Consider the following 72,089-nt stretch of genomic DNA (forward strand, 5'->3'; position numbering starts at 1 on the left):
ATCTAACTACAGTAAAAACCACGATAATCTGGAACCCTCGGGGAGTGGGTTATTCAAGATAGCCAAGTTTGAAGAATGAACATTAACTATTTGTGATGGAAACCTTTTAAAATGGATCATACCTTTCCCTCTTATCTTGAAAACACGATATCAAGTCAGTGAACTTGGATAATTACTCATGGTTTTCAGTTAGAATTGCACAGCATCACCCAGCTTTCATTAAAGGACTTGGTTGTTCTGTATTGGTTTTTGTTGCTGTTTGTTTTTAATGCTCACGGGCATTTCTTAAACCAGTCTTCTTTCTTCAATGGCTGTCAGCTGTGTTTCTCACTGCCGCCACCCCCCACACCCACACCCACCGCTAGCGTTCCCTCTGCCTTTCAATTTACTGCTTTTATACTTCTGTGGACTTGAAAACTAGGTGATGAAACTCATGAGAATATGGGGGGGTTGCCTGAGAAAGGGCTTCCTGGAACCCATTAACAGGTCAGATACTGCAGTTGTGTACTGACTTGCCACCAACCCTTATCTCCCTGAAAACTCTTATTTATTAATGTGTTGGTTGTCTTTGTTCTAGTCAGTGGGGCAGAACTGCTGTAATTCCTCCCCTCAACACGCTTCTCTACTTAGCAAAGCTCTGCAACCAGAAGCTGATTCCAGCCAGGCTAAGGGAGCTCTGGGCCTTGTGTCTGGGAACTAAAGCAGCTAGTTGAATATTCCTTAGAAAAGCAAATCAGATTTAAAACAGGCCTCATCTTATATTCATAGTTTATTCAGTGATGCCTACATCATGATACTACCCTGCAAATTCTCCTTCTCTTCTTTATCCTATTGCTTCTTTTTCCTTTTAGAAAAAAAAATAAAATGCTGAACATATGCTCTTTTAGCTTGTAACTTATTGGGACTAAAGCTAACACATCCAAAAAATGCTTTTCTAAAAAAACATGTTGTCAGAACTGCAGAGCTGGGGCTTCCCTGGTGGTCGGTCCAGTGGTTAAGAATCTGCCTTGCAATGCAAGGGACACCGGTTGGGTCCCTGGTCTGGGAAGATCCCACCTGCCGTGGAGCAACTAAGCCTGTGCACCACAACTACTGAGCCCACGTGCTGCAACCACTGAAGGCCGCACGGCTCGAGTCTGTGCTCCCCAACGAGAGAAGCGATCACAACGAGAAGCCCGCACAATCGCAATGAAGAGTAGCACTCACTCTCTGCAACTAGAGAAATCCCACGTGCAGCAACGAAGACCCACCACAGCCTAAAGAAATAAATACATCTTAAAAAAACTGCATAGCCCTTAATGATTCTAATTTTTAATGCACATTATTATGGAGCTACTACATATATTTTTACATTAGTTTCTTTGCACAGAAACAAATGAAAATTGCTTTATTAACGATGCTGACAGGTGAATATTAGACAAGAAAGTTGGTTGTCTGGCATTTCCATGGTGCTTAGCAGCATCTCCAAGGTTTCACTGTGCTTCCTCATTGGACCCTGAGAACAGCCCAGGGGTTACACTGTCCCCCATGTCAGAGCCAGTAGACCAGAGGTGCAGAGGCGTCCAGCGACGTGTCCAAGGTCTGTCAGCGTTCTTGAGACTGAGCCCGGGAGCTCTGCTTCCCAGACCTGTGGGTTTGCCCCGTGAGATCCTAAGTTATCGCACTGATGAGTAAGAGCTGAAACCTCTGAGTTTACAGCGTGCAGACACGTTAATTCTCACCGTGCAGCGGGGGCTGCCCACCGCTCCGAGAATGTGAAATGTCAGAGCTGCCAGCATGACAGGGGGAGAACCTGAGTGGCGTGTGATCCTGAGGGAGAAGTCTGTCTTCTTCAACTAGTTGTCCTCCTGCTGCTGCTGGAGCAGTGGGGACTGCCCCTTTGGGATCCAAGGATTGACTGGTCAGTCATGTACAGTAATCTGGGGACCCCAGAACTAAATAGAGTGCCCTTAGTTATTAGCCCACTTAGGCTTCAAGGAGTGACTGGTTAGTTGCATACAGGAATTTGGGGACCCTACAACTAAATATAGTGGCATTCGTTGTTATTGAAGATAACTGTCCAGTGTTTTTAAAGAACAAAATACTGTTGTTCAGTGGTGTTTTGGCCTCAAAACACCACTAAAGTAGTGGTCAGTTAATGAAATTATTATCTTTCAATACTAGGTGCCTAAGGTGTTTTGGAATATATTCTGATCCATTTCTTAATACAAACAATCATATCTGTGCCACTTGTATCCAAATCAAAAGTTTCCCTTATTTTTTACTTTCAAATTTCAAAATATAACTGTTTCAGAGCTGGAAAAAAATGAGTCTTTGACAAGAATAATTTGCATTTAATTTGTCATTTGCAAACTCTATTTTTTTGTTTTAAGAATTGTTAATGATAGGTTACGTTAAACCAATGTTTTTGAAGGTCTATTAAGATGTTACATTCCAAATAGAACAATATTTAAATAAACCTTTCACAAATTTGTATTTTTCTTTTCATTTGTGTGTGTGTGTATGTGTGTGTGTATTTGCTGATGGAGTATAGAATGCTTCCTGAGAAGTCAACCCAACCCCCAAATTCTAAAATGTTCTCATTATCCAGCTTAGTTTTTTAAAAATCAGAAATTTAGGCTGATCTATTTATATTCACAGACTGGTGCTATCAAGTTAATCCTATAATTAAAATTCATTTCCCAAAGATGTTACTAACATCCTAGAAATATTAAAGATTTAAATCCTAAAAATTGGTATGGAAATGATTCAATTTTCTCTAATTTTTTCCCTCCTCTCCCAGAGTGATTCATTTCACTTTCTGTGTCTTCCTCCATGAACCACAATGCTTTTGCGGAGATCCCTAATTCAGTGAAACCTGTTTAGGGGATCATCTCTGTTAGAAAGACAGCTGCCGAAAAGGCATTCACTTTCCGAGCATGGATTTTAGATTACGGCCAATCAAGACTTAGAGCTGGAGGAACACCTGTCAGAGACGTTTTTCTACAAGAAGATGGTCTCTTTAATCAGGTTTCATTGCACTTCAGAAAAAGATTCATTTTAAAATGTGGGTAAAACGGCATCTGCTTTTATGATTCATCCTCACCACCCTTTTAAAGCTGAAAAACCAATTTAGAGTTTATTTACGACACCCTTCTATGGCAGAAGGAGAAACTTCAACAAAGTGTTTAACGAGGAAGGACTTTCCCAGATGTTAGACTTGTAACTCTTGTGAAGAAATCTAAAAATCTAGTTTTGAACTTTTCTCCTGTGAGTGTAATTAATGATAGGAATTCTTCAGGGCCAACTTTTATAAATGTTTAAGGTGAATTGGGAAAATATCCTTCCTGAAAGCTGGGAAACTGTCCTGTGTTGAAATTTGTTGCATTTATCTGCGAACAATGCAAAATATTATTGATACTGACTGGTGTTTAGAGGACTGACACCCAGCTTTCAACTCTGCTTTAATTAGAGGCACAGTTAAGTGCATAAAACACAGGTACCTTCTAACATCTGCAGAACTATATTGAGCGTAACTATTAAAAGACAAACTTCATTTCGTGAACTGTAATTTAGTGGTATAACTGTGCAGACCGGAATATCGGTTGATTTTCAAAACATTTTATTCTACACCAATTAACTTGGGTCCTAGAGGGCACAATGACAAGAGGTTACTCGTTCAGTATGTATTTAATTAATTGAAAAATGCTCAAATTGCTTTTACAGTTGTTATTAAAAAGTAGAATCAGTGTTGCCAGTGCTCAACCATAATTGGAACCCCAGGGAATTAAATATTTAGCATTAGTAATGTAACAGCACTTAGGACACAAATTTCTATTTTCGTAATGAAAGCTATACACTGTGAGTGCAAGCGGCTGAAACGACAGCTGTGACAAGTGAAACGGCCTGGGATATTTCAATAAGACACCTCATTGGACAGCAAGTCTTACCACATTACTCGTTTGTAAGAGATCTGCAAGTTTAATTCCCAATAGAAACCCGTTACCCAACTATTTAGATTTCTAATTGCATGCAGGATGAACAGTTGGGCAAATGTCTTGGCTGTAAGTGGCTGAAATGTATAGTGCTTTCTAAATAATCCTATATAAGTTCATGCCTTTGTCAGTTTAAAAATAGCAGGACTGTCAGGGAATAAAGATCTTGTTTGTTTTAAGTTTAATTACATTTTAAGCATAAATGCTTTCAGTGTTACAATGAGAAAAGTTGGATATTAGACTCTAATGAGCTACAGTGGTAGACGGCTAGAGACCCTAAGGGATTCCCTCCGTAAATTAACTGGATAAAAGTACTTGGTTAGGATATAGTTGATGGCTGAGCTGTTCTTGAAACCCAGTTATAGAGCTGTCTCTCACTCCTGTTTTCATTCTAAACAGGCCCTGTAGAGACTTCAACAGCCGCCTGTTACAACCGTTCAACTTGTCAAAATGTATTATATTACTCCACTAATAAATAGTATTAAAGGGTATTTGACTTCATTTCTCCTTTTCAGAGGGGATCAGGTTGATAAACACAACTGGCTTAGGTCGGTCTCATTTTAATTTGTTTATGTCATCTAAGGAATATTGAAGGTCCCTGGTTTGAATTTGGCAAACATTATTTTCCTGGGGATGTAAAACTTACAAAATATTATGGACAATGGAAACAATTAATGGAGACTATTTATTATAGAATCCCTGTCCGTGAAAGATGTATGACTTTGACATGTTTAGCCCATGTTCAAAGTATTTGAAAAACCGTAGCTAAACTGACATTCTTTGAAGCATAACTCGGCTAATTCCTTTGCCAATCACATTCTGTCTTTTCTTGAAAAAAACAAAAAGTTGCAAGACACTTTGGTTTCACCATCTTCTTTTGCTTACCATTGTCTGAGACAGTTGTTTTCAAGAATTTATTCTAACTGATCATGATTTCTATTTTATTTTTTGTAATGTTTAGATGTAAAGGTTATTTTTTTTAAGAGAGAGAAAAGAAAAATGTAGAAATGTATTTGATAAACTCTCCTTTGCACCCTCTTCCCTAGTCTTCCCTCTCTCACTGGTGATCACCTTTGCTAACAGTTTGATAATATATCAAGCATCCATAATATTTTCCATGTATATTATACATGTGCACAAAGAGATGTTATTTATACATTATACATGGTGTATTTAAAGAACATACTTTTCTTCCCCACTTAATCATCACGGATACTTTCCTATAATGGTGCCCAAATCTTCCTTATTCTTTTTCATAGCTAATTGTCATTCCATATTTTAGAGGCATAAGATTCGTTTAGCTATTGCCTGTTGATGTCATTTGAAGTTACCTCTAGTTTTTCACTATGGCAGATAGCGTTGCAGTGAACTTCCGAGTGTGCCTGAGTGTATGTGTGTATATGTGTGTTTGCAGCAGATGTGTGTGCATCTTTGAGCACATGTCATAAAAAGATATTGAACTAGCATTTATTGCATGATTACTCTGTGCCAGGCACTATTCAAAGCTGCTGCTGCTAAGTCGCTTCAGTCATGTCCGACTCTGTGTGACCTCAGAGACGGCAACCCATCAGGCTCCCCCGTCCCTGGGATTCTCCAGGCAAGAACACTGGAGTGGGTTGCCATTTCCTCACTTTACATATATTATGCCGTTGCATCATTACAATAAAGAGCTAAGATGTATTGTAATCTCCATCTTACATATAGGAAAGCTGAGGCACAAGAGAGGTTAAGGTGCTTGCCAAAGGCCCCAGGCAAGTAATAGCAGAGCCTGGGTCAAACCCAGGAGGTCTGGCACACCAGTCTGAGTTCTTAACCAAACCAGTGTGCCTGCAGAAATGCTTTGTTTTTCCTTCTAATTTACCTCTGCTTAGTCGTGAGTTTGAATGTGGTTTCATATGTTTATTGCCATTACATTTCTTCTTCTGAGAATTGGGCTGTTTCTGTCTTTGCTCATTTTTATGTAGTGGTGTCTTCTTAGCAAATGACAACAGATCTTAATTGTTAATGGCTGTTGGGTCTTAGTTATACTTCGTCAAATATTTTTTCTAAGCCCATTGCTTATATTTTTACCTTGGTTTATTTTAATACTACAAGTTTTGCTTTATGGATTGAGGTATAAGGAAGTTTTTCACCACCTACAAGATTACAAGTATGTTTTCCTACATTTTCTTCTACTACTTTTAATTTTTTAACAGTTTTGATCTTCCACTTAAGTGGGATTTATTTGGGTGTGCAGTATGGGATAAAGATCAAACCTTTTACTTCTAGTAACGCCCACAGGTTCCTTTTGTAAGCTGTCCATTTTTTTTCTCTATGGTTTGAAAGATAACCTCTGTTTAATATATTCTGCCTATATATATCTCTGGATTGCCAATTCTCTGGAATATTTCACTTGTCCAATCCTACAGCATCACACTTTTTACCATTATAACACAAAAGTGAGTTTAAAATCTTATAATTAAAGAATAATCTCTATCAAACACTCTCATATTATAAAAATAATATATATTATAAATATCTATATATAATACAAAATTATATATACATAAACATTTTTAAGATATTTTAATGACATACATTTGCTTTTTCAGATAAACATTTGTGTCAGTGTAAAAATTTCATTTAGAAATTCCTTTGGGATTTCAGTTGGGAATAGATTGAATTTATAGCACAATTTAGGGGAAGGGATGAACTTTCTAATCCTCACTCCTTATGATATCTCAGAATAACACCTCATAAATATCTGCTGAATGAATGAATATGTGCTTTGTTTTGGTTTTAGAGACAAGGAGAGGGGGTAAATACTTGTTTTTTTCCTAGATAGTTTAAAAATTCTTAAAATAATCTATTTCATTAGATTTTAAACTAATCATTGTGAAGTTCTATTATACATAGTATTTTCACCTAAAACATCTTCCCTATATTTCTAACTATGTACAGTTTCTTAATCCAAATGTAGCTTACTTTGCTTTCTCCACTTTTTATCTTTGTCAGACAACAGTTTTACTTTATCGGTCTATGTATATAAAAATTTTGATTTTATTGATATGTTCTTTTTCACTTGTTTTTCTTTCATCTTAATTCTTCCTTTTACTTGTTTTAGTTTATATGATTGACTTTTTCCTGGGTCTTTTGGCTGAATGTATAGTGTGTTCATTTTTCCCTCTCTTTTTGTTTTTAATACCTACCTTTAGGCTATAAATTTTCCTTTGGTTTTGCTTTGACTGTGTCCAGTAGTTTATATATATATTGCTTTCATTGTCTTTCTTAACTGAATAGCCTATAGTTTTACACTTTTATTATTTTTTAACCAAAGATTTGTTTTGAAAATAGCATTAAAAAATAAGTGGTTACAGCAGTATTTTGGGGGGGGGGCATAGATCAAGAGGAGAGAGCTATCCATATATTGTTTATTTTAGGTTTCTTTTTTTTCATAATAGGTTGAGAATAAAGCCTGTATCATTTGCCCTTTGGGTCGTATGTTGAGATTTCCTTTGTAGTCAAACAGTTAACGTCTGTAAACATTCTGCATATTTAAAGAAATATGCCTTCTCTCTTTAGGAAAAGTATCTTTAAGTTTACTTATTAAATCAACTTTGTTAATTATGTTTTTCAAATACTCTACATTCTTATTTTCCACATGTCTTAACCTGTCAGTGGCCTGGAGCTTGTAGTTTGAAAACTTCTCCTGTATCTCCAATAATGTGTTTATATATTTTGAGGCTGTGTTGTTTCATAGAGTAAAGATTTGTTTCTGCTGTATCTTCATGGTGGATTGTGCATTTAATTGATATAAGCTTTCTGTCTTTGTTCCCTTAGATTACTAAAGGCAACCTTTTCCCCAGTGTGGTACTCCTTGTGATTTTTTTTTTTTTTTTTGAGAGTCTGGAGTTATTTCACATTTTTCTTGCTTCTCCTGCTGCTCCAGACCTCAACAGTGAGCCTTCCCCAGGCACACATCTCCTTCCATTTGGTGAGCAATTCTCAGTAGCACACACTGCTGCTACAACCCACTGTACCTGTGAGTGAGGGTGAGTGAGTGTGGGGAAGGGCTGGCACTAGAGTAGGCCAAGGGAGGCCCAGGGGCTGCAAAATTGAGGTGATCACTGCCAGTGACTTCAAAGTCAGACAGACCTCGCATGATGCTGAGAGTGTGTGCTTCCCTGAATTTCGCACTCTGGGGGCCTCACCTGCCTCCCCAGAGTCCTTGTCCTGCTAACAGAATCTATTGTTCTCCAGGTGGGCCTTTCAGTGATATTGAGAGACTGCCCATCACTCACTCTGGGTCTTTCAAATCTGTCATCTCTGAGTTTGCTCCATTGAGAGGGATGACTTCATTTCCATAGTAGTTATTCCTATACCTGTTTACAGTGTGATTTGCTCTGGAATTTCTATTAATCTATTTCTGTCATTTTAATTTTTATTTTCATCAGGGTAACAATGATGAATTAGTTAACAGTGAGCTAGCACTAAAAGAAAAACAGGAGGTCTTCACCTTGCCCTTCTTCACTCCATTCTAATCCTCAGAGATAACCCTTGAAAAATTTCTAGCTGTTTCTTCCATTATTTGCCTTCACATTTCTAAATCATATGATTTCTGCTTTGCTTATCAGTTAAAGGAGTGCTTTATTGACTTCCACTCATGATGCATGAATATATGGTTTTGTTAGTTTACCATTTCTATTGTTCTAAAACTTTATTCTCACAATATAATTTTTGGTTAAATTTGCTTTTTACTGCTGGGCAAAATAGTGTAACTAAACTTCCCTAATCATTTACATTTTTTTCCCTTGATGCTAATGATGGACTTGTTTCCATATTTGATTAATTTCTATTTGCTCCATCCATTATTCACTATCAAGAGTTTCTAAACTGTTAGACCTACCAGATAATAATTTATCAATTCTCTTTTGGTTATTTGGTTTTTCTTTTCTAGGGAACTCTCTCTGGAAACTTTCTTTCCCCCCTTCTCCAGTTTGCATTGATTGCTTTCTTGCTTTGCCACCTGGTTGTCATCCTGAAACTTATATTTCTGCTGTCCTGTGTTACAGTCTGTGTTTTCTTGCTTTATGTCTTCTTTCTTGCTTCTCATTTTCATGGAGCACGTCCTTTCACAGCTTTCTACAGAAGTATGGAAAGAAGTAAAATATTTTCATGTGAGAATGTCTTTACTGGAGGTGTGACACTTTTCTAAGAGCTCTATCTTATACCCTGATTGCTCTTGTTCTTTAACTGCTTATTCTTGCTTCATTGACACAGTATCTTCCCTTATTTTTCTGAGGTTGTTAATAACTTGATTTTCAGTACTATTTCCTTTGGTGCTCCTCATGGTCTCAGCTTCCTCCAGATCCCATTTTTTGATATGTTTAGGTCTTTTTCTTTCTGTTGGAGGATCTCCTCAAATGTCTTGTGGTCATTAGGTATAATATTTAAGAGAAAGGTACTCAAAAGCTGATGGGAAGCTGTGTGTACCGTTGTGAAGCTTTTTGGTGAATGAATTGGAGGATCAAGTGGCAAGCCATTCTTGACTCTGAGGAACCCTTGAACTTCTTGAAAGTCTCCCTTTCTTGAGACTTGGGTCTTGAGAGGTGAACCTACCAATCTCCTCTTTGGGAGGTCTGATTTAGTGGCTGACTAGGGCTTCCCTGATGTCTCAGTGGGTAAAGAATCTGCCTGCAGTACAGGAGTACAGGAGACTGGGGTTTGACCTCTGGGTCAGGAAGATCCCCTGGAGAAGGGAATGGCTACCCACTCAAGTATTCTTGCCTGGAGAATTCCACGGACAGAGGAGCTTGGCAGGTTACAGTCCATGGGGTCACTAAGAGTCGGACACAACTGAACGACTGACATTTTCACACTTTCTGGAAGCAAGGAGGAGGAAGGCCCCAGGGAGTATGCTTTAAAAAGTATGTGGCTTCAGTCATCAAGACAGTATGGTACTGGCACAAAGACAGAAATATAGATCAATGGAACAAAATAGAAAGCCCAGAGATAAATCCACACACATATGGACACCTTATCTTTGACAAAGGAGGCAAGAATATACCATGGATTAAAGACAATCTCTTTAACAAGTGATGCTGGGAAAACTGGTCAACCACTTGTAAAAGAATAAAACTAGAGCACTTCTAACACCATACACAAAAATAAACTCAAAATGGATTAAAGATCTAAACGTAAGACCAGAAACTATAAAACTCCTAGAGGAGAACATAGGCAAAACACTCTCTGACATACATCACAGCAGGATCCTCTATGACCCACCTCCCAGAATATTGGAAATAAAAGCAAAAATAAACAAATGGGACCTAATTAACCTTAAAAGCTTCTGCACAACAAAGGAAACTATAAGCAAGGTGAAAAGCAGCCTTCAGAATGGGAGAAGATAATAGCAAATGAAGCAACAGACAAACAACTAATCTCAAAAATATACAAGCAACTCCTACAGCTCAATTCCAGAAAAATAAATGACCCAATCAAAAAATGGGCCAAAGAACTAAATAGACATTTCTCCAAAGAAGACATACAGATGGCTAACAAACACATGAAAAGATGCTCAATATCACTCATTATCAGAGAAATGCAAATCAAAACCACTATGAGGTACCATTTCACTCCAGTCAGAATGGCTGCGATCCAAAAGTCTACAAGCAATAAATGCTGGAGAGGGTGTGGAGAAAAGGGAACCCTCTTACACTGTTGGTGGGAATGCAAGCTAGTACAGCCACTATGGAGAACAATGTGGAGATTCCTTAAAAAACTGGAAATAGAACTGCCTTATGATCCAGCAATCCCACTGCTGGGCATACACACTGAGGAAACCAGAATCGAAAGAGACACGTGTACCCCAATGTTCATCGCAGCACTGTTTATAATAGCCAGGACATGGAAGCAACCTAGATGTCCATCAGCAGATGAATGGATAAGAAAGCTGTGATACATATACACAATGGAGTATTACTCAGCCATTAAAAAGAATACATTTGAATCAGTTCTGATGAGGTGGATGAAACTGGAGCCTATTATACAGAGTGAAGTAAGCCAAAAAGAAAAACACCAATACAGTATACTAACGCATATATATGGAATGTAGAAAGATGGTAACAATAACCCTGTATACGAGACAGCAAAAGAGACACTGATGTATAGAACAGTCTTTTGGACTCTGTGGGAGAGGGAGAGGGTGGGATGATTTGGGAGAATGGCATTGAAATATGTATAATATCATATATGAAACGAGTCACCAGTCCAGGTTCAATGCACGATACTGGATGCTTGGGGCTGGTTCACTGGGACGACCCAGAGGGATCGTATGGGGAGGGAGGAGGAAGGAAGGTTCAGGATGGGGAACACATGTATACCTGTGGCGGATTCATTTTGATATTTGGCAAAACCAATACAATATTGTAAAGTTAAATAAAATTAAATTTAAAAAATAAAAATTAAAAAAAAAAAGTATGTGGCTTTTTTAAGCCCCATGTCTTGAACAGCTCTTCTCTCTGCATGGAATCTCTGAGGCTGGACCCTTTAATTTAATGTCTCCTGCCCCTGACCATTGCTTGGATACATAGGAGAGGGGAGAAGATCTGGGAGTCTTACTGCTGTGCAAAGAATTTGAGCCCATCTCTACCTTAACCCTCAGCCCCCACGCTCCACCATACCTGCTTCCTCCCATTCCTGAGACTTTAGGTGCCATGGGCTTCATTCTCATTTTTGCTCCCCTTTGCAGAATTTAGATTCTAGCTTCCTTTGCTCTTTAAAGCCAGCTTATCACTTCTCCACACTCTCTGCTTTCGAAATTGTTTTGATGTCTTTGAAGATGATTTTGATATCTTTCGTGCAGTCATGTCTTCCTTCTTTTTTCCTTACATACTTGTGTCCTTTTTGCCTGGAATGGAACCCTTATCTCTTCCTCAGGTCTCAGCTTTACTGTCACCTCATCAGAGACCCCTCTTGGGGGTGTCTCCATTTTCTCCCTCTTATATTGTCTTTTGGCCTCTCTAGGCTGAAAGCTCTATCTTTTATCACTCTTAATGCAAATCCTGGCACCTGCGTGGTACATATTTGCTGAGTAAATAAACACAGCAGAGATAGGTTGTTCTAGACTGCAGGAAGTACACCGTTTTCCTTCTGCCTGGCCTGGAGGAAACTGCCATCAGAGGCACCCATGTTGCCTTTCAAGTGCCAGATCTGGGACCACATACTGCTTTACGAAGGAGTGAAGCTGGATCCATGTGGAGAGGAAGATTATGTCTGCTCCTCACTCCCTCACATCTGTGTTCCAGCTGTGATGACTTAAGCCCTGTCCTTTTTGGAAAAGAGTGTGTAGATCAGTGATCTTGGGTTGGGAGTTGATTCATCGTGTTAATAATGAGAGCTCACATTTATTGAGCACTTCCTACGTGCTGGGCACCATACTGTATGTGCAACATTTTGATGTTGTTTAGTCACTAAGTCGTGTCCAACTCTTTTGCGACCCCATGGACTGTAACCCGCCAGGCTCCTTTGTCCCTGGGATTTCCCAGGCAAGAATACTGGAGTGGGTTTCCATTTCTTTATATATGATCTCATTTAATTCCCACCAGGGGGTAAATTATCTCTGTTATTCCTGTTTTTATAAATAAAGAAACTGTGACTCAGAGAAGATGAATTGCTTGCTCCAGCCCATAGGATTTATGAATGAGAGAAGTTGGACTTGGACCTGGCTTTGTCTGATGCCAAAGCTTCTGTTGGTGTCAGCATGTTCTACTGGTTTCTGTGATGTTTTCCTCCCTCTACACTAAAGCATCACAGAATCACTGGCTGGAGTCATGACATCTTAGAGGAAGAAAAGATCACATCTGGTGAATGTGATCTCCTTAGAGGAAGAAAAGATCACAAAGGTCATCTATTTGGTCTAACTCCTGTTGACACTGAGGAGAAAACGTATGCCTGACACTTCCAGTCACCCATCATTTGCAGGGTGAGCACTGCATTTAGCACTGATGCCTCATAGGAAATAGCAGGACCAGACTCCGTGGCTCACCAAGGCACCTACAGAAGGGCACAAAAGTGGGCCCCAGATCATTCTGGGCAAGTGCACACAGCCCTCTGTCCACAGGGTAAAGGAAGCTATAGTCTGATGTAACTTAAGTAAATACAGTGCTTAGCCTGAGAAGGGCACCTTGGGAACCTACTCTGACATCGCCTTTCTTCTGACTTATAATTAACATAAAACACCTATTAGTCAGTTTTGCAAAACCCCTGTGCCACCCCAGGCTTTGTGTTAAACACAACACTCATGCAGCCCAAGACTGCAGACTCAAAGTGCAATGTGGAAAAAAAGCACAGCAGGATATGTTCCAAGATTCACCCAACAGTACAAATTTTGGACTAAAATCATAGGCTATTTCTTTCCACTCTTCCCCACCAAGTTTACCTATTCCCATAGTTCCCTAGGTTTGCAAAGATTTGAGGGTAAGGGGATTACCACTGAAGCAAGTAGATTTCACATCCTGATGGTGTTTTTGTAGCTGCCACATGTGGCCCCGTGTTAAGTAGCTGAACATTTCTGTTTGCTGGCAGCCAAAGTCAGCCCTCACCTCCTAGGGAGCTCCTTCTGACTTCAAAAAGCATTCCACAGGGTTGTAGAGAACAGGGAGTGCGGGAGAAGGTTACCACTTATGCTGCCTGAATTCAAGTTCCATCTTTGTGCTTCCTGGTTATTAAAGCCTCTCAGCAGACAATGAAAGGGGAGAGGATTTACAGGGGTTTCTTCAGATAAGGTGCTAGAAACCCCGATATTTGAATGAGAGATTGCATTCTTTTAGAAGCAACTTTTTATTGTTTTTTTAAAAAAGCATAACTAAATGTTCAATTGGGAAGGTTCCTATCACGATGTGCAAAGTATACTGAATCAGTTAAGGGATCCCTTGCTGTCCATGAAAGCTCATCTTTTTGCGTCTCTCAGGAAAAAAAGCAGTCATTTAGAATGTTTTCCACAGTATGGCAATTCTGCTGGTGGCAAGTGAAGCCAGCCTGAGGAGGCACTGCTTCCAGAATGGCATGAGAAATGTGTCATTCACAAACTGTCACTGTGCATAGCTGGAGAGTATAAATCAAGCTAGAATAAATATAAGCCGGACACCCCCTGACTGGAGTCATCTCTCTTTTTGTTTGTTGATGTTTTACTTTATAGTGACTTCTGACAATTTAGCTACCAACAGACTGTCATGAAAAGAATAGCTCTCTTTCTCTCTGAAAAGTATTATTCTTTAAAAAAGTTATTAACTAATTTAATATCGGGATTAAGCACAATGAGTTTCTAAATTATGGCATCATCTTAACAGCAGCCTGCCTGCTGGATTTTTGAAAAAAATTTATTTTTGCCTGTTAGAATTTCTTAAAGTTTGAAGAAGTCTTTAAAGTCTTCTAGATCGTTTTCACCATTGAAAATAAACCAACATAATTCTTATTTTGTTCTACTTCTTATTTTGAGTGAAATTTTAAAGTAACATAATAATTCTTTTTTAATTTACAAACTTTGGGGAGAATCCTTAACACAGTACAATAAGTTGCTTCATGAGCCAGCTTCCTTCAACAGATTTAATAGAGATGTGAGCATACTTTGTTCTATCGAATGAAAGTAATAGGCTGATTTTTATTTTGAAATGTAGCCAGTCAACAGATACTTATTGCACATCCCTGTGCATAAGGAACTGTGTGAGATGCCACAGGCATCACATGTTTGGGACGCAATGACTAACTTAGAACATCAATCATCTTCTCTTACCCTTCTGCAGTGATACGTATTGAGTGCGGACTACACATCTGTTGTGATGATCTTGGGGAGAAAGGGGGCGGGGTTCTCTCAGCAGCACCTGCCCTTTGGTGCTGAACCTGACTTGAGTCAGTCTCCCTGTCCCTCTGGGCTTCTGTCTCTTTCCTCCCCCTAACTCACAGGGCAGACTACAGTTGGAGTGGAGCTGCAGGTTTCTCTGCGTGAAGCTAATTGGCCCATTTGGGGCTTAAACCCAGATTCTTAGACCTCTTAGCACCTTACTTTAGACAACTGGGCTTGGTGCTTTGGATGCAAATGCTAATTGTTAATCATTAGGAATAACTTTCTCCATTGAGGAGACGGGGTTGGCTGGCTACTGCATCAGCCTTGACTCACGCTTACAGTGGGAGCTTCGGTCCTCCGTGTAGAAACGAAGTTCAGGTGTGGGGCCAATATGTCCCCTCTCACATTCCAGGGGACAGTTCAGTGGGTGACACATCCCACGACCTGGCCTCCTCCATGATAACATGCAATCATCAGGAGTTAACTTAAACAGTAACTAGCTAGAGATTGATGCAAATGTGTGAACCACATGCCTATTTGTTGGCGGCAGCCTAAAAGGCTACCATGGTGACTTCTGGAGGAAAAACTCTCTTCCTCTTCTGATTGTATGGATTTGTCGGCTTGAGAAACCTGCACAGTGATTAGGTTGACGGTCTTTGTTGGCCTGAGGCAGTGTTCTCCTTATGTTCTTAAGTAACAAAGCTTAAATGTCTCAAGAAATAGATGAATAAAGGAAAACACTTACTTTTTAGTGAATTCAGAACTGCTGACTTACAGAATCGAGATGCATTCAGTATGCATAATAGCCTGAATCTGATAGGCCGTAAACTTCAGGAGTCAGAAGGATCCATCAAACTAATTTCCAGATCCAGAATAGTAACTGTTTCTCCCCTTGTTCAAACAGCCATTCCTAATCCACCTGGCACTCTTCCCCTGGCCCAGATGCGTCATTAGAACCTTCCTTAAGACAAGTTTAAGGCAAGTGATTGGAATTGGTGCTTCAGGAGACATTTATAGACCAGCTCTGATCTAGGCAGCTTCATTCAAGGAAATGTCAGAGTTCTATGTTTTCTGGGAGTCTACACTGGTTTATGTTTGGATATTCTCACCCTCTTTCTGTCATGACTTTTGTGTATTATTCTCCAAATGGCATCAGTTTTCAGCCTAGACTTAACTACATGTGCTTCGTGTAGCTACCAGGCAAAAAAAGGAACTTTCGAAAGTCACATGCAGTTTTAACATCATAATAGGATGCCATATAATAGTAACTGACTTTTAATCAGTGTTAACTAGACTTTATTAGTTTGAAAAGTGAACTATGTTCAGTCTTTTAATTTTTTAAACCATTTCTCTTTTTATAATTTTATTTATTTTTGTCTGTGCTGGGTCTTCTTTGCTGTGCGTAGGCCTTCTCTAGCTGTGATGAGTGGGGTCTACTCTCTAGCTGCAGTCCTGGGATTCTCATTGCAGTGGCTTCTCTTATTGTGAAGCATGGGCTCTAGGGCACACAGGCTTCAGTAATTGCCACACGCAGGCTTAGTTGCCCCATGGCATGTGGAATCTTCTGGAACCAGGGATTGAACCTGTGTCCCCTGCATTGGCAGGCAGATTCTTAACCACTGGACCACCAGGGAAATCCTTAGTCTTTTAATTAAACGTCTCATGAAAAGTCTTTTGTTTGGACCAGAGGCATTTTTCAGATTATGTACCTTAGGATACATGCCCCTTAAGTCAAAACAAAGGCTGTGAGTGTGTGTGTGACAGTGTATGTGTGTGTGTGTATTCACAACTGAACTAATACTAAAACCATTTACTGAGCACTTACTATTTGCTGGATATTATGGTAGTTATTCCAAATATATTTGAAATATTTTTCAGGGCTGCTATAACAAAATACCACATTGAGTAGCTTCAAGAATAGGAATTTATTTTTTCATATTTCTGGAGACTGGGAGTCCAAGATCAAGGTATTGGCAAGTCTGGTCTCTCCTGGGCTTGCAGATGGCTGCCTTCTTGCTGTGTCCTCACTGGCCAGTCCTCTGTGTGTAAGCATCCGTGTGCCTCTTGTCCTCATGTCCTCTACTTACAAGGACCCTCGTTAGTTAGAATGGATTAACTAGGGGGCCACCCAAATGGCCTCATTTTATAACTTAATCACTTCTTTAAAGGCTCTATCTCCAAACCGTTCTAGAGATTAGGGCTTCAATATATAAATTTGGGATGAGGGAGAGGGAGACACATTCAGCTCCTAACAGTGTTGAATTCTCACCACAATTTTTGTAATGAAGGTACTGTCATTATCTCCATTGTAAGATAAAGAAACAGTGGTTCGTAAAAGCTGAATCACTGGCCTGATGACTTTCATGTAGCAAGCCAAGCATACCATTTACATGCTCCGTATTTCTTTTTCAGTGTGTGTGTCAGAGATATCATCTAGGTTTTGAAGTGACTTTGAAAAGGCCCATTGAAATTTCTGGATTCCTTTAAAAGAAGGCGTATGTAGCCATGTTGCTAAGGGGCTTCTGCCACTTAGCAGCCGTGTGACCTCTGGCAGGTTACTTCACTTCTCTGGCCTTTGGTTTTCTAGTCTACAAAATGGGGTTATTAATCATACCTACCTGAGAGGGCTGTTGTGAAGAGGATGTGAGATAATCCACATAACATATGTCTGTAAATAGCAGGTATTAAGTAGATGTTAGTTGCTATTATTATGTGATTATCATCATTCTGAGAAAGGTGCATTTTCAGAATGGGACCAAGTAATTACTATCATTCCATTTTAATATTTGAAAGTGATATTACCTGCTGGTTATTTGGATCTATATACTATCATAGTTTTAAATATTACCATTTTCAACAAATTATGTCATTTTACATCAGTAACATGTCAGAGGCTGGTGTAACGTGTCAAAAGGGATTTAACTCATCGGCTGTGTGTCGTCAATGTGACACAGCTCTGAGAATCAGATCAACAGCACCTGCTTTTAACACACATTGGACATACCTGGGTGGTTTCCTTGAAGTCAGGTGACACGCTGAGCTGTTCCAGCACAAAGTTTCTGGGGAGAAAGACCATAAGAGGTGATCAATACTTCCTACAAGCCAACTTTCAAGTAATCCCATTGCAAAATGGCTCTGCGGTCACTCCATCATGCAGAGGCCTAAACTAGGCAAATGGAATGTTGCAGAAAGTCCCCCCAGAGCCCAGCTGGCCCCCAGATGCTGTAGTCTTCTTTTGTTGGGTTGCGCTGTCATGGCTGCCAGCTCTCTGGAGTGATGCTCCTTGTAGATGCTACCAATCTAATACTGCAAGTCATGCTGCGCTGCAGGGCCTCATCCATCTCGTCTAAGGTACTTTTGCAAGTATTCTTCTAGATTAAATTCCTGGCAGTAAAGTAGCTGGATTAGAATTTCTGTATATTCAGAATTTGGATTGATACTACCAAAGCGCCCTTATAAACAGTCAGACCAATACATTCTCATCTACAGTGGATGAATGCACCTCTTTGATGTTATCAAGTATTTTCATTTTTGCCAACACGATAGGTAAGATACATTCTCCCATAGTTGCTTGGATTTGTCTTTAACTATCAATATCATTGAGCACCATTTCATGCATTTGTTCCCTGTTTGTATTTTTTACTTCTGAGTGTGAATTGCCTATCCATATCCTTTGTCCACTTTTCCACTGGTATATCTTTCTCCACCTGAATTATATAGACCCCTTTTCAATCGAGGAAATGAGCCCTGAAGGCAAATATTTCCTCCAGTTTACCCTTTGTCTTTTGTCTTTGTTTACAGTTTTTCAGTCCATCCTAAGTGTTTTCATGTTTTTAAATTTCTCAACACCCAGGAAATTTGTTGAGAGCTGGACTACATCTCAAGATCCTCCAAGTCTAAAGAAGATGCCACAAATACCATCAACTACAAAATGAAAGGAATATGCGTCCAGTGGTGGATTTTTGCAGACTTTAGCAGGTGAGTGAAAGCTACTTCTATTGTCTAGGCCTTTCCAAGGATTCTGTCATCTCTCCTGTAAAATACTCAACTCTGTCTTATATTAGCAGAACAGTCAACATTACAATCAAAATATGATTGTTTTAAATGTTTTTGCTATGCTATGCTATGCTAAGTCACTTCAGTCGTGTCTGACTCTGTGTGACCCCATAGACGGCAGCCACCAGGCTCCCCTGTCCCTGGGATTCTCCAGGCAAGAACACTGGAGTGGGTTGCCATTTCCTTCTCCAATGCATGAAAGTGAAAAGTGAAAGCGAAGTTGCTCAGCCGTGTCTGACTCTTATCGACCCCGTGGATTGCAGCCTACCAGGCTCCTCCATCCATGGGATTTTCCAGGCAAAAGTACTGGAGTGGGGTGCCATTGCCTTCTCCGTTAGATGTTTTTAAAATGTTCTTATTAGTTATAAAAGTAATATGGTTCACTACAGTGATTCAATTTTTTAAATCTAACAATAGGTTCTGGATTTTTAATATCCAGGCTCTACCCTTCCACCATGCTTATCCTTCAGGAATGTGCTGGACAACTCTATCAATGTTTGGGGTAAAGGAACATGATTCATGAAAAGGATGAATCTCCCTTAGAAGGCTTGGTGAGTTCAAGGATGCTCTAAGACTTCTTCAAGGGGAGGAAAGAAAGTAAGAGCTTTGAATGAAGATATTAAACAATTTGGAGGCAGCTTTAAAGTATTTATGACATAGTTTTAAACTTTTTGGAAAATATGGATCCTCTTATCTACAAGCTTTCTCCTCTCTAAAACTTAAACTATTAAGGTGAAAAGTAAAAGTGGTATCCGACTCTTTGTGACTCCACAGACTATACAGTCCATGGAACTCTCTAGGCCAGGATACTGGAGTGAGTAGCCTTTCTCTTCTCCAGGGGATCTTCTCAACCCAGGAATCAAACCGAGGTCTTCTGTGTTGCAGACAGATTCTTTACCAACTGAGCTATCAGGGAAGCTTAGGTAAAAAACTCAATCATCTAAATTAGAGAGATCCCCAAAACCTTATGTGCATATGAATCACTTGGGGATCTTGTTTAAATGCAAATTATGTGATTCTGTGGGGGCAGGGGGACAGTGGTTTGGGCAGGACTGAGATTCCGCATTTTTAACAAGCTGCTTGTTCCCAGACCTCTCAGTAGCTGGGCTCTAAAATATAACTTTTGTGAACACATTCCCCTTATTCGCTGCAGTAGTCTATGTACATAAACACATGCTTTATATATATCTTTATATTCCTGCTTTCTAAAACATTAATTGAGAAATAGGCCATTGTTACAGAAACCACAATGCACTTCATGAAAAAACATTGGGTACAAAGGCAAAACAGTGACAAATTGATACTTTCTTGCTTGGTCACGCCTGATTTAAGGAAACGAACCCCAAATAGGCTGTGTGAATTGGAAATTGACTTCAACCACATTTAAATTGTTGTCTTTTAAAATATTAGCAGTTGAGTGTGTAAACCAATATTTATTTTCTAATCAAAGGTTTGTGGCAAATGGTTTATAAATGAAAGAAATGAGGGAAGAATGCTTTGAAATGTTTCTCATAATAGAAATGGAAATAGGATATTTTATTTCTTTAAATGGCAGGCACAGGCTTCAGCTAAAATTCATCCTGCTCTGGAAAGAGGAAATTATATGAAAAACTGATCATAGTATAAAAGCCCAGACCAGCACCTCTCTGCCAACGATCATAATAAATATCTTTCAGCGGAAAAAAAGTTGAAGATCCAGCTACATTAAGGAAGAATCTATTAACAGAATAATTGTATACTGAGGATCCCTTTAAGAAACACTTCCAAAATTCCATTATCTTAACTGTCACTCGCACTTTGAGTTGTCTCAACACTGTGTGTTTTCATGAATTACCAGAGCTGTTTGTTTTTTCCTTTATCAGTCATCACCCTGTCAGCCGGGCCATTCATAACGACTTTTGGCAGCTCATCAGGAGAGTTCAGAGCTTGAATAGGACCCTATCAACTCTCACACCTCATTGTGTGAAACTGTTTACCAGCATTGCCTTTTTCTGTAAATATTACAAGCAGAGCCCTGAGAAGTGGAGATGCGTGAAAACAAAATGGACAAATCTTGTAGCGGTTGGTGGAGATGGCAGGTGGGGGTGGGGTGGGGGGAGTGACTGAGCATTTACAAGTACTCAAGTTTCCTTTATTGGGCTGAATCCTACCTAGTCACTGGGCTTGAATTGTTGTATATGCTGGTTAATTAGACAATATTTAATTTGACTTAACATTGGTGTCAGTTTGGTGAAAGTGAGGCTCTGTAATTAGGGAGTACAGACCGGGTTTCTGTCACAGTTCTGCTCACTTCCTCTAATTTAATGCCCCCCTTTCCAGTGTATTATCACCCTGGATGTGTTGAGTTCCCTGCTGTCTTTTCTGCTTGACTGGTAACAAGGTGGCCCACATGAACACCAACAGCAAATGGACTGACTCAAGTCTCCTGGTCTTAACAGCCTGAAGTTCTGCCAGATTCACCCATCAGAAATAATTTCCTCTTGAAAACGAATGTCAGTAATTCTCTATGGAAGCTAATATCACCAACTTGCAAATGGGTATGATTTTTGTTGTTGTTGTTGTTCTCTATTTTTACTAAAGTTATATATACACAGATTTTTGAAGGGTCAAGTAGTTCCAGGTTTTGTGATTAAAAAATAAAAAAAAATTAAGCCTTCTCCCCAGCTCCCCACCCTGCCCATCAGAGGCAACCACTTTCAATTCTTACAGCAGATTATTTAGAAAATAATGTCACAGGGAGAAATAGGTTGTTTTGCTTTACCAGTTTTGGGATGTTACATAAATGTGACTTGCTTCTTCCCTTGACCATGAAGGTGGATTTTCCTTAATTACTCTTTTTAAAAACCAGGGTATAATTTATATACAATGAATGCACAGATTTTCAATGTACCATTCAATATATTTTCAGTTCAGTTCAGTCGTTCAGTCGTGCCCGACTCTTTGCGACCCCATGGACTGCAGCACGCCAGGCCTCCCTGTCCATCACCATATATATTTTAATGAAAGAATATACTGATGTACCTGTACACTAAACTGCAGAACATTTGCAGTACCCCCAAAAGTTCCCTTATAGATCTTTGCAATCAGTCCCCTTCTGTAAAGCAATCACCCTTCTTATTTCTTTCACTGTAGATTAGACCTACCTGCTCTGGAACTCTCTGTACGGCATTAGATATTATGTACTCTTTTGTTCCTGACTTCTTTTGCTCAAAATGATATGTTTGAGATTCATGCAGAAACTTATTTCTTTTAACTACCAAGTAGCGTTCCATTGTATGAAAATACTACTGTATGTCAATTTTCTTTATTGATACTCATTTGTTTCCACTTTGGGGATGTTTTTATTATTGATTTATGGAAGTTTGATACATTCTAGATAACAAGCTCTTTGTCAGAAATCGACTTTGCAAATCTCTCTCCCAGTCTGTAGTTTATCTTTTTATATTCTCAGTGGTATTACTTGATGAAGAGAAATTTTAAATTTTGGTTATGTCCATCTTATGATTTTTTTTATGATTTGTACTTTTTGTATCTTATCAAAGAGCTCTTTGCCAACCAGGAGATCATGCAAATATTCTTCTATGTTTTCTTTTAGAAAACATTGAAGCTTTCTAGTTTCAGATTTTACATGAAGGATTCCTTTCCTATCTAAATAGAATTTTTGTCTATGGTGTGATGTAGAGGTCGAGGTTCTTTCTTTTTTAAATATGAGTATACAATTGTTCTAACATCATTTGTTGGGAAAACTTTCCTTTCCACAAAGGATGTGTGTGTGTGTGTGTGTGTGTATTTCAGGACTTTATTCTGCTTCACTGACTTTTATTATCTTCCTTATGCAAGTAACAGCATCTTAATTATTGTAGTTTTCAGCACAATTTAAAAGTACAAGTTTTCAAAATTTGTTTTTCTTTCTCAGGTTATTTTTACTATTTTTTAGCTTTTGCATTTTCATGTACATATATAATCAACTTGTAAATTTCTACTACAAGCCTCATGGAATTTTGATTGGGACTGTACTGAATTTATAGATCAATTAAGGGTGAATTGATACTTTAGCAGTATTGATTTTTCCCATCCCTAAACATGTTATATGGTTTAAGTTTTTATTTATAACTTTCTACAGTATGTAGCAGTTTTAAGAATTTAAGTCTTATCTATATTTTCTTAACTTTATCTTTGAGTATTTATGCCTTTCCTACAAATGTAAATGGATTACTTTTTAATTTCACTTTCTCATAATTTGCTGGTAACTTTTGAAATATAAATTTTGTATATTGACCTTAATTCTTGTGACTAAATTCACTTTTCAGTTTTAGTTGTTTTGTGGGAGTAGATTCCTTAGAGTGTTTTCTATATACAATCATGTCAACTGCAAAAAAAAAAGACTTCTGCTTCTTTTTAATTTTTATACTTTTATTTTTTTCTTACATTGTTGTGCTAGATAGGGTTTCCAGTATATTGTTGAATAGATGTGGAGACATTGGGTGTCTTGTTCCTGAACTAAGAAGCATTCAATATTTCACCATTAAGTATGACATTAACTGTTGTTTTTTCATATATGCCCATTATCAAGTTGATGAAATTCCTTTCTTTTCCTAGTGTTCTGACTTTCTTTTCATGAATGAGTATGACATTTTGTCAAAAATGTTTTTGCATCAATTGAGATTTTTCTTCTCTTTGATTCTGTTAATGTGATGAATTACAACTATTGATTTCATAATGTAAAACCAACCTTTAATCCCGGCATAAGCTCCATTTATTAATAACATTTGTCCTTTTCATATAACACTGAATTTGATTTGTTAATATTTTATTGAGGACTTTGTATATTTATTCATGTAAGATATTGGTCTATAATTTTTTTTCTTGTAATGTCTTTGTCAGGTTTTAATAACAGGGTTATGTTGGCCTCATTAAACTACTTGAAAAGCATTTCCTTCTATTTTCTCAAAGAGTTTATATAACACTGGTATTAGTTTTGTCCTTAAACCTTTGATAGAATTTATGAGTAAAGCCATCTGGACCTGAGGCTTTCTTTGTTGAAAAGTTTTTAATTATGAATTCAATTTTGAAAATGGATATAAAGCTCTTTGATTTTTTTCTATGTCTTCTTGTGCTAATTTTGGTAAGATGTGCTTTTTGAGGGATTTGTCCACTTGTTCTAAGTTGTTGAAATTATAGGCGTAAAGTCATTAATGTTTCTGTCTTCTTGGAGAATTGAATCCTTTTTCATCAGGTAATAAGCCTTTCTATCACTGGTAATATTTCTTGTCCAATCTTGTTTTGATATTAATAAAGCTACTTTAGCTTTCTTTTGAGTAGTGTCTGCATGGAATATCTTTTTTCATTCTTTTAATCTATTTATGTCTTTATATTTAAAGTGGTATTCTTGTAGCCAGCATATAGTTGAGACTTGCTTTTTATCTAATATAACATTCTATCTTTGAGTTAGTGTAACTTATATTTAATGTGATTATCGATATGGTTGAATTAAAATCTACCATCTAACCAGCTGTTTCCTATTTGTTCCATTTTGTCTTTTGTTTCCTTTCATTTTGCCTCCTTTTTAATTAATTGAGCATTTTCTATGAGTCAATGGTATTTCTACTATTGAATTATCATGTACAACTCTTTTTAAAAAATTGAATACTTTAGGGTTTACCATGTACATCTTATTTAATCAGTCTGCTTTCACATTGTATCCCACTTCATGTCTGCTATAAGGACACTATATCCCCAGTTTCTTCTCTCATCTCTTGTTCTGTTTTTGCCACGTATTTACTCTTACATGTGCTATAAATACACAATATTACTCTTTTTGCTTTAGGTAGTTATCTTTCAGAGCAACTAAAAGCAACAAAAAATTAAATTTGGACTTTGTTTACCTTTAGTTATTCTATTTCCAGTGCTCTTAATTTCTTTGCGAGGATTCAGATTTCTGTCTGCTATTATATGCTTCTGTCTGAAGAACTTTCTTTAACATTACTTGTAACATTGATCTACTGGCAATGAATTTGCTCATATTTGTTTTATGGTTTTGGTTCAGGAAAGTCTTTATTTCCTGTTCCTTTTTGAAAGACATTTTTGCTGGGTATAGGATTCCGACTTGACAGGTTTTTGCTGATGTTCGGCTACAGAGGCCTCATCCCTTGTATAGTTTCTGGAGAAGTCTACTTTAAGTCTTTAATTTTCATTCCTCTATATGCTGTGTGTCTTTTTTTTCACTGGCTGCCTTCATAATTTCCTTTGTCTCTGGTTTTCAGCAGTTTCTATGTAATATGCATATGGTGTGGGCGTATCTTGGGGAGCGGAGTGTTAATTCTGCTAGGTGTTCTTTGAGTTGTTTGGTATCTGTTATTCATTTTGGAATATTCTTGAGTATTATTTCTCCTTATTTTTCTTCCTGGGATGCCAATTGTACATAAGTCAGATCTTTTGTCATTGTTTCACATCTCTTAGATGCTCTGTTGTGTTTTTCCAACCACTCTCTATCCTTCCCCACTGTTCTGCAATCCATGTCGGAACTGATATAAACCCAGTTTCCATAGATGTGAGGGTTTGACTGGAGAAACTTGCTGTTATATCCTCTCTTAATTCTCCAAATCCCGATGGGTTTATCCCTTTGAAAGATTGTTTTCTGGGACTTCTCTAGTGGTCCAGTGGTTAAGAATCCGCCTTGCAATGCAGTAGGGCTCGGGTTCAATCCCTGGTTGTGGAACTAGGATCCCACATGCCTTCGGGCAACTAAGCCCACATGTGGCAACTAAAACCCAATGCAGCCCAGTAAATAAGATTGTTTCTGCCATTTTAATGGTCTTGGGAGGGAGTGAAAGTAGATGCACATGGGCAGTCTGCCATTCTTTACCTGAAGTCAACTGTGAATTTCATTATTTAAGTTAAACTTAGTGGTGGTAAAGAACTAAATTTCCTATTATCTTTGAAGTAAATCAATCTGTTACATCATCTTTCTCATTTTAAATCACTTCTGCAGTCTCAAAAATAAGAGAAAAGAATCACAAATAATGATAGCTAACATTTATTATCCATTTATCATATGCTAGTGTTATAAATGCTATTATATTAACTAAATTTTATTCTCATAACAGCTTTATAATATAGACAGTCTGGTTTTGGTTTTTTTTTTCATTTTTATAGGTGAAAATAAACTGAGGCACAGAAGATTAAGTAATTTTCCTAAAAATTCATAAATAGAAAATGACAGAACTTGGCTTCTTAACCACCATATTCTAACTGCTTCCAACAGATGGGAAGATGGTGGCTTTTAGGTACTATCTCTGTTTATGTTCTCTGCAATCTTTCATGTACTACTGTTAACTTTCCAAGAATCTTAATCTGTTAATCAGCAAGTACATATTCAGTGCCTGTTATGTGCCCAGAATTGTTTTGTTCAGTGTGGAGGTATAAAGAAATACAGCCAGGCCATTTCCTTCAGGGAGTTTACATCTATCTCTCCAAGAGAAGGCCCCCACAAATCTGAAAATAAGCTTAATGTACAAAGTGGAACCATCATTCAGAAAAATGAAAGCTTGATTTGATCTGGGTGCTCAGAAAGCATGAAAAGCTCATTAAAAACCCTGATGCTTATTTAAGAATTTACTTAGCTTCTAGCTTACCTGTGCTGCCTTTCATTTCTCCCTTTACCTCTTTTATTTTTTTGCAGCCTAATTTTAGCTATTGTATGGTTTATAAACATTTCTTCCACAGAGCAAATGTAAAAAAATCATTTATTTATTTGGCTGTGTTGGTCTTAGTCGCAGCACAGGGAATCTCTGTTGCAGCACGTGTAATTCTCTGGTTGCTACACACACGCTCCAGTGTATGTGGGCTCAGTAGCTGTGGCATGAGGGCTTAGATACCCCACAGCATGTGGGATCTTATTTCCCTGATTAGGGATCGAACCCATGTCCCCTGCATTGGAAGGTGGATTCTTAACCACTGGACAACCAGGGAAGCCCCCACAGAGCAGATTAAGAAGATTGTTTATAAGCTCAAAACATCTTTGTGAAAGTTTAAAGTGGGAAGAGTCTCAAATTCTTGGTCATAGTGATATATGGAGATATATATATATATACACACAAAGCTTTATAGATATATGTACTTTTATCTCAACTACCTTCTTTCCCTGTCAAGTTACATAACTAAGAATGAACATGTGTTAACATTTGATGTTCTCTGGTATTTCTGGAATGGCAGTGAGTAAACAAAGTGTTCATAGATGTAATATTGTCTTTAGGTTGGTTAGCACAGTGACTGCCTCCTAATAAAAACCTAGAAAATTTTTATTGTTTCATGGATTGAATGCATGAAATTAAAGAAATCCTAGGGTGACTTTTTTTTATAGATGATGAAGAAAATCCTCATGAATTTGTATTATAATTTGAAGGGGTTTTCCTGATGCAATACATGTCAACACACCTTAGAGAAAAAGTTGTCATTGATTTGTTATCCTTACACCAAATCTCTTTTAGGATTAAGAGACAGGATTCATTCACAGTGTCAGACCCCTCCCTCCCCAGTGCAATACCTAGCAGACAGTAGGTATTTGTTGGTTGGAAATATCTGTTAGGTGGAAAAATGAATCATTTGACAGTCTCTAATCTGACGTTGAAGAAGTCTAAGTGCTCAATAACCACTTCTCCCAATGGCAGGTTCTACACAAAACTAACAATAACAACAGAACAGTGTTTTAGGAGAAACTTGATAATGCAGCAGTCAGACCATGGACTTTGAAGCCAAGCAGACCTAGAGTCTAGTCCTATCTCTGCCACTTAGGAGCTAGCATATGACCCTCAGGAAGGTTGCTTAACCTCTTCAAGTCTCAACTTCCCAATCTTTCAACTGGGAGCAGTAACAGTATTCCATATGCTTGTTGTGAGGATTAAAAAAGATACTCTGCACTGTGACCCACTACAGTTAGCGCTCAACACATGGTAAATAGACAGTTATTATTCTACAAGGATTTCAGGAGTTGAGGCTGTGGCCATTTGGATCTGTAAAGAATCTTGACAACAGTGGGGAAATCTAAAACAGAGGAGCTTATATATTTCCTATGTTTCTCTTACCTTGCTTTAGGAATTTTGAGTGATGTATGTTTGGTGGTATGAGTATGTGGAAGGACACAGAGGTGCGGTGGGAAAGGATCTAGAAATTCTTTCTACCTTTAGAGAAATGCCCTCTACCAAGGATTTATGCTAACAGGGCCCACAGGCCCACCCTATCAGCTGAGGATGAAAACAGCCAGAGACAATGGGATATGACACAGTAATGAGTTCTCATTTGTCAGGTGTCTACTTGCTGATATGGTCTAAGGATATGGTGTTCAATAATTTCTAGAAATTGGTAATAATGATACCATTTACACGGCAGCTCCTCTGGCAGTTTTCAGAGTGCTTTCACATACACTCTCTGTTTTAATTTCCACCACAGTGCTATGAGGAACCTGAAGTAAATATTATCATTCCCATTTTATAGATGAGTAAATATATTCTGAAAAGTGAAATGACCACATCCAAGGTCACACAGCTGCTCAGTAATCAAACTCAGATTTAAACCTGAGTTCTCACTCTGGGGTCATTAATTTTTTTTTTCCATGAAACTCAACAGCTTGTTTATTCTACATAACTCATGTAGTATTTTGAATATTAAGTGTGCTTGCACCCATGCTCCCTGGTGGTTTAGTCAGTAAAGAATCTGTTGCAATGCAGGAGACCTGGGTTGGGAAGGTCCCTTGGAGAAGGAAATGGCAACCCACTCCAGTATTCTTGCCTGGGAAATCCTATGAGCAGAGGAGCCTGGTGGGCTACAGTCAGTGGGGGTTGCAAGAGTTGAACACGACTGAGCGACTAAATCACCACCGCAAACCCATGCTAGACCTTTAAGACTTTGTGTTCATAAGGTCATTTAGTAATCAAAATCAGGAGACATGGGTTCGATCCCTAGGTCAGGAAGATCCCCTGGAGGAGGAAATGGCAATCCATTCCAGTATTCTTGCCTGGAGAATCCCATAGACAGAGAAGGCTGGTGGGCTACAGGCCATGGGGTCACAGAGTCGGACACGACTGAGAGACTGAGCACACACACATGGAACAGCAGCTAACCTTCTGTGTCTTTTTTGTCCTACAGAGAACAAAATTTGTCATCCAGATACACCTAGTGTTTAATGATGTCAGTAAGGAAACAGTCCACCCTTTGGTCCAGAGGAGGCCATGGTTATTCTGGTGAAGCACAAGGGCATGGTCATTTTGATCAGTCACTCTGCAGAGGGTCCAAAGCTGTGAAGCAGAGTAAACTCAGGACAGACAGCTGGAATCCTGGGAGTGTAACCTCACCAACAGATGAGGTAGTGATAGATGACTCCTGATTAGTCTTTTCCCTTTCCCTCTCTCAATATATATTCTGAGTTGTTACCTAGAATAAATCCAACAGCTTCTAATTAATGCACTCATTGTCTTTGTTTTGAATGGAAAAGGGAAAAAAATATGTTCATACCCCTGCTGGCAGCATGGGAATTATGCCTAAAGTGGAATATCTTTCTCCATCACGAGTAACATTAATCTCTATAGTCCTCCAAAGTAACTAATTGCCACATAGTTGAATTTCTATTTGTATGGATGGGTGGTATCCTTTATGAGTTTCCGGGTAACAATTTGTTGCAGGAAAGATTCTCTCCAGAAACCCTTCTTAAGATTATTATCAAATTCCTCAATCAAGAAGGAGAAGTCAAACCGGTTAGGCTAGATACAGACAACCAGTTGGCAACAAACTGAGCTCATCAGTCCTGGATTCTTAACTGTCAGAGAGGATGGGTGGATAAAGCTACAGCGGGCTTGTTGTCCGTTACAAGTCTTCCAAAGGGAGGGGGGCAGCCATGCCACAGTTTTCTTCTATCCTGAGCCTGTCCTGCGTTTTTCTAAGTGTGTGAGCATGAGCCCCCTGCACACAGCCATGCCCTCTGATGAGAAGATGATGGGAGGAATGGTGAACATGAAGATGCCATGGCCACTGCTCCCTATTCTCAACAGAACCTCCTTTTGTTCCAACAATAACAATTTTCGATAAAAAGAATCATTACATTTTAGACATTTCAATATAAGGGCTTGGAAAGATACCTTACCTTGTTCGAGGTCACGCAGTTATTAAATGGCCATGTAGGAATTTGAGCCTGAGTCTGTCTGCCCCCAACTCAAGGCTTTTGAGCATCACTCTCATTGTCTCTACTGGGATAATGGCTTCCTTGTGATAACTGTTAGAAGCTGGAAAATGTGGGCCTGAGGGAACTTTTCAATATGAAATGCTAACTCTTTGCCTACCGAGATTCTTATTTTTAAAAACCCAGAGGAAGTTCATATTAATAGATTTATTTAACATTTATGTACAATATTTACATTTACAAAATGCTTTACAGTGTAACAGAATGGGCAGAAATTTTTATTGCAGCATATAATTGTCTTTTCTTTCATATTCATTTATTCCTTTGATTTATTTCAAATGTTCTCCACTTGGTCTTCTGAGATCATGTACAATGGTAACAAATTTAAAATAAGATTAATAAAAGATTATTTTGTATCACTCCTAGGGAAAACTGAGCGGGGCCATGCCATTCTCTGTTCTTGATAAATGTTATGCAAAAGCGCATAATATCGTCCCCAGCACACTGCCTGTAACACCAGCTGTGCTTCTTCATGGTGCTTTGAAACTGTATTTGGCTCCTATTCCTCATTTATTTTGTGGTGTTTGTTTTCTGCCCTTCAGCTGGTTGGGGTGCTCCGTATTTGGGATGATAAACTGCTGTCTGTCGTCTGAAGAGGCTGCACTATGGCCTTTCTTCACTGATCACCAAACCGGAAACCTCTGCCGGCTTTTCTCGCTGATGATTCCCTCTGCCTGGAAAGCCTTCTTCCCCAGATGGTCCCATAACTACTACCTTCTCTTCACTTGGGACTGAGATCAAATGACACCTTCTCCAAGAGGCCCTGCCTTGACCCCAGGTCCCAAAGAACCTCCCCCATCAGTGTATCCTGGCATTCTCTTTTATTTTCTCTTTAGCATGTAAGATTCTTTAGTAAAAACCCTAGAATTGGACTTCCCTGGTGGTTCAAGAATGGTTGAGAATCTTGCTGCCCATGCAGGGGAACATGGGTTCGATTCCTGGTCCAGGAAGATGCCACATGCCGCGGGGAAACGAAGCCCATGCACCGCACCTACTGAACCAGTGCTCTAGAGCCCGGGAGCTGCAGCTACGGAAGCCCTCACGCCCCAGAGCCTATGCTGCAACAAGAGAAGCCACTGCAATGAGCAGCAGCAGCCCCCACTCACCACAACTGGAGAAAGCCCGTGAGCAGTGAGACCCAACACAGCTGAAAATAAATATATAAATAATTTTAAAACCCTAGAATTCCACTATTTGATAAGAATAAATGTATATAATAGTTATTGATAAGTTAGTATTTTGTCATTTTTAAGTTGCTAAGGAATCTCTTTAATATGAAGTACTCTGAAGGCTTACAATACATTGCTTATCTTTTTAGAGTCAGACCATTACTTTGGAGGGCATGCAAATATATGGCTAGGGGAAAATGTCTGTATTTGGTTACCTTACAGGTTCTAAAGCTAAATAACTTCTGTGCATGATCAGTAGATTAAAAATTTACTCTCAAAAAGTTTTTCTCATCCTTGTGTATGTGTGTGTGTGAATTTTTTTTTTTCTTCAAGAATTGCAGGTAGTGTGCCTAACTAAACTGTGGTTTAGAAAGACAAGTGTGGAGGTCTGCCCTGGGAGGAAGGGTTGGGGGACAGACAAGATTGGGTAAGTGGTTCTTGACCCTGGCTGTATGTTATTAACAATGATTTATCCTACCAACCAGGACCAGTAAAATCAGGACCTTGGAGGGTTAGCCCAGGCACTAGTGATTTTTTTTAAGTCTTTATTGAATTTGTTTTAATAACGCTTCTACTTTATGGGTTTTTTTTTTTTTTTTTTGGCCATGAGGCCTGTGAAATCTTAGCTCCCTGAACAGGGATCGAACCTGCAGCCCCTGCTTTGGAACACAGATTCTTAACCACTGGACTGCCAGGGAAGTCCCAGGCACTAGTGTTTTTTAAACTGTGCCAGGTGATCTGATCTGTAGCCATGAATGAGAACCCCGGATTAGCGGGCTGCTATAGTCCATTCTTGAGAAAAGTGAGTGATCAGGGTAGCCGCTGTCAGCCCTGCCTCTCCCACGGCTGCCAGGTAGAGGCGCTTGATTCTCATCCAGCTCTGACCAAACCTGGAAAGAACTTAGGATCCCCCTGTTACCTGTGGGTGGTTTCCGAAACTGGTCTTGCTGTCTTCAACAATGTCCAGTGAGCCTGGTCCAAGGCCACCAGGGCTCTCCACTCTGTTTCCTGTTTCGATTTCCTTTTTTTTTTAAAGCTGCGGGGCTTGTGGAGTCTTAGGTCTTAGTTATCCCACCAGGGATTAAACCTGGGCCCTCCACAATGAAAGCACAGAGTCCTAACCACTGGACCACCAGGGAGTTCCCCTTTTCCAATTTCCTGTTTGGTCTCTAGCTGTTCTCCTGGACACTCAGCCCAATCCTCCACTGCCTTCCCTGTTTCTGGCTACTTTTTGCTTAGCTACTGCTGACTTCCAATTCATGGTGGCCTTATATCCACGTCCAAGCTGCCAGCTAGGGTCTGGCTTCAAAGAGATGAACTACCCAGAACCACAGTGGGGGCTTCTTCCTGATTCATTCTAGCCTGGCAAACTCAGCTGCTGCCAAATCCCCCAACAGGGCAATCTCCTTGAACATGGCCCCTCAACACTGCCTTCAAATTCTTGGGAGAAACAAACCCCACTCCCTGAGCAGGAGGCTGTGTAAAGCCATGTGCAAGGGGCCGGGACACAGGGAGGGGTGAAAAATGCGGGCCATTAATGCAGTCAGCCAACCACAGATAGAAAGCAAATAAGGGAGATATTGATTGAGCATTTCTCAGAAAGAAGCAAAAACTGTGTGAACATCAGCTCTATGGGGAGTTTGATTCAATCTGAGGTGAAAATAAGGTGACAAAATGACAATTTGATCACATTGCCATGAAGCATCCAAAAGTTTGGCAACTCACGTGTGAGTTGAGAAAGGTGTATGAATTATTTAGACAAGTTAACAATAGCAACTTCAGAGTGCTGCTCACAAGCAGGAACCAGGGGAGAGAATGGGCTCAGATGAGATCTTGGCAAAGACTGGGGGGCCTGCCATGCAAAGCTGCCTCCTCCCAGGAGAGGAATGGGGTAGTCGGGTCTACAGCAACCACGGTGGGGTTCTTGGGAGCCTCTGTGGACTTGGTTGTATGAAGCATGCTCAGTCCATCTTTTTGCTTCTCGTGTAGGGGCCTCCACTCCCTGAATCTCCTCTCTTTAATGCACACACTCAGGCAGATTGTACCTCCCTGCCCCTTTGAGACATGAGAGGAAGGGTCATACATTACTTCCTTGTGGAAGCCATGAAGAGCCACCACTGTATTTTTGATGTTGTTGTTCTCTTTTCCTCTGATGATGAATTGTCAACCTTGTGTTGAGATGGTGGCATCGAAAAATGGTAGAATCTTTGAGTCCCTGGGTGACTAAATGAAGCACAGCCACCTGCTGACCCACAGTGGACAGACAGAATGAAAGAGACATCAATCTTCACTATGTTAAGCCACAGAGCCTTGGGGGCTGTTGTTACTGCAGCAGAGCCTAGCCTATCCTTACTACTGCAAAGATTTTCCCCATGAAGGTGCTCCTGTTAACTCTCTAGAACTTTTACTCATCTCCAGCCTGGTAAAGCAGAAGGAGAGGTAAAAGGTTTCTGGCATTCCTTTTCTGTGCTCATCTATGGTGGGTGCACTCAAGGGGATGGAGAATGGAAGGGAAATAATGTTTGTTGCTTTCCTACTCTATACCAGGTGCCTTGCCAGATGCTGTGCGTGCAGTCAGTCTTCAGAACAGTGTGGCTAGAGGATTTTAATTTTTATATTATTGATAAGGAAGAAGAGCTCCAAAGAGGTTAAATTACTTGTTTAAAAATCACTTAACTATGGGGTCAGTACAGTGGTTAGGACTCTGCACTTCCACTGCAGCGGGGCATGGTTTCGATTCCCTGATCAGGGAACTAAGATCCCCCATGCAGTGTGGTCAATAAAATAAAATAAAAAATTCAACAAGAAAGAAAAAATTTAAAAAAATTACCTACTAGGAAATGACAGAGTCAGGACAAGAACCCAAGTCCATCTGACTTAAAACCTATAAGTTTTCCTGTACTATAAGCATACAAGTAATGGACTTAAACCCTTGATAGCCTGTTAGTGTTTATCTAACATTATCTCTTTGGTTTAGTTAGATCAATCTACTATTCCAAGCTATTAATTCTTAGAATTATTTTCTTCTTTCATTTCACTCAGAGATTCACTGATCTTTCACATCCAAGGTGCTACAAATCTGCATGTTTGTTTAACTCAAACCAAATGCACTCATGTTTGTTTTAAGTTGGAATATCATCACCAGGATATCTGGAAATTCCTCCACTGTGGCTCCAGGTTTTACAAACTGTGAGGTTTGCCCTTTCTGGCAAGGCTCTTGGAGGAGGGAAATAGAATGAGATGGGATGTAGAGGGAGAAAGTTTATTTGTGAAGAGGAGAGCATGAAGGCTGTACTCAATTAACAGAGACCCTTAGTACATGGGATCTTTACAGCTGCCTCTCCATGACCCTTAAAAACATAAGATCCAGCTACTTGAGGAAAGGCCCTGTGACTCCCACTGCGGGCATGCATGCTCTGTTGCTAAATCATGTCTGACTCTGTGCGACCCTATGGACTATAGCCTGCCAGGCTCCTCTGTCCATGGGATTCTGCAGGAAAGAATACTGGAGTGGGTTGCCTTTTCCTTCTCCAGGGGATCTTCCCAGCTCAGGGACAGAACCTGTGTCTCCTGCATTGGCAGGCAGATTCTTCACCACTGAGCCACCTGGGGGGCCTGTGACTCTCACTGGCCTTCACACCGAAAAATGAGGTGAAATCTTGATGCAAACCCATGACTCACCCTTGACACACACATGAGATGATTCCCTTGGCTTTTAGAGCACAACCATGCCGTCCCATTCAGAGGTCAGCAGAGGGCATGCCTCGGCCTGTATTCTCCGACTCACGACATGACTTCTGGATGGAGAGCTAAGATTTTTCTCAAGTGTAACAATATTAATTATCAACTCACTTTAACACACGTATGATGTATGTGTGCATTTATTTCACAGGAATGGTATAAAGATTAAATACTTAATGAATCCATTTTTCATATCAAGGATATATTTGCCCTCCACCTAACTATACCTCTCCCTTCTGTTTCTCATGAGAAATATAGCTATCTTTATTATGTAATCAGTAATATATCATTCCTTCTAAGCAGGATCTAATTTTAGCAAGATGATGAATGGCCCGGGAATGCATTCCACTGCCCTCTGCAGAAAGGAATATATATCAGACCTGCTCAGGTGTATGTCACTTCTTTATATTGGGAGCTTTCAAGCTCCCCAAGTGGCAGCCTGGGTTTTTCTGGCTGAGAGCCCCAAGTTCTCTGTTTTGGCCGTGCAGAAAGCATTAGGAAACAGCCATGTGTGAACAATGATCAGGCATGCTCACTCAGCCAATGAGATATGTATCTCTCCTGCACCTGGAATTATTGCACCAGCTAGAAAATGACCAACTTGGGCTTTTCTTTAATTTATTTATGGGAAGGATCTGTGTGTATGGGACCATCCTCAGCTTCCAATCACCACCTCCCATTTTCCCCCCTTTTGCCTTTAAGCAGTGAAATTTCTTTAAAATGTAGGAATCATTCCAGTTTGACTAGCAGCATGAGGAATTAGTCACTTTTTCCTGAGCTTTCAAGAAGAAAATGATCATCTTCTTTCATGCTGCCTGTAAGTTTTATAGCTGCTTCTGTCCATTCATAGCACCTTACAACTTGATAGATAACATATTAATTTTGAAGTTATTTTGAATTCATTTTTGATCTGTAGGAAAATCAAAGTAGTACCTTATCCACATTTCAGATGTGAAAACTGAGGTGCAGAGAGAGTTAATGATCAAAACCTCCATATTGATGATTGCCTATCTTTAATTAAAAACTTTTTTTTTGGTCACACCCCACAGGGATCAAACTCAGGCCCCCTCTGTTGGAAGGTGGAGTCTTAACCACTGGACCACCGGTAAAGTCCCTTAGTTTTTAATGACCTCTATATAAGATGGAAGATAATAGTTATAGGTGTTTGCTTTTGCAACAACCATATAGGTGAAAATATGAAATTTTTTGTGCAGCTACTATATTTGCTGATTCTAAGATGTACTTTTCTCTCATACTTGTGTTGCCCAAACTGGGATACAGTTGATAATTAATGGAGTATCATAATCTAATTGTTGCTATTTTTTTCTTTCTTAGTGGTTGCAGCAGATTGGCACTTAAAATATTTTATCTCAAATCTTCACCCCTCTCTGAGTCTACATCCTTTGCAAAGATGTCGCTTTGTAACTCCTCCTATCAGCCAAATCTATTTCCCCAAGCCTGGAAAATGGGTTCAGTTCAGTTCAGTCACTCAGTCGTGTCCAACTCTTTGCAACCTCATGGACTGCAGCACGCCAGGCTTCCCTGTCCATCACCAACTTCCAGAGCTTGCTGAAACTCATGTCCATTGATTCGGTGATGCCATCCAACCATCTCATCCTGTCGTTCCCTTTTCCTTTTGCCTTCAATCCCTCCCAGCATCAGGGTCTTTTCCAATGAGTCAGTCCTTCGCATCAGGTGGCCAAAGTACTGGAGTTTCAGCTTCAGTATCAGTCCTTCCAATGAATATTCAGGACTGATTTCCTTTAGGGTTGACTGGTTTGATCTCCTTGCAGTCCAAGGGACTCTCAAGAGTCTTCTCCAACACCACAGTTCAAAAGCATCAATTCTTCAGCGCTCAGCTTTCTTTATGGTCCAACTCTCACATCCATACATGACTACTGGAAAAACCATAGTTTTGACTAGACTTTTGTTGGCAAAGTAATGTCCCTGCTTTTTAAAATGCTGTCTAGGTTGGTCATAGCTTTTCTTCCAAGGAGCAAGCATCTTTTCATTTCATGGCTGAAGTCAGCATCTGCAGTGATTTGGGAGCCAAAAAAAAATAAAATCTCTCACTGTTAACATTGTTTCCCTGTCTATTTGCCATGAAGTGATGGGACTGGATGCCATTATCTTAATTTTCTGAATGTTGAGTTTTAAGCCAACTTTTTCACTCTCCTCTTTTACTTTTATCAAGAGGCTCTTTAGTTCTTCTTCACTTTCTACCATAAGGGTGGTGTCATCTGCATATCTGAGGTTATTGATATTTCTTCCGGCTATCTTGATTCCAGCTTGTGCTTCATCCAGCCTGGCATTTCGCATGATATACTCTGCCTATAAGTTAAAGAAGCAGGGTGACAATACACAGCCCTGAAGTATTCCTTTCCCAATTTGGAACAAGTCTGTTGTTCCATGTCCAGTTCTAACTGCTGCTTCTTGACCTGCATACAGATTTCTCAGAAGACAGGTAAGGTGGTCTGGTATTCTCATCTTTTTAAGAATTTTCCACAGTTTGTTGTGGTCTACACAATCAAAGGTTTTGGCATAATCAATAGAGCAGAAATAGATGTTTTTCTGAAATTCTCTTGCTTTTTCGATGATCCAATGGATGTTGCCAATTTGATCTCTGGTTCCTCTGCCTTTTCTAAATCCAGCTTGAACATCTGGAAGTTCACGGATCACGTACAGTTGAAGCCTGGCTTGGAGAATTTTGAGCATTACTTTGCTAGCATGTGAAATGAGTGCAATTGTGTGGTAGTTTGAACATTCTTTGGCATTACCTTTCTTTGGGATGGGAATGAAAACTGACTAGAAAATGGATGGGCCTTATCTTTATTTGTTCCTGAAGAAGGCATTTTTGGGGTTCACCCATTTCCCTTGTTCCACACGGCCTCAGCCTGCCTGACTTCCATAGGCACCGGCATTCTTTGCTTGAGTCTCTTTGCCTGCTCTGATGGTTTAAAATAAGTTCAATCTTTGACAGGTCTTCTTACACTCCCCTTGAATGTGGGCCAGGTGTCATAACTCATTTCTGTCAAATGGAAGGTGGTGGAGATCATGTGACTTTCAAGGGGAAGTTATAAAAGCACTGTGGCTTTGCCCTCTCAGATCACTTACTTTGCACTAAGCCCTATACCTTGTCCTGAGGGCATTCAAAGGGTCAAAGAAATAGAGACCTCTGGCTAAAAGCCAGCCCTGATTGGCCAGCCATATGAGAGGATCATTTTGGAGGCAGGAGTCCAGCCACAGATAATGAAATTCTTGCCGATTCCCTAAACTTCTTAAACTGCAACCTCACGAGAAAGCCCAAACCAGAGCTCACCAGCTAAGCTATTCCAAAATCCATGACCCTAAAAAAAAAGACTTTAAAATAAATAAAAACAAAATCATTTCAAGACATGGAAAAAGGAATAATAGTCACAAACCGAGAATAAAACTATTTGAAAATGAGCAGATTTGGAAAAGACATTCTAAAAAGGAAAAAATATACTAATTGAAATGAAAATCTAATAGACCAGTTGGACTGTAAGGTAGAGATGGCTGCTGAGAGGTTACGTGAACTGGAAGACACATTACAGGAAATTATCCAGAATATAACAAGATAAAGAAATGAAAAATATGAAAATTGATCAAATGATAAGGTCCTATTTATGTCTATTAAGAGTTCCAAGTGGATAAAAAAAGAAAGAGTTAGTAGCAAATAAATAGTAGTCAATAATTTCCATTATGTAAGACAGGAGTCTTTAAAGAAGCACACCAGTTCTTATGCAGTATAATTAAAAACAAACCCATTCTTAAATACAGAAGTTCAACTGCGAAGTATCAACCTTAAAATTTACTGCTGCTGCTGCTAAGTCGCTTCAGTTGTGTCCGATACTGTGAGACCCCATAGACGGCAGCCCACCAGGCTCCCCCGTCCCTGGGATTCTCCTGGCAAGAACACTGGAGTGGGTTGCCATTTCCTTCTCCAATGCATGAAAGTGAAAAGTGAAAGTGAAGTCGCTCAGTCATGTCCGATTCTAGTGACCCCATGGGCTACAGCCTACCAGGATCCTCCATCCATGGGATTTTCCAGGCAAGAGTACTGGAGTGGGATGCCATTGCCTTCTCCTAAAATTAACTAGAAAGAAAAAATAAATTACCTAGAAATGAATGACAATTAGACTGGGGGCATAATATTCAAAGCAAGAATAACTAGCAGAACACAGCTGTTGTGTTATAAATATAGTTACAAATGCACAGGAATAATGCATTTAAATTACTGACAGAAAAACTATCTTTCCAGAGTGAAAGTAGAATAGAGTAAATTCCAGATACAAATGACTATTTTGGCCAGCAGTATTTGGCATGTTGTACATGAATATTTACTTTGGCCAGGAAGTAAATTACCTTGAAAAGAAGAAGTGGGATGCAGGAAATATTTTTTAAATGGATAAGTATCTAAACAAACACTTAATAGTATAAATTGAAATGGCTACTTTATGAGTGTTTAAAAATAAGGGAAAATAAATTTCTAAGTAATAAAATCATGGAACATGGGAGAGCAAATCAGGGTTAAAGCATATATTATTTAGAAGGAGATCAGTGATATTGATCGGGCTTCCCTGGAGGCTCAGGTGGGGTTCCCAGGTGGCGTTAGTGGTAAAGAACCTGCCTGCCAACGCTGGAGATGTAAGAGGTACATGTTCGATCCCTGGGTTGGGAAGATCCCCTGGAGGAGGGCATGGCAGCTGACTCCAGGATTCTTGCCTGGAGAATCCCATGGACAGAGGGGCCTGGTGGGGTACGGTCCATAGTGTCACAAAGATTCAGACATGACTGAAGAGACTTTGCACACATGCGTGGAAGCTCAGACAGTAAAAAAATAATCTGCCTGCAATGCAAGAGATCCAGGCTTGATCCGTGGTTCAGGAAGATCCCCTGGAGAAGGGAGTGGCTACCCACTCCAATATTCTTGCCTGGAAAATTCCATGGATGGAGGAGCCTGGTGGGCTATACAGGCCATGAGGTTGCAAAGAGTTGGACATTACTGAGTGACTAACACTTTCACCCTCTTTCAAGTGACACTGATTAACTCTAGATGCTAAGTGTGAATATGAATATAAGGGTGGGGCTCCTCACATGGCTCTAGTGGTATAATAGAACCTGTTTGCCATGGTAGGAGACATAAGAGACCCAGATTTGATCCCTGGATCAGGAAGATCCCCTGGAGGAGGGCACAGCAACCCACTCCAGTATGCCTGGAGAATCTCCACTCATGCTTGGAGAATCCCATGGACAGAGGAGCTTGGCGAGCTATGGTCCATAAGGTCACGAGGAGTCTGACATGACTGAAGCGACTTAGCATTCATGCACACATGAATGTAAGGGTAGCCATGACAGAATAGAAATGGAATGCATAATTTGCACACAAGTAAAAGAAAAATATAAAATTATGAACTTGAATACTACCCACCAAAACATGACAGTAGCTTCCTGTTGGGAAAGAGAAGAGATGACGGTGACCAGGAGGGGCTAAGGTTGGGGGGTAGAGGAGATGTCAACTTTATCTGAAATGTTCTACAGTTTAGAAACCATTTAGAAACAAGCCTTTCCCCCTCTCCGCCTCTGGGAGATGATCAGGATTTTCCATGGTATTCATGGCCCCTTATAACATGCCTGTATGTTTCAGCCAGCTTAGCTCCCTCTCTACTTCCCAATGCATATTTTTCATTTCCATCAGGCCAGTCTCTCTTTTTACATACATCATCTGACTTATTTTAGGATTCAGGTCTCTGTTGTCCAAATCCTGCCAGTTCTTAAAGACCTTTCTTTGTATAACCCAATATTGACAACAACAACTTTATGTGTTTGTAGCACATAACACATAATTGCACTCTGTTTAGCTCTCTCTGATTTGTATGTAACCATCTTATGTTTTCTATTCCCTTTTAATTGCTTTCTTTTATTCAATATTTCCCTTAAAAGATTATAGAATCTCAGAAGTCAAGAACTGTGGTGTTTATTATACCTTGCCCTGGAATCCCTCATGGCATGTTCCACAGCTAATCACATTGTAAAGAATATGTTTGTAAAATTGAAAGCAGTCTCTCTGATGGAAAGGCAATGAAGAAAGGAAAATGAACAAGTAAGTTCTGACCATTCTTTAGTGGATAAATTGCACCGACGAAACAGTAAGTCACTTATTTCAATGTTATTGATTAATCTCAGTGATCTGGAACGTATTTGAGATTCAGAATAAGTTGGTTAAGAACATGTGGTTTGGTGTCAGGCACACCTCGTTTGAGCATCAGTTTAATCATGTAATTACTATCTTTATGACTATGGATAGGCAACCTAACTATCCATTTGAGCTTTAATTCTTCATGGTAGAAAATATTAATAGTTCGTACATGGAAATCACCTAGTTCAGCACATGGAACATAGTAAAACACTCATGACCTTGCATTATTATTACCTAAAGTAAGTAAAACCAAAGCCATGCATGAGATAATGCCCACCTTGTCGCCAGCCCCTGATAGAACTGCATTTATCTGCCCTCTAGAAGTTAAGTGTGGCTATGTTCTTTTGTGCTTGGCAATGAAATGTAAGCATAAAGACATATGTGATTTCCTACAGAATTTATAAGACCTTGTGAGCAATTCGCCACTTCCTCTTCCCTTATAGGGGCACCCTGGAAGCATGTGTTGAGACGGAGCCTCTGCTCCCCTGGGTCCCTGAATGGCCATGCTGAGGAGAGCTCTCCTGAAACCCAGTGGATGCATAAAATGAATGAGAAACCAACTTGTGCTGTGTTATTGCCCCTGAGATTTTGGAGACTTTTGTTCCTGCAGCAAAACCTAGCCCATCCTGACTAACATAATGAATTAAAAGTTGTTTTTCATCTACCCTCAACCCCCAAGAAAAAAAACTGTCTAAAGTCATGCTTTAGAACTATTTACTCTTACTTTAAAACACTTCTCCCAACTTGTTTATATGGTTTTCCATCTCACAGGATGTTTGAAGCAAAATACCAGAGGCAATATTACCAGAGGTATGCACTGGTAGGCTCAACGAGAAGGGAGAGCTGCTGGGCAATAAAAAAGAAAAGAAAATTGTGATAAGAAGATAAGGAACTCAAAAAGCATTATGACCTGGGGTCATTTTTTTTTTTTTAGCTTTGTACTTATTTTAATTAATTTTTTTCCAGTTTTTTAAAATTGGAATATCATTGCTTTACAATGTTGTGTTAGTCTCTGCTGTACAATAAAGTGAATCAGCTACACATATACATATATCCCCTCCCTCTTGGACCTCCGTCCCACCACTCCCCATCCCACCCACCTAGGTCATCACAGAGCAGATCTGGGACCATTTTGGATAGGTGGAATGAATGATGCTTACTCTAAGAGGCCTTTGAAGTCATCTCTGTATCATGACCCTGCTTTTTCAGTTTATTACAGTTTCACTACATTTTTATTTTGCTTATTCACTTTTAAAATTTTATTGTACAATTTAGTTTTTACAATGATTTTTTTTTTAATGCTTACTATCTCCTGAGCATCATACTGAACACTTTTGAATGTGTGGCAGGTCATTTACACACTTAGCATCTCTCAGAAATGGCAGGTTTTATCCCACCTCTATGGCAGCACTTAGAGATCTGTAATTGCCCCAGGGTTTCATGGTCAGTACTGCAGAATCGGAATTTCATGTGAACCCAGCCTGTCTGATTTCAGAGTCCTTTCACCATCATGCCTCTCAGGCATTAGCATAACACCGTAGGATGACCCTCAACAAAGGCTAAATTATGTTTCAGGGAAGTCTGTTTTAAAAGCCTGGGAGACATGTGTAACATTTTGGACATTTTTCTATCAAGAAAAAAAAAAAAAAAGATTCAGTTTTAACAAGTGCTGGTGCTTCAAAGGGTAGAAAGCTTGGGTTATCTAGAAAAGCCACATGTGGGAAGCAGCTCTCTCCCTAACAGTGCAAGACAAATGATACAGTCTTGAATTTCAATGATCTTATAAATGCAACAGGAGTGATAAATATAAATCTATTAAAGCTCTTTCATTTAGAACAAGGAATCTATATTCTGTGACCATATAACTTTTTTTTTTTTAACTGCATCTTTCAAACAGAAAAAGTTGCCGGGCACAGATGAGTCACTTCCTTGGTTCTTTACAATGTGAGGAGAAAGGACCCATGATGGGAGGTGGGGAGGCTGGAGAGAAGGTGAATTTCTCTTGCTGCTGTCCAAATGGTTGCCAGAGAGGCCCCGGCTTGCCATTTCATCTCTGTAGTTGTTTCCTTATGCGAAGGATGGCGGCTGACACCCAGGGGTCTTCCCCATAGCAAGAAGAGCAGAAGACAATCAAGCTGAAAGCTTAGAGACATTTCCTGCGTGGACAGGCACTTCGCAGAGAGTGTTTCTTAAAGGATATCTCATTCTTCACTGCTGGGCTGAATGAACCTGCTCTGGAAACCCAAGTTGTCCCTGCCTACCACAAGCAAGGTTTCACTCTCAGTGGAAATTTTCGTTTTTATTTCTGTATGACAGTTCAACAGGTAAGCAGACACCTCTCACAGAACTGCAGGGCCATTGTTTAGACATTGCAGTGGCAATTTCAGTTCTCTGGAAGGGCTACTAAAAATGTTGAGTAACCTTCCCTGATCTGTGTTTTTGTCGCCTGTTACTGTGGGTGCAGTGTATTAAACATACCTTCAGAGTGGTTCAGAGAAGCCAGAAGGGAGGGTGACTGCAAATGCTTACTATCAGGCTACTTCTGACAATTCCTAATGTAATCCATATACTACACATACATTCTGGTTACACAATTTATGAGGTATAACAAGGGGAGAGAAGTGAAGCTGGGATATAATTGTGACTGATGTGAAACAGACATGTAGAATGAATGGCCTTACAACACTTTCTTTGAAGTTTGTTAAAAGCAGTAAAGTGATATTCACTATAAGTGAAACCTGCTGTTACAGATATCCACTGGCTTGGGGAACATTTTCTTTTGACTTGATTTCTTGAATTTTAATTTGCCACTTGAAGTTTTTGAAAAAAAAATTTTTTTTTCTTTTGACGTGCAATGGGAGAGAAAGGGAATAAAAATTGCGGAGGACCTACTGAATGCTCATCCAGGCACTTGACATCGGGGCTGACTTGCAGGCCACAACAGGACACAGTGCCTAGGGCAACAGGGGTGTTTTAATGTCTTTTAAAATCAGATGAAAACAATGAATATAATAATAGTATAATTATATTAATGCATTATTGAGTCATATAATAAAATTAAAATGTATTTATATACAATATGTTATTAATTCATATAATAAAATTTAAATTATTATAACAAATACATTAATATATTATCAATTCATACAATAAATTAAATACATTAATATATTATTGATTCATATAATACAATTTAAAATTATTATGATAATAATTTGTTCTTCCTACTTTGTGGAGGAAGGAGCCAACAAAGGCAATGTGGCAAGGGTCCACAGATTTCTTAATGTGGTGACCCTACTTGATAGAAATTTTCTCACTTAATTCCGGGTAATCCTGAAAGACTGGAAGACATGGAGAAAGTGATGTTTTGAAGACTTAAGAAATTTTCCTAAGGTCCTACAACTAGGAAGTGCTGGGGGTGGGTCTTAAGTCTACTGTCTCATTTTTTCCACTGAAGAAGAGCTTAATGCACAGGCAATTCTATATTGGAACACCTGGCATTAGGAATGAAGAATGTCACATATATTTGGTACCAAGGAAATGAATGGAAAAATCAATTCTGAGGTTGGCATGTGTTTTTCCATACAACACAGGAAGATGTCTAGAAATATATGTAACCCAGATGTCCCCAAGTTTACCAGCTTCAAGGTCAACACTTCCTTTCAATGCTCAAATAATCGTTTGTGCCCTGACAGGAAGTCCAGCCTTCATCCTGTCACTGTCACCTCTCCCATCTTTCTCCTGGGACCTGTGAAGGCCACTTCCGTGTTCCTCTAACCAGTCCAGGTTAATGCTCAGCGTCTCCACTGACTGCTTCTTACCACATCTGAGAGTCATGTTTAAGGCAGGTAGCCACTGCTCTCTCCTCACACATGGATGTGTGCCCCTCCAAAGGGAGGGGGAATAATGGGTCCCCAGAGCACAGCTTGGACCTCCAACCAGTTTTACTGAACTCTTGGGGGCATCGATATTACAACACAAAGGGAAACATTTGATTAATAGCTAGGTCAGCCAAGCATCCTAATTTGAAATGGGGATGAATTAGGACTTTGGGATTGATATATACACTCTATTTATGTCATGTATGAGATGGTTGGATAGCATCACCGACTCAATGGACATGAGTTTGAGCAAACTCTGGGAGACAGTGAAGGACAGGGAAGCCTGGCATGTGGCAGTTCATGGGAGTGCAGAGTCGGACACAACTTAGAGACTGAACAACAGCAATAAGACAGATAACTAATGAGAACCTACTGTATAGCACAGGGAACTCCACTCAGTGCTCTGTGGTGACCTTCAGTTCAGTTCAGTCACTCAGTCGTGTCTGACTCTTTGCAACCCCATGAATCACAGCACGCCAGGCCTCCCTGTCCATCACCAACTCCCAGAGTTCACTCAGACTCATGTCCATTGAGTCAGTGATGCCATCCAGCCATCTCATCCTCTGTCGTCCCCTTTTCTTCCTGCCCCCAATCCCTCCCAGCATCAGAGTCTTTTCCAATGAGTCAACTCTTCGCATGAGGTGGCCAAAGTACTGGAGTTGCAGCTTTAGCATCATTCCTTCCAAAGAAATCCAAGGGCTGATCTCCTTTAGAATGGACTGGTTGGATCTCCGTGCAGTCCAAGGGACTCTTAAGAGTCTTCTCCAACACCACGGTTCAAAAGCATCAATTCTTCGGCACTCAGCCTTCTTCACAGTCCAACTCTCACATCCATACATGACCACAGGAAAAACCATAGCCTTGACTAGACGGACCTTTGTTGGCAAAGTAATGTCTCTGCTTTTCAATATGTTATCTAGGTTGGTCATAACTTTTCTTCCAAGGAGTAAGCGTCTTTTAATTTCGTGGCTGCAATCACCATCTGCAGTGGTTTTGGAGCCCCCCAAAATAAAATCTGACACTGTTTCCACTGTTTCCCCATTTTTTCCCATGAAGTGATGGGACCAGATGCCATGATCTTTGTTTTCTGAATGTTGGCTTTAAGCCAACTTTTTCACTCTCCTCTTTCACCTTCATCAAGAGGCTTTTGAGTTCCTCTTCACTTTCTGCCATAAGGGTGATGTCATCTGCATATCTGAGGTTGTTGATACTTCTCCTGGAAATCTTGATTCCAGCTTGTGCTTCTTCCAGCCCAGCATTTCTCATGATGTACTCTGCAGTGACCTTAATGGGAAGGAAATCCAAAAAAGAGGGGAAATGTATATATATATATAGCCGATACACTTCCTGTGCAGTAGAAAGTAACACAACATTGAACAGCAACTATACTCCAATAAAAACTTCAAAAATTTTTCTTTAAAGAAGGAGTTCTCCAGAAATTTTAGTTTGAAAATTGTGTCAGTTCTGGGCGAACCTGGACCAAAAAATTATAATAATTTTTGTTCACCCTACAGATGTCTCATCTTGAAGCACAGCCCTGACCTCACTTAGGGCTTCATCTTGGTTACTGGTCTAGCTCCACTTGGCTAAGCTATTTGTTTCTATCCCTGCCACCTCCAAGAAAACTCTTTCCTTAAATCCCAGACCCAACTTTGTCTCAGAGAGAGGAAGACGCCTTTCCTCAAGTTTAAGACCATCCTTCATCCATACTCCAGTCTGATTACTAACAGGAATACCTTTTCCCTTCCTGGAAAAGAGCCATGCTCCTTCATTAGCACAACACTAAATTCTCATGGCCTGGACCAGACAAACCTAGAAGTTTGGAAGACTGTTCCCAGACTCAAAGTCATTTGGTCTTAAATGACACCATCTATGGGATCCTGGGCTTCCCTTGTAGCTCAGTCGGTAAAGAATCTGCCTGCAATGCAGGAGACCTGGGTTCGATTCCTGCATCAGGAAGATCCCTTAGAGAAGGAAATGGCAACCCACTCTTGCCTGGAGAATCCCATGAACAGAGGAGCCTGGCAGGCTACTGTCCATGGGGTCACAAGAGTCAGACAAAACTTAGTGACTAAACCACCATGGGACCCTAAGAGTCTAACGTGGCTAGTCCTATATCAAACCCATAGAGTATCTTGTCACAATCTCTTGGCCTGACGATGAATGAGAAATTGGGTCATCCTCATAATTTGTAATCTCTTGTGAGAAATGTTTGGGTTAGATCATAGACCCATCTCCCCGGAAGGGAAAAAACAAAGTGATTTTTCAGGCAAGTATCAGTCTAAATCCAGATTTCATGAGAAAAGACGTTTATGACTCCCAAGGGGCACAGTGCTGTTCAAACACACCACATATACCACCAAGTAGAGCCCCCGGCCCTTCAGGAAGAAGTGTCTCCATTTTTGTTACCCTGTGGATGCAGTACTTTTGCCAAGAACAATGGGTGCGTGTATGTCCTACGTACACTGGTGACTTACAACAACCTTTAAATTGGACTTCCCTGAAAAAACAGGGAAAAGTTCTTTGCCAACACAAATTCCATATACCATCCTTGTATTCAGCAATGTTTGTGACTCAAAGTGATAGGTTTCCAGTTTCAAAAATTTAGAACTTAGGTCTATATAGAACCCTGTTACAGGTAGGATCTGAGATTACCTGGAGATTACAAAATTTGTAACAATGTATTAAGTGTCACATGAGTTGACAATATTTATCATGAAGCTAAGAGGCCATCTGGGGCAAAGCGACTAGAAACTTAATAATTCTGAGAAGGAAGAAAAATAAAGTAAATGAAACAAAATGAAGTTAAGAAGGCTGATTTCAGAAGACTTTACACTGAGTTGGTAAGGCTGTAAGAGGGCTTCCACTTGAGTCTGTAGCATTAAATTTACCACACCTGCATTTTAAAAAAATTATCATTGTACCTTTTTCTAATAGATAGCTAGTGGGAAGCTGCCCTGTAGCACAGGGAGCTCAGCTCAGTGCTCTGTGATAAACTAGAGGGGTGGGATGGGGAGGTGGGAGGGAGGGCCAAGAAGAAGGGGAAATGTACACGTATAGCTGATTCACTTTGTTGTACAACACAACATTGTAAAGCAATCATAACCCAATAATAAAATTTTAAAAATTAAACCAAAAAAAACCCCTCATCATTATTATGCCACTTGTTTTGGCTTTTTGAGCAAAGATTATACGTGTGTATGTTTTGCAGGGGATGTTAAACCTGAAATTAAAAATCAGACCACCTGCTTTAACAATCTTGCTTCCACTCTACTTTTTAAATATCACTTTCTCTTTTTTTTCCCCTCTGTAGATAATCTCAAGAAATATAGGATAAAATAGGTGTTTAACTAAAATTCCAAGTTGACTTAAGAAGTTTGTTGTGCTGAGGCCAGGATAGACTTACGAACACATGAATCCAGGGGTTAGGGAAGACGAGGATCAAAAGGGAAAATAGTAGAGCTAGTTTTTGCCCTAGTGGGAAGTTAGAACTCTGTAAGCTGCAAAAGTGAGGTATTAGAGGAAATGTGGATTGCCACAGCAATCAGACAAGAAATAGAAAGAATTCGAATTGGCAAGAAGGATGCAAAATTGCCAGTTTGGGCAGAATACATGATACTACAAATAGCTTACCCTTGAACAACACAAGGGCTGGGAAGCCAATTCTCCTCATAGTTGAAAATCTGTGTATAACCTTTGACTCTCCAAAAACTTAACTATCAATAACCTACTGGTGACTAGAAGCCTTACCAATAACATAAACAGTCAATTAGCACATATTTTGTATTTTATATGTATATACACTGTATTCTTACAATTAAAGTAAGCTAGAGAAAATGCTTTGTGAAAAGCATTTGTGCATGTGTGCTAAGTCGCTTCAGTGGTATCTGATTCTTTGCGACCCTATGGACTGTAGCCCTCCAGGCTCCTCTGTCCATGAAATTCTCTAGGCAAGAATACTGGAGTGGGTTGCCATTCCCTTCTTCAGGGGATCTTCCCGACTCAGAGATCAAACCTGGGTCTCTTACGTCTCTTGAATTGGCAAGTGGGTTCTTTACCATTAGTGCCAAGAAAAGCAAAAAGGAAGTGAAAATATATGGGTTTCCCAGGTGGCGCTAGTGGTAAACAATCTGCCTGACAATGCAAGAGAAGTAAGAGAACTGGGTTTAATCCCTGGGTTGGGAAAATTCCCTGGAGGAGGGCATAGCAACCCACTCCAGTATTCTCGCCTGGAGAATCCCACTAATAGTATAGTACTGGATTTTTCAGTACTGTTAAGTTTATGTCTGGAGAAGGCGATGGCACCCCACTCCAGCACTCTTGCCTGGAAAATCCCATGGACGGAGGAGCCTGGTAGGCTGCAGTCCACGGGGTTTCGAAGAGTCGGACACGACTGAGCGACTTCACTTTCACTTTTCACTTTCATGCATTGGAGAAGGAAATGGCAACCCACTCCAGTGTTCTTGCCTGGAGAATTCCAGAGACGGGGGAGCCTGGTGGGCTGCCGTCTATGGGGTCGCACAGAGTCGGACATGACTGAAGCGACTTAGCAGCAGCAGCAGCAGCAAGTTTATGTCATTCATTTACAAGATGAACTGTCAGCACCCACATCAATACTGGCTTATACGACACAAAACACAGTAAATATTACACATATTACTAATACCATGGAAAGGGAAAAGATAAATTCATATTTATTTTCAGGTATAACAATTGCAATACTGGTAACAAGGAAGCAGCAACATGATTGCTTTATGTTGGTCTAGTGTAACCCATAAATTGCTTCATGGTTGCCTAACCTAAGGGGTTTCCCAGGTTGTTCAATGGTAAAGAATCTGCCTGTCAGGCAGGAGATGAGGGTTTGATCCCTGGGTTGGGAAGATCTCCTGGTGAAGAAAACAGCAACCCATCCCAGTATTCTTGCCTGGAAAATCCCATGGACAAAGGAGCCTGGCGGGCTACAGTTCATGGGGTCTCAAAGAGTCGAACATGACTTAGCAAATAAACAACAAACAATAAGCCTGATCTATATATTAGTGAATGAATTGTTAACAAAAGTTTTATGGTATACAGTATTACAGTCATATTCATAATACAGTATTGGAAATACTGTTACCTTATTTTTAAAAAAACAACACTTACCTGGGATGATAGACTGATATGCAGTTTCTCCAATTGTGAGAGAGAGAAGCACACTGTAAGTAATCCTTTGAAAGAAAAGATATAAAACAGCAAGAAAACTAGCACATTATTATATTATTATATATTATTATATTTTTATTTTATTTTATTTAATTATTATATATATTTATATATAAAAATATAATATTATATTTTATATTAAATGTCATTGATGCCTGTGTAAGAACAGGCTATCCACTTCAATACAACTCTTGCACATAGATTTTTGTACATTTATTGAAAAAAATCCACGTGGCCTTGTGCAGTTCAAACTCACATTTGTTCAAAGGCCATCTGTATAGAAAATCCTAAAGACATCACCAAACAACTATTAGAACTAATATATAAGCTCAGTACATTTGCAGGATACAAGATACACAGAAACCTGTTGCATTTCCATACACTAAGAACAAACTATCAGAAAGAGACATTAAGAAAATAATCTAACAATTGCATCAAAAAGAATAAAATACCCAGGAATAAATCTAAGCAAGGAGATAAAAGGCTTGTACTTGGAAATTTTAACTTTGATGAAAGAAATTAAAGACAACATGAGCAAATGGAAAGATATTACATACTTATGGACTAAAAGAATACACGTTGACATGTTGTTAAAATGACCATACTACCCAAGGCAATCCACAGATTCAATACAATCCCTATAAAAATACCAATGGCAGTTTTCACAAAACTAGAACAAATAATTCTGAAATTTGTGTGGAAACGAAAAAGACCCTGAATAGCTAAAACAATCTTGAGAAGGAAGAACAAAGCACAAAGCTGGAGGCATCGTACTTCCTTACTCCTTATACTACACAGATACAGTAGTCAAAACAGCATGGTACTGGCATGAAATCAGACACACAGATCAATGGAACAGAAAAGAGAGCCTGGAAATGAATTCATACTTATATGGCCAGTTAATTTACAACCAAAGAGGCAAGAATATAGAATGGGGAAAAGACAGCCTCTTCAATTAATAGTATTGTGAACCCTGGATGGTTACATGCATGAAGTCAAACTGGCTTACTTTATCAGACAGTATACAAAAGTAAACTCAAAATGGCTTAAAGACTTAACTGTAAGACCTGAAACCATACAACTTCTAGAGAAAAACAGACAGTACACACTTAGAAGAACTAGTTTGGGGTATGTCTTCTCAGGCAAGGGAGGCAAAAGCAAAAATAAGCCAATGGTGCTGTGTCAAACTAAAAAGCACTGGACAGTGAAGGGAAACCCAACAAAACAAAAAGGCAGCCTACCAATGGGAGAATATATTTGCAAACAATACACCTAATAAGGGATAAATATCCAAAATATACAAAGCATTCATACAACTCAGAGTAAAAAAAAAAAAACAATTAAAAACTGGGAAAAGGGCCTGAACTGAATTTTTTTTTCCCCCAAAAAAGACGTACAGATAGCCAACGGGTACAGGTGTTCAGCATCAATAATCAGCAAAGAAATGCAAATCAAAATCACAATGAAATACCACTTCACACCTATTAGAATGGCTACTATTAAAAAGACAATAAATAACAAGCGCTTCTGTTTAAGTATATAACTAGGCACCGAATTACTAGGTCATAGAGTAAATGTACGTTTTGCTTTCCAAAACTTTCAGTGTCTTTCAAATGGCTATATGATTTAAAATTTCTACCACAGATGTCAAACTCTGATCACTCCACATTGCCATTAACATCTGGTATTGTCAGCATTTAAAAATTTTTGTGGGTGTACCGTAATCACTGCACATACCATTATGGTTTTAGTTAATATTTTTTCTGATGACTGGGTGTTTTTGTGTGTTTTTTCCCTCACTTGTATCTCTTCTACCTCAATGAAAAACAAATAAAAGGCAAAAAAGAAAAAAAAATTAGTAATATTGGAATAGAATACCTTTTTAACCTAGGTATAACAATTTATCATATATATAATCTCAAACCAGTAAGTCGATATCTTAGTACTGAAACCCACAAGGATCTAACATTATAATTGGAAGCTAGATCTACATGTCCTATTACCAGTTCAGTTCAGGTCAGTTCAGTCGCTCAGTCGTGTCCAACTCTTTGTGACCCCAGGAATTGCAGCACGCCAGGCCTCCCTGTCCATCACCAACTCCCGGAGTTCACTTAGACTCACGTCCATCGAGTCAGTGATGCCATCCAGCCATCTCATCCTCTGTCGTCCCCTTCTCCTCCTGCCCCCAATCCCTCCCAGCATCAGAGTCTTTTCCAATGAGTCAACTCTTCATATGAGGTGGCCAAAGTACTGGAGTTTCAGCTTTAGCATCATTCCTTCCAAAGAAATCCCAGGGCTGATCTCCTTCAGAATGGACTGGTTGGATCTCCTTGCAGTCCAAGGGACTCTCAAGAGTCTTCTCCAACACCACAGTTCAAAAGCATCAATTCTTTGGCACTCAGCTTTCTTCACAGTCCAACTCTCACATCCATACATGACCACTGGAAAAACCATATTATAGGTGATAATATTTTAAAAAGATTCTGCAAGTTATCATCAAAATAAACAGTGAAAATAAAATATAATGTTTCTGTATGAGAAAGGAGGTGGCCTAAAATACTGTTATTTACAGTGATTGGAACTGTGCACCTGAAAAACTCAAGAAATACAGAGAATTGTTGGAACCAAGAGGGTTTACCATCCTAATTATAAAGCCAATAACTTTCCTATATAATAGTAAACACTATTTTAAAAACATAATCACTCAAACAACATTGTTTTAAAGATTAACAAAAAAATTAAAAAAGATTAACAAAAATACAAAATGCCCAGGACCAATGTGAGCACAGCTGGAATCAAGATTGCGGGGAGAAATATCAATAACCTCAGATATGCAGATGACACCACCCTGATGGCAGCAAGTGAAGAGGAACTATAAAGCCTCTTGATGAAAGTGAAAGAGGAGAGTGAAAAAGTTGGCTTAAAGCTCAACATTCAGAAAACTACGATCATGGCATCTGGTCCCATCACTTCATGGGAAATAGATGGGGAAACAGTGGAAACAGTGTCAGACTTTATTTTCTTGGGCTCCAAAATCACTGCAGATGGTGACTGCAGCCATGAAATTAAAAGACACTTACTCCTTGGAAGAAAAGTTATGACCAACCTAGATAGCATATTGAAAAGCAGAGACATTGCTTTGCCAACAAAGGTCCGTCTAGTCAAGGCTATGGTTTTTCCTGTGGTCATGTATGGATGTGAGAGTTGGACTGTGAAGAAGGCTGAGCGCCGAAGAATTGATGCTTTTGAACTGTGGTGTTGGAGAAGACTCTTGAGAGTCCCTTGGACTGCAAGGAGATCCAACCAGTCCATTCTGAAGGAGATCAGCCCTGGGATTTCTTTGGAAGGAATGATGCTGAAGCTGAAACTCCAGTACTTTGGCCACCTCATGCGAAGAGTTGACTCATTGGAAAAGACTCTGATGCTGGGAGGGATTGGGGGCAGGAGGAGAAGGGGACGACAGAGGATGAGATGGCTGGATGGCATCACTGACTCGATGGACGTGAGTCTAAGTGAACTCCCGGAGTTGGTGATGCTGGCGTGCTGCGATTCATGGGGTCGCAAAGAGTTGGACATGACTGAGCGACTGAACTGAACTGAACTGAATGTAAGCAAAGGTATTAAACTCTACTGATGAACATAAAAATCACTTTAATAATTTGAGGGTTTCCCTGGTGGCTCAGACAGTAAAGAATCAGCGTGCAGTGCAGGAGACTTGGGTTTCATCCCTGGGCTGGGAAGATCCCCTGGAGGAGGGCATGGCTACCCACTCCAGTATTCTTGCCTGAAGAGTCCCCATGGAAAGAGGAGCCCTGGTGGGCTACAGTCCATGGGGTCGCAAAGAATTGGACACAACTGAGCGACTAAGCACAGCAAAAACAGCACATCTTCACATGGATGGACTCAAAATAATACAGATATTGCTCCTCTGTAGGTTCATACACATATCCAGACCCAAGCAAATTCCAGCCAAGTTTTTATGAACTTAGGAAGAAAAAAGATTCTAATACTAATATAGAATCAAATGTGTAAGAATAGCCAGTAGAAGAGTGAACTTTCTTCTAGCAGGTATAATAATCTGTTTGGGTTTTTTTTTTGGCCAGGCTACAAGGCATGCAGGATCTTAGTTCCCCAACCAGGGATCAAACCCGTGACCCCTCACAGTGGAAATGCAGAGCCCTAACCATTGGACTGCTAGGGAATTCCCCAAGAATCCATTAATTCATGTAGGTGCAGAACTGGTACAGGAAGAGGGGTGCCTTGATGGAAGACAATAGAGAGCCAAGACAAAAACCAAAGCATGACTATGAATTGGGACAAAGTAAAGGTAAATTGAAATAACTAGAAAAAAAAATTGGATTGTTCACCAAATAAGGTTAGGACAAATGACTCTATCATCACGTAAAAATGAATTACCTATTACACATCTTACAATAAAAATCTGTGATAGATTAAAGATTAAATGTAAAGACAAAACCAGAAAAGTACCAGAAAAAAAAATGGATAACTATTTGTTAATTTCCGTTAGAGAAGGAATTTAAGGAGGCTGTTTGAAGTATATCATCAAAGCTAGACACTGAAGAGGGAAAAGAATGACCCCTTAAAAACAAAAAACTGCCATATGACAGAAATCTCCTTAAGCAAAATTAAAAAACAAACAATTGGGGAAAACACTTACTGCATATGTGACAGACCAAATGTTAATATCTTCAATGTGTGATTTTGTATGGTTGCTCTCAACTGAAGAGTCCTGCTCAGACTTGCTGAAACATACAAGGGGATTTGCTAGTTTCCATAACTGGAGAGCCCAGGGATGGAGTAGCCTGAGGCTTCCATCATGAGGAAGCCACGTGGGTTGCCTAGAGCCCAGTCCCTCCTGTCCTACCAGCCTAGCGATTGCTCCAGCAGAGAAGGTTTTAGAAGGATTTTGACCCAGTTTGGGTCACAGGTCCAACACTGAATAACCCCTGTGGCTGAAGGAAAGTTTCCTTCTCTTTTGCTCCTCTCTCTCTTGTTCTGAGATTCTAGTGTGTTACCCACTGATGTTTCTGGCCAGGCATGGATCATGTGCTGCCCTTGTGGTAGGGAAAGGGGTAGATCAGTGCCACACGAACCACCTGGAATGCATTCTTCCTAATACAGAGTGATTCTGCTATCAGAAGAAGGGAAAAGGAATGCTAAGGGGCAAAAACAGCAGATTTTCACTAACATATAAAGAGTTCTCACAAATCAATAAGAAAGTATCTTCAAAAATCCATGAGAAGCCATAATAATTCACCAGCAATTAAAATTCACTTTTGCTGAGTCCTAATCTTTTATATCTCTGTTGAATGCTCTCTAAGGTTGTAGTTGGCTAATTTGACAAATTGAGCTGTTATAATTTATCACAAGATGCTAATATAAGAAGTTTTCTTTCCTCTTAGGTAACATGTAGATTTTGGGGGCTTTCTGCAGACAACATTTTAATTCAAAGGACTGTCTCCGTTATGAGAATTTTAGGCATGAAAACTAAGAAACAGTCCCTCAGGCAGAATGAATGCTCAAATCTTTATTTCACTAGGGTTCAATAAATCTTTTTTCTTTTATCTTTGATAAGCAAGGAAAGGCCTTGCTCTTAAGATTTTTCTTGAATAACCTATGATTTTCCAGTTATTTTATGTGTGTATTTCTTAAATGAATTCAGGGGTCTAAACTTTACTGATTTTGTTACAAATTTAGTTTGTCACATTGCAAGAAAGATTTGATTATTACTTTTATATAATTAATACTTTTTTATAAATTTTTATCTATTAGATTTCAAGTTGCTGCTCTTTTTAAAAATATAGGCTGTGTGTTTTAGACCCAAATGAGAGTATTCATAGAAGATAAAAAGTACAAGTTTTGAGAAAACAGAAAGCTTCTATTAAACTTAGAACCCTGAAACTCAAGAAGCCCATTTATTTTGGTTTTTTGGTTGCTTTTAAATTTTGCACATTTTTAAAAGATCTTTTTTTAATGTGGACCATTTTAAAGTCTTTATTGAATTTATTACAATATTGCTTCTGTTTTATGTTTTGCTTTTTTTTTTTTTTGGCCACAAAACATGTGGGATCTTAGCTCCCCAACCAGGGATTGAACACACAACCCCCCTACACTGGAAGATAAAGTCTTAACAACTGGACTGCCAGGGAAGTCCCTTGCACATGATTTTTATGAGAGAAGGAGATAGAGAGGGAACTTATGGCAGGAAGCTAATTCAAGGGAAGCTCTCAAGGTTATACTCCACTGAGTAAATAAAAGTATATGCTCAACACTTTATAAACTGTGTGCTCAGAGGCACTGCTCACCTTCTCTGTGGCTTGGACGCATCATTTATGAACAGGGATTACAAAAGAATCAGCCTCACAGGGTGGTTAGGTGCAATGAATTAAAGTGCTTTGAAAAGTGCCTGGACCCAAATAAGTGTACCTATGCAGTCGGCTTAGACTATTGTTTCATGTCATTTCTAACCATAGCCCAACCTACCAACAGTTGTGTAGCTGACACTGTTCAGAAGTCCTTGGGAGGTTTCAAAGTACCTCCCAAATGACAGACTGCAGCTGAATAGAGTTGATCAGCTTACTTCCTTGAACTAGAATTCTCTGGAAATAGATGTTTCATCTAAGGATAAAAGAAACGAGCATTACCATTAATCAGAAACATAAAGAGTTCTCAGAGTTCCTTGTTACCTCTCTGTAACCCTCATTCTGTGATTTATCCACTGATGTTCCTGTTGTTGCTATTAATCTGTGAACTCAAAGGAGAGCTATGACTTATTTATTCTGTGGGACTATCACAGAGGGGGTCACTGGATATTCGTTGAAGGAATGAATGAACGAATCAGCTAATGAAAAAATAATCAAACCGGCATACAGCTCTCCAACCCTCTTATATAAATACCACTCTACTAAGAAGTGTACAAGCCAAGACTAGAAGCCCCAGCGGCGGACTACCTGGAGAGCAATGGAACAGGTTTCATCTACTTACAATCTATTAAAAGATCATCCTTCAAAAATCCTTTAAGGTGTCTTAGAAGAGGAAATTCCATCATTATATGTGCTTCAGCCATGAATTTCACAATTTCTTCTTTGAGAAAACATGAAATATTGTACCAACATAGATAAAATCTTTTGACTATTTTTATTGGTCATTCATGCTTATATGCTATTTGTTCTTTTAAGTAGATAAATTAAGATTTTTATTTGGAGTTTCAATATCAAACTCTCAAAAATTAATAGAATGAATATACAGAGAAGTAGAAGGATATAGTGGACCTGAAAAGCACTATAAACCAACTCAACATAATCAAGATTTATACAATTTTCACACAACACTAGAATACAAATTCTATTCAAGTTCCCATAGACTGTAAACTATGAGGCACTGGAACATATCCAGGGACATGAAACAAGATGCAAAAATTTCATGGTCTAAAGGTACTGAAATCATACAGAATCTGTTCTCTTATCACTGTGGAATTATGTTAGAAATCAATATCAAAAGGTATTTGAAAATAACTCATATATTTTCAAGTACAATGTGACATTCACCAACTTCAACTTAGCCACAGAAAGCCTCAGTAAAGTTAGACTAAAGAAAACACAGAGGGTGATTGCAGAGAAGAAAGTATTTAAATGAGAAGTCAGTATCAAATGAAGAAATTAACATTAAAGATACTTAAAATCCCACATAGTTGGAAATTAAATGTCCATGTCTAAACAGTGTATCTAAGAAACCATAACAAGAAAAATTACAAAATATTTGTAAGAGAATAAAAACGAGACCAGAATTTACTGGAATTTGTTGCATACAGCTAAAGTTGCTCAGTGCAATTAAATACACATGCATATATACTATGAAAGATGAAACAGAATTGAAAGGTGGTAACCAAAAGGGAAGAGAAATTAAAAGGATGAGAGGGAAGCAACAACCATGGTTGAGTTTGCTGAATATTTTTCTATGCTGGGAAAAAAATTACCTGATAGATATTCAATATTTGAACAGAATGAATTATCAGTTCGATTCAGAAAATGTTTTAAAGCTTTGATTTTCTTTTGATGCAGTAGGTGAGGTCTTTTGATTTTTTTTTAAGAAAATAGCTAGTTCAGTTCTGTTTGAATGATCCTTTAGTATCTCTCTGCAGACATCTTGTTTTATTGCACTTCCTTTTATTGACATTTGCAGATACTATGTTTTTTACAAATTGACGGTTTGTGGCAACCTTGCATCGAGCAAGACTATTGGTACCATTTTTCCAATAGCATTTGCTCACTTGTGATCTCTGAGTCACATTTTGCTAATTCTCACAATATTTCAAACTTTTTCATTATTATCATACTTGTTACGGTGATCAGTGATCTTTTATGTTACTACTGCAAAAAGATTACAACTCCCTAAAGGCTCAGAGAATGGTTAGCAATAGCGTTTTTAAATAAGGTATTTACCTTGCTCAGTGGTAAAGAATCTGCCTGCCAATGTAGGAGACACATGTTCAATCCCTGGGTTGGGAAGTTCCTATGGAGAAGGAAATGGCAACCCACTCCAGTATTTTTGCCGGGAGAATTCCATGGACGGAGGAACCTGGCGGGCTACAGTCAGTCCATGGGGTTGCAAAGAGCTGGACATGAGTGAGTGACTAAACAACAGTAACTTTGTTTTTATACATAACACTATCACACACTTAATATATTGCCGTATAATGTAAAGGTAACTTTTACAGGCACTGGGAAACCAAAAAATTCATGTGACTCATTTTATTGTCATATTTAATTTATTGCTGTGGCTTGGAACCAAACCTGCAATGTCTTCAAGGTGTGCCTTATTGCTTTTTTAGTAAAACTTTGCTTATTTCAGGTTGAGTATGATAAGCAGTTGGATTTGGTTCAGCTTGCAGTTCACAAAGGTTGTATGTTTCATTCTGGTAAGGCGGTTGTTGTCACCCTTTGGTTTGGCTGATACCTCAAGCTACTGTGAAACTCAGGATTCTCCCCCAAAACCGTAAATGGATATCCCACTTCAGATCAAATGAGGCAGAAGCCCTATATTGGAAGTGTCAGCTGAAGAAACAGCTTTTTCCCTGGGTTCCTGCAGTGAGTGGTCCAGGAGCCCATCACTTAATTCAGAGCTAAAAGAATATAAGCAACGTGTTGGGTTTTTAAAGTGGCAAATGAAATCCTTTCCTTCCAAATTTCAGAATTAATCAAGAAATATCTATAAGCATCAGATAGGTGAAGATCAAAACGTCATCTTTATTGCTGGCCTCACTCAATTCACTACCCACTCCAGTATTCTGGCCTGGAGAATTCCATGGACTGTACAGTCCATGAGGTCTCAGAGAGTTGGATACGACTGAGCGACTTTTATGTCACGTCACATCACGTCACTCGATTAGAAAATGTGGTTGGAATCTGTGGCTCAGTAATTGGGTTTTCACATCTAGCCTCTCACTCTCTCCTTCAAGACAATGTCTTAGGATTGCCCCTTTGTAAAGCAACGTTGACCTGCCCTAGGTCAACGGCAGATAGGGTCCCCATCTCCCATTTGAGAAATCTCATGAGTTCAGACAAATAGAATTGGTTTTCCAACCTGTCTCCAGAAAGGAGATGTCAGGCCCCAGACAACTTGTCCTGTGGATGCAGGAGCAAGAGGAAACGCCCCCTCCAGGCAGACAGACCAGATAGAGAGCCAGGAGCAGCCACGCCACGCTCAGGCCAACCAGGCAGGTGGCTCCTTCCCCTCGGGGAGCGAGGAGAGGGGAGAAAGGTACCAGCAGGATTAGGGAATAGCTGTCCACTTTCCACACATTTTATCCTTGCCCTTTCGTCTCATGGTTCAAAATAGCACTTTGAAACTTCCATCAGAATTGAGTCCCTGAAAAAAGGTGCCTTCATCCTTCAAAGGAGCCACTCTCCTTGCTTCTAAGTCAGGAAGTCATGGTTGACTTTTTCTAGAAATTCCTGCTTCTATCATGCCTAGCCCCTCCCCAGAGGTCCCTGTCCTTGTCACTGACATCATCCTTAACAATGGAAAGTCTGCTACATTTTCCTGCTAAGAATGTCCCCTTTCCTGCTCGCCTACAAGTCCATGTGGTAGTCACCCATTTCAAGGCATTTTTCTCTTTGTCCAAACACCTGCCCTCTATTCAACACACCCATTTCAGAAGCTCTGGTCTCCACAAAAGCCTGGGATGACTTGGATAATTTTCTGAGCACTTACTGTAGTCAAAGCCTGTCTCAGAAGCCTTAGTAAAGGTAGGGAATTTGACTGTTTCCTGTATATACTTGTTTTCTCTATACATACTGAATATAAAACCCGAAATGCTGAGGCTGTCATTGATTTTATTGTCATGTTATGTTGATCAAGATGCCTGTGAGTTCTTGGGCTGCTAAATTCATACATTTAACTCTTTCAATTATTTATTCACTTACTAATCTTTATGGAGTATGCTTGGCCCTCTGCTGAACCCTGGGGTTATAGACAGAAAAAATTCTCAATTCCTATCTTTGGGAATTCAGTCTGGGTGGAGGAATGGACATATAGATATTTTACAATATAACCCAGGAAGTTGAATTGTAGAGGCACATGGACTCCTGTGTTAGCATTCTGCCCTAGGGTGAGAGATACTTGGGTATCATTGAATCAAAGTAAGGTTGCAGGGTGAGGGGGGCCTCCTACGGTCAAGATGAGCCATTTTGGCAGGGTCTGGTCTTCTTCAGTGTGAAGAAGAGCAGTGTGTGCCCCAGGAATTGTGAAAGGCAGGTTGGGCCCAGTCTGTGGAAGGCTTTGTAAGACAGAAGGAGCTTAAACTTCATTCTGTAAGCAACAGGAAGCCAGCAGAGATTTTAAGCAGAGGTGTAACTCCATCAGCTTTTTATTAGGGAGATAACTCTGCATCGGGTGGATGGGATTCATTCTTAGAAAAGTTAATCCTTCCAAGGCAACAAGCACTTGGCTGCTGAGAAGCCTGGCTTTTTGCTTAGTGTTTGGAGGGTCTCGAGCGATATTGATGTAATTGAGCTTTTAGCAAAAAAGATGAAATCGTAATAGCCAATATGTCTAAAATGAAAAGAACGTGATTTGCCTTATAATAATGTACCCCCCTTAAAAAATAAATCTTTAATTCAACCTATGAATCTTTAATGCCAAGAACGCAGCATAATACTTTGAAATTGAAACTTGAGATACAGGCATGGCAAAAAATCAGTCCTACAGTGGGTTTGGGGCGTACACATTGAGAAGTATGAACTATTGACACCTCCTGGTGGCAGCAGATGTGTGCTGTTTGCTCGGTCAAAACAAGAGGGAAATGAATCAAAGGCATTAAAAATAAATAACACTGGCAGCCCAGAAGGAAGGGATGGGAGGATGAAATGGCCCGGGTCTGGGGGCCAACCTGGCGGAGACCTCTGCCTATTGGAAGAGAGAGGGATGGCAGAGAGAGGCCTCGAGTGATCAGGGCCAGCTGCCACTGCTCCTGGTGAGAGGGGCTGAGTAAGGGCGCTTCTGACAAATTTAAAACCAAAAGGTAGATTACTGAGATTGGTGTTCCAGAATGTCCGCTGGCAGTTTTTAAAGGAAATTGTTTTCACTTTTCAGTTCTAAACACCCAGCCTCATAAATGCTTTCTCCATAGTAACCCCTTTCAGGTCTATAAGCACTTTTTAACCTTCTCAAGACCCTTTCACATAAAGGGTTGTATTTAATATAAAAGGAAAGAACCTGTCCTCCAGGAAAAAACCACCCAGAGTCATTGCATTTCTCACTTGTACATTATTTAAAAAGGCACAAAGACATTAACTGTGACAGCTTGAATACCAAAACACAAAAGCCGATCAAATGCATCTTAGATGGACACGCTTACCTACTCCCAGGGGAAAAACATGAGAAGGACCAAAAAAGCAGCAGCATGGTTCCTGATTCATTCCTGATATAGAAATAGTTCAGAACTGAGATGGGAGGATCCAGGGTCCAGGTTTAATTATCACTGGCTGGATGACGTAGGACATGTCCTTTTCTTTCTCTCAGCCTCAGTTTCCCTCTAGGTAAAGTGTGAAGATGGGCTACAAAAGATCTTTAGCATCTAGCGGATGTTGGGCAGGTTTGTGACTTTCATGCATTCTAAGCACTTTTGCCTTTTCATACTGTTCATGGGATCTCAAGGCAAGAATACTGAAGTGGTTTGCCATTCCCTTCTCCAGTGGACCACATTCTGTCAGACCTCTCCACCATGACCCGCCCGTCTTGGGTGGCCCCACGGGCATGGCTTAGTTTCATTGAGTTAGACAAGGCTGTGGTCCTAGTGTGATTAGATTGACTAGTTTTCTGTGAGTATGGTTTCAGTGTGTCTGCCCTCTGATGCCTTCTTGCAACACCTACCATCTTACTTGGGTTTCTCTTACCTTGGATGTGGGGTATCTCTTCACAGCTGCTCCAGCAAAGCGCAGCCGCTGCTCCTTACCTTGGACAAGGGGTATCTCCTCACCACAGCCCCTTCTGACCTTGAACGTGGAATAGCTCCTCTAGGCCCTCCTGCGCTCGCGCAGCCACTGCTCCTTGGAAGGGGGGTTGCTCCTGCCGGCCGCCGCCCCTGGTTTCGGGCATGGGGTATGTCCTCTCGGCTGCCACCCCTGGCCTCGGATGTGGGGTAGCTCCTCTCAACCATTCCTGAGCCGTCAGAGCCTGGCACTCTCGGCCGCTGCCTCTGACCTTGGACGTGGGGTAGCTCCTCTCAGCAGCGCTAAGAGGAACTCCCCAGGTCAGTAGGTGCCCAATATGCTACTGGAGATCAGTGGAGAAATAACTCCAAAAAGAATGAAGGGATGGAGCCAAAGCAAAAACAATACCCAGCTGTGGATGTGACTTGTGATAGAAGCAAGGTCCGATGCTGTAAAGAGCAATATTGCATAGGAACCTGGAATGTCAGGTCCATGAATCAAGGCAAATTGAAAGTGGTCAAACAGGAGATGGCAAGAGTGAACGTTGACATTCTAGGAATCAGCGAACTAAAGGGGACTGGAATGGGTGAATTTAACTCAGATGACCATTATATCTACTACTGCGGGCAGGAATCCCTCAGAAGAAATGGAGTAGCCATCATGGTCAACAAGAGAGTTCAAAATGCAGTACTTGGATGCAACCTCAAAAACGACAGAATGATCTCTATTTGTTTCCAAGGCAAACCATTCAATATCACAGTAATCCAAGTCTATGCCCCAATCAGTAACGCTGAAGAAGCTGAAGCTGAATGGTTCTATCAAGACCTACAAGACCTTTTAGAACTAACACCAAAAAAGATGTCCTTTTCATTATAGGGGACTGGAATGCAAAAGTAGGAAGTCAAGAAACACCTGGAGTAACAGGCAAATTTGGCCTTGGAATATGGAATGAAGCAGGGCAAAGACTAATAGAGTTTTGCAAAGAAAATGCACTGGTCATAGCAAACATCCTCTTTCAACAACACAAGAGAAGACTCTACACATGGACATCACCAGATGGTCAACACTGAAATCAGATTGATTATATTCTTTGCAGCCAAAGATGGAGAAGCTCTATACTGTCAACAAAAACAAGACTGGGAGCTGACTGTGGCTCAGATCATGAACTCTTTATTGCCAAATTCAGACTGAAATTGAAGAAAGTAGGGAAAACCACTAGACCATTCAGGTATGACCTAAATCAAATCCCTTATGATTATACAGTGGAAGTGAGAAATAGATTTAAGGAACTAGATCTGATAGATAGAGTGCCTGATGAACTATGGAATGAGGTTTGTGACACTGTACAGGAGACAGGGATCAAGACCATCCCCATGGAAAAGAAATGCAAAAAAGCAAAATGGCTGTCTGGGGAGGCCTTACAAACAGCTGTGAAAAGAAGAGAAGCGAAAAGCAAAGGAGAAAAGGAAAGATATAAACATCTGAATGCAGAGTTCCAAAGAATAGCAAGAAGAGATAAGAAAGCCTTCCTCAGCGATCAATGCAAAGAAATAGAGGAAAACAACAGAATGGGAAAGACTAGAATCTCGTCAAGAAAATTAGAGATACCAAGGGAACATTTCATGCAAAGATGGGCTCAATAAAGGACAGAAGTGGTATGGACCTAACAGAAGCAGAAGATATTAAGAAGAGGTGGCAAGAATACACAGAACTGTACAAAAAAGATCTTCACGACCCAGATAATCACGATGGTGTGATCACTCACCTAGAGCCAGACATCCTGGAATGTGAAGTCAAGTGGGCCTTAGAAAGCATCACTACGAACAAAGCTAGTGGAGGTGATGGAATTCCAGTTGAGCTATTCCAAATCCTGAAAGACGATGCTGTGAAAGTGCTGCAGTCAATATGCCAGCAAATTTGGAAAACTCAGCAGTGGCCACAGGACTGGAAAAGGTCAGTTTTCATTCCAATCCCAAAGAAAGGCAATGCCAAAGAATGCTCAAACTACCGCACAATTGCATGCATCTCACACGCTAGTAAAGTAATGCTCAAAATTCTCCAAGCCAGGCTTCAGCAATATGTGAACTGTGAACTTCCAGATGTTCAAGGTGGCTTTAGAAAAGGCAGAGGAACCAGAGACCAAATTGCCAACATCCACTGGATCCTTGAAAAAGCAAGAGAGTTCCAAAAAAACATCTATTTCTGCTTTATTGACTATGCCAAAGCCTTTGACTGTGTGGATCACAATAAACTGTGGAAAATTCTTCAAGAGATGGGAAAACCAGACCACTTGACCTGCCTCTTGAGAAATTTGTATGCAGGTCAGGAAACAACAGTTAGAACTGGACATGGAACAACAGGCTGGTTCCAAATAGGAAAAGGAGTACATCAAGGCTGTATATTGTCACCCTGCTTATTTAACTTCTATGCAGAGTACATCATGAAAAATGCTGGGCTGGAAGAAGCACAAGCTGGAATCAAGATTGCTGGGAGAAATATCAATAACCTCAGATATGCAGATGACACCACCCTTATGGCAGAAAGTGAAGAGGAACTAAAAAGCCTCTTGATGAAGGTGAAAGTGGAGAGTGAAAAAGTTGGCTTAAAGCTCAACATTCAGAAAACTACGATCATGGCATCTGGTCCCATCACTTCATGGGAAATAGATGGGGAAACAGTGGAAACAGTGTTAGACTTTATTTTCTTGGGCTCCAAAATCACTGCAGATGGTGACTGCAGCCATGAAATTAAAAGATGCTTACTCTTTGGAAGAAAAGTTATGACCAACCTAGATGGCATATTGAAAAGCAAAGACATTACTTTGCCAACAAAGGTCCATCTAGTCAAGGCTATGGTTTTTCCAGTGGTTGTGTGTGGATGTGAGAGTTGGACTGTGAAGAAAGCTGAGTGCCAAAGAATTGATGCTTTTGAACTGTGGTCTTGGAGAAGACTCTTGAGAGACCCTTGGACAGCAAGGAGACCAACCAGTCCATTCTGAAGAGATCAGCCCTGGGATTTCTTTGGAAGGAGTGATGCTAAAGCTGAAACTCCAGTAGTTTGGCCACCTCATGCGAAGGGTTGACTCATTGGAAAAGACTCTGATGTTGGGAGGATTCGGGGCAGGAGAAGAAGGGGACGACAGAGGATGAGATGGCTGGATGGCATCACTGACTCGATGGACGTGAGTCTGAGTGAACTCCGGGAATTGGTGATGGACAGGGAGGCCTGGCGTGCTGCGATTCATGGGGTCGCAAAGAGTCGAACATGACTGAGTGACTGAACTGAACTGAACTGAACTGAAGCACTTTTGTCTTCTGGTCCCCTTTTGCTGTTGTTTCATCTCTTGGTTTATTAACTAACCACAGGCCATGTGGGTGACAGAGTTCATCTCATTCCTCTAATATTTAAAAGTATGATTATAACCCAGCTATGTACATCAACATATTCCTTTCCAAAGGATTCTGTGTTTTCAGGATGATTGAAGTGTAACATGACCAGAAGCTTTGATTCCATATTGATTTCCAGATCAGAAAATGCTTTATCCCTCCAAGTCACTTTAGCATCACTATCAGTACACATAAGGGAAAAGCAAGTTGTTTCTGCAAAAAGTTTCCATGTAAAATCCAAAGAGTCAACCCAATGTCCATCTCCTGGTCTGGTACTGCTGATATAAAAGGTTACCATTTGGCGGAAGCTGAGGGAAGGGTATCCAGGATGTCTCGGTTATTTTTCCAGTTTCCTCTGAGACTACAATTATTTCAAAATTATTATTTTTTAAATACGTTACTTATGGAAAGAAAGGATAAATTTTAGTTCAAAATTTAAAACGATAATCCGAAAGTTCTTAGGAGAGCTTGGGAGTCACCTATCACCTGTGATACCTCAGTCAGGGAAACCCTGGAGTCCAGTTAAAGAAGGTTTATTTCCCTCCAAGGCTCCTTAGTCACTGGGGCAGTGATAAATATGGCATGGAACATGGCTCTCCCCAACTCCCAGACCAAGAAGGCTCTGAATTAGTGTCAGCTCATAAGGAACAAGTGAGAAGGGGGCCCCCTAATTTTGTGAAAAACCAGGGAGAGAACATGGCACATGATTTATTCCCATCACTCTGTAGCTGAGGCTCACTCACACCAACTGCGCAATCGCAGGCCAGCCGTCTACCCGGACTCAGAGCCCGGTCCGGACACAGGCTGGGCTGGGGTTTCATCTCGCGAGCTCCGATGGCACCAGAGGGTCAGCCTAGCTCAGGGCCAGCTGGTCCTTCTTCTTCTGCAAGACCTGCTCCTCCTACAGCGCCTGGTCCAAGGGTATTGAGCACCACAGGCCGGTACTTCTCTGGAGGAGCCGCTTGTGCGCAGCAGGTAGGGCTCCACGCCTCACAGAGGTACTGGCAGATGCAGGAACTTCCGACACTGAGGTCGCAGTCGCACATCTGGGCCCCCGCACTCACCAGCGGCCCGCGAAGCCCACATGCAGGTTGCGGTCCAGGAAGCGGGTCCAGCGGGGCTGCAGGGAGCCGCAGCGGGCCCGGCAGAGGCCGACCTGGGCGTCGAAGGGAGCCTCGTACACAAGTGAGCAGAGGCCCAGGGCTCACCGCGACCCGGCGGCCAGAGCAGCTGCCGCTGGGACACTTCCGACTCAGCTGGAGGGTGCCGGCCCGTGGAGCCTCGGCCCCTGGAAGGCCGCCTCGCTCTGCTCCGGGGCGCAGGACGCAGCCGCGCCCGGTGTACACGGCCGCCAGCCTGCCTGGGCCCGCGCTGCCGCCGCCTTGTACCCGCAGGCCTTAGTCCTGGAGCAGCGCTCAGGCCTCGGCACCCGACCGCGCCCACACGCGGGGCTTTATGGTCACAGGGTCACCCTCCTCTCCGCGGCTTTGGAACCAACATCTCTCCAGAAGAGCCGCCTCCCTTCTCTTCCGCTTGCCCAGGTAGGTCGAGCAGAAGGCCGGGAGTCTCTTCTGGCAAGCGCCAACAGTGTGGTTCTTGACCACCACCCTCCAACCCCCGGCCTTTTCTTTTTTTATGTATATATTTTTTAAAGTATAGTTGACTCACCCTGGAGGAAGGCTTGGCAACCCACTCCAGTATTCTTGCCTGGAGAATCCCTGTGAACAGAGGAGCCTGGCGGGCTGCAGTCCATGGGGTCGCAAAGAGTCGGACACGTCTGAGTGACTAAGCGCAGCACAGCTGACTTACAATGTTTGAGGTGCACAGCAAGGTGATTCAGTTATACATATACACATATATTATGTTTGAAATTCTTTTCCATTATAGGTTATTACAAGACTTTGACTGTAGTTCCCTGTGCTATATAGTAAACATCTTTTGTTTGTTGCATATCTATTTTTTAAATCAGAAATCTAACACTCTATTCATACCAAGTCAAACATGTGGAATCAAAATGTCATAAACTTTTTAGTCAGGCAAAAATTTGTAAGTTTTCTAAAGTATTATACATATTATTTATATGGCCTTTTAAAAAATTATATTAAAAAAATCAGATTTTAGAACTGCTTAGAAAAGAAATAGAGCCAGGTCTGGATTTTGTCTTTCTACCCGTGCAGTGACAGTAGGCATCTTCCTTCTTGCAAGAAGCAGAGGTTCTCCTGGCGCTGGCCACATGGGAGCTGTGCCCAGAGCATCTCAGGGAGAAGTAGGCCCCAAGCGGGGGCAGCTGGAGAGGCCAGAGATCACAGAGGTGAAGAGGTGAGCTTTGCTTTTAAGGAACCTGGACTCAAGCTGGCACTCAGCCACGTACTTCTGTTTGGCTTCAGGCAAGTTTTTTAACCTTTCTGAGCCTCAAGTTTCTCCAGTGAAAATGAGGATAATACATCAGAGCAGCTCCCTAGCACTGTGGTAAGGGTCTTCCAGAGTCCTGCCTTTATGGGCGCTCAGTGTCTGACCTTTAGTAGGTGCTCCGTAAGTGGCGGCTGTTACACTTCTTATCGTATTCTTATCATTGTCTTCCCTAAGGGTCTGACCCATTTGGTGAATGTGGTTGCTCACTTCAGAACAGTCTGCCCACCAACTTCCTCCCCCACAAGGTGAGCAAGGATAGGCCTTGGGACTAATTCATGATAGCCTGGCTCTGGGTTCCTTTCACAAAGGGCATGTGGGCCTATCGGGCTGCTGAGCCAGCTGGTGGTCGTGCCCACCCCTGGGCGCAAGCTGAGGAGCCTCGCCTAGGTTCATAGTTTGGGAGGGCAGTGATGGTAGCAGCCACTGCCCTGCTCTGTGGCTACTGAGATGATCATATTCTAGGGTGCTAAAAATGACCATAATCATTGTTTAACACATTTGGTTGAGTTTCATGCCTTTTTTTTTTTTTTTTTTTTTTTTTGCTATGTGCACAGATGACTATAGCTTTTTAAAAAAAAAAAAAAAAATACAAGATTTAAGTACCTGAATCTCTCCTTATGCGTTGTTACTAGAGAGCAAAAAAGTTCCATGAAATTTGCATGTGTGTGTTTGGGTCTTTTGCTAGCCTCAAGTTTCCATAACTACATCTGTTTAAGATTCTGTGGGTATGGAAATCTCATATTGTTGATCTAGAAGGGCTATTTTTGCTTTACCAAAGGCCAATCACACAGGTCAGTGGCAACCCTCCCTCCTTGCTCAATTGCTATTCTTTGGGCATTAATTTTAATGTTTAAATAGCAAGTGCATTTTCCAAAGGCTGCATAAAGCACTAGATAAGCAGAAGACCACTGGCTTGGGAAGAGCAGAATGCTCAGCGAAGCTTTTCACATACAGAGAATGCTGAATATCTCCACCATTATTTAGCATCAGAATCAGTTATGGTTGTCTGACTGATGGACAATTTTTCCCGACCTGCTCTCTTTGCAAGTGACCTATACTGTCTAGACAGTTGCATATTATTTATACATTCATTTCAGATTTTATGGGCTTTTTTTTTTTTTTTTTTAGCAAAGTTGTGCAGGTTTCATGCAGCCAACTATTGGAAATGTACTTCACGAAAAGCCATATAATTGCACTAGGTGAATGCTGCTTTCTTAGAGTTGTGTCACCATTAAAATAAAAAAGTGGGTCTTGTTTTTTTTTCAAGGAAAGACCATTATACGAGCTCCGAAAGAAAATGAGACCAAACTTTCCAACTTTAGCTCACACACACACACACAGACACACACAAATGCCCCTCCTATCTTCAGAGTACCAGCAGCAGACCATGGAGAGAATTAAAGACTGCTAATTTCAAAGGTTCTTAATCAATTCAAGTTGATCCCATTTGTTGATTAGGGAGTCAAAATGCATTATTTGCATTCTGTTTCAAATTCAGAATTTTCTTGAGGAGGTTTGAGGCTGGAGAAATCTCTTTCAGAGGGATCCCCTTGGGCAGAAAGGGAGTTAATTTGAAAACTCTGGTGAGTCTGATGGGTTGTGAAAGTTCCACATGAAACATTTATAATGGCTCCTTTCAGTGTGGTGGATTTTGGGTGAGAGAGAGAGAGAGAGAGAGTGTGTGTGTGTGTGTGTGTGTACTCGTGCACATGAGGATTCTTCAGGAGTCATGAACCAGTGCCTGAAGCTTTGTGTAGTTATCTGGGGAGTGAACAAAAGGCCCCATTTCCATCCAGATACTTGGTGTTGTGTAGACCTTACAGCTGGAGAGGGGAGATGAGTATGAAATTTAGGATTAAATGGAGGGACAGTCCCTTCCTGAGGTGTGTCTGAAGCTGGGAGCTAGTTCTGTGCAGACCTCAGAGCCTGAGTCTGACCAGTCTCTCTGCTGTGGATACCCAGTTTGGAACTCTGTCTTCTCCTGGCTTCATTGTGGGGTGACTTTCTACATGAGACTAAAATTAGAAATCAGTTCCTTCATGCCTGGTGAGCTCTCGGAGACATGCCCTGACCAGCCTCAGAGGAAGTGACCCCAAGGACCAGTTCCCTGGGGAGGACATGCTCGATGTAGCCAAAAGTGAGGGCATACATCTGGAAGTCCCTACCCTGCCGCCCCCAGCCCAGATGATTTTCGCTTGAAAAATCCCAGGCCTGCTTAGAAAAGAAGCTTGTCGATATGTGTGCCCTACATATTGGAAGACACTATTTCTTTGGGGCAAGATTATACATTAACCTATTTACATCTCATTTATGTCAAGTGGAGATGGTGAGGGTGAACATTTCATAGGAATTACTTGAAGGAAAAAAAATGTAGCTTCAGCTGGATACAATTTGTTCTGTGTCTTTGGAGTCTCAACCTCTAAGCCCCTCAATATGCACTTGCTTCCCATGCTCCTTGAGGAGTCACAGTTGACACCTTAAAATTGACCCTGGCCACCAAATGGTCCACCATGTTCTGTTTATCAGCCAACACCAATGTTCAGTTGTAAACCTTGCTTACTAGGTGGCTAAAGTTATTTGAGGTGTAAAAAAAAAATCACAGTGGAGAAAGCAAACAGTTCTCACCACTCTTGTAAAAGGGAAAAAAGTTTTACCTGTCTAAATACCAATTCTAAAGCACACCATTTCCTTCGATAATGCAAAGGGGTCCTTTTCAAAGGCCGTTTCTTTCTCAGCCTTGATTTTATTTTCCGTTCCGCTCCTACAGTATAAGATTAATTCCCACTTTCTGCATATTGCCTGGAGTTCAGCACACATGTTCACCGAGGTGTACAGTCCTCAAATAACTTTGGTGCCTCTTTCACCCACTGTTAGGAAGTATATTTAAAAGAAATTGCCTTTTATAGATTTAAATTACAAAAGTACTGATATCATGCAAAAGGCAGTTTAACTCATGCAAGCATACAAATGGGTAAATCTTAGGGAAAAAGATACCAAAGCTAATATGAATGTAAATAGGATTAGCTGCCTGCATTAGCAGCTCCTGTGAAATTTAAAGTACTTTCTGTTAGGTTATTCTTTAAAATACACCTATATTTCATGTGTGCATTTGTAGATATTTGGGAATATATTTTACTTTGTCTTGGGCTTGAGTTTCATACCAACTATAGACAACAATCCAGACCTCTGCTTACTGACAGCCAAAGTAGAAGGGGAATTTACCTTTCTTGATGATTAAATATTCATTGACATAGAATTTTAAATCTCTAGGACAATAGGACAAACTTTGACCAAGAAAGCATAGATTCATGCTGCAAAGAAATTAGAAAGCCAAGTATATAGTGGTTTTATTTTTCTTTTAAGAAAAGCCTTGTCTGTTCTCAAAGATGGATTCAGAGGTAAGTGAGCTGTTTAGAGCTGAGAGGCGAACAGTAGCCAATGGGCTGGATCCAGCTCTCTGCCTGTTTTGGTTCGTCTTCCAAGGTTAGAATGGTTTTTACATTTTTCAATGGTTATTAAAAAATCAGAAAAAGAGTACTTGATG

General features: G+C 40.3%; 1 long non-coding RNA gene across 2 annotated transcripts; it reads left to right on the top strand.

The window, feature by feature from the left end:
• The first annotated feature begins 19,426 nt into the window (after positions 1-19,426).
• Positions 19,427-31,501, top strand: LOC138991830 (uncharacterized). 2 transcript variants are annotated; one of them, XR_011467718.1, is made up of 5 exons: positions 19,427-19,775; positions 20,408-20,913; positions 21,172-21,389; positions 28,996-29,212; positions 30,625-31,501. It is a non-coding gene; the product is annotated as an uncharacterized lncRNA (long non-coding RNA). The 2 variants fall into 2 exon arrangements; XR_011467719.1 differs by having other exon boundaries at positions 20,715-20,913.
• Positions 31,502-72,089: the final 40,588 nt, after the last annotated feature.

The sequence above is a fragment of the Bos mutus genome, chromosome 18 (assembly GCF_027580195.1).
Source record: "Bos mutus isolate GX-2022 chromosome 18, NWIPB_WYAK_1.1, whole genome shotgun sequence".
NCBI classification, from domain to species: domain Eukaryota; kingdom Metazoa; phylum Chordata; class Mammalia; order Artiodactyla; family Bovidae; genus Bos; species Bos mutus.